The sequence below is a fragment of the Marmota flaviventris genome, chromosome X (genome assembly GCF_047511675.1).
Source record: "Marmota flaviventris isolate mMarFla1 chromosome X, mMarFla1.hap1, whole genome shotgun sequence".
Taxonomy (NCBI): domain Eukaryota; kingdom Metazoa; phylum Chordata; class Mammalia; order Rodentia; family Sciuridae; genus Marmota; species Marmota flaviventris.
The window spans coordinates 47,570,618-47,642,706 of record NC_092518.1 but is presented as its reverse complement, the minus strand read 5'-3'; the positions used below and the strand labels follow the sequence as shown (position 1 = coordinate 47,642,706).

The following is a 72,089-nucleotide window of genomic DNA, read 5'->3' as shown; positions in this document are numbered from 1 at the left end:
CCCCCAAATAACCCAATCAATAAATTGGCAAAGGAACTGAACAGACACTTCACAGAAGAAATACAAATGACCAACAAATATCTGAAAACATGTTCAACATCTCTAGCAATTAGAGAAATGCAAATTAAAACTATACTGAGATTCTGTCTTACTCCTGTCAGAATGGCAATTAGCAAGAATACAAGTAGCAATAAATATTGGTGAGGATATGGGGGATAAATTACACTCATACATTGCTGTGGGACTGAAAATTGATGCAACCCCTATGGAAAGCAGTATGGAGATTCCTCAGAAAACTTGGAATGGAACCATTATTTGACCCAGTTTTCCCATTCCTCAGTTTATACCCACAGGACTTAAAATCACCATACTACATTGATGCAGCCAAATCAATGTTTATAGCAGTTCAATTCACAATAGCTAAGCTATGGAACCAACCTAGGTGCCCTACAATAGATGAATGGCTAAAGAAAATGTGGTATATATTCACAGTGGAATATTAGCCATAAATAAGAATGAAATTATGGCATTTGCCAGTAAGTGGATGGAACTGTTGACTATCATGCTAAGTGGAATAAGCCCATTCTAAAACAACAGAGACTGAATGTTTGCTGTGATATATAGATGCTAACACAAAGTAAGGGTGGGGGAGAGAAGAATAACAGTTCATTGGATTAGACAAAGGAGAATGAGGGAAACGGAGGGGGTTGTGAATAGGAAAGAGTAGAATGAATCGGACACAATTTTCCTATGTTCATATATGAACACATGACCAGTGAAATTACACATCATGTATAACCACAAGCATACAATGTTATACTCCATATATGTATAATATGTCAAAATACACTCTACTATCATGTATATCTAAAAAGGACAAATAAAAATTTTAAAAAGAGCCTTTATTGGAGCTGGGCACAGTGGTACACACCTATAATCCCAGCGGCTCTGGAGTCTGAGGCAGGAGGCCTCAGAAAAAAAAAAAAAAAGCGAGGTTCTGAGCAACTCAGTGAGACCCTGTCTCTAAACAAAATACAAAATAGGGCTGGGGATGTGGCTCAGGGGTCGAGTGTCCCTAAGTTCAATCCTTGGTATTAAAACAAAAAAGATCCTTTACTGGGAGATGGAGTCATTAAGATCAAATTGGAACCAACAACAGTTAGTTTTTGATGCTTTCCTTGAAGTGGAATTCAGAGGTGAGCGTTTATCAGATACCTCATTAGGGAGGAATGTGGAGTGAACCAGACAGAATATAGAAGTTGCCAATATTAGAGACATCTGGTTATATACTTAGATTGATTGATTGATTCATTCATTCATTTTTTCATTCACCTACTCACTGAATGCTTGTTGCATGTCAAATACATACTATGCCCTTACTGAACAATGATACCAATCTTCCTTAGAGATAACCAAGTTGTAGTCTTTAAGATATATCTTGTGAATAGTTATTTTTCACTAGATTTCTTTGAGTAGAAAAATAGCTTTATTTATTTAACAGGGGGGTGATTATTTACTTTTTATATCAATTAGGTTCTTTGTTTCTCTTTCCTGTAATCCACATATACTTATTGCTTAATAAATATTTATTGGTTTATTTACAGTAAGTCGCTTTCTTCAGAAGTTGGACAGAGAAATCAAACTGCACTTAGTTATGATCATATAGCTATGAATATGCCATATGTATAGAGAACATTATTCCCTAAAGACTCTAATACCTATAAAACTGCCTTGTGTAAGTGATGCTTTAGGAAAATCAAAGTCAAATGGAATGTGCCTTTTTCTGGGGAAATTATAGACCAACGAGAAGAAACCAATATTAGGATGCAAGGAAGATTAATTCTTTAGAGGCAATTATCGGAGAAAAACATAATAAGAAGAAACAAAAACTCTCCTTGAATCTTCCAAGGTGTTAGGAGGAAGGTGAACTTTTCATTGTTCATCAGATGAGTGCTAAAGATTACTATTTTCTTTTTTAGAGCAATTAATTTATCTATTATTTTAAAGGAAGAGGGAAAAGCCCCTAAATGCAGGTAATTGCTTTTGTTTCTGGGATATTGAATGCATACATAGTTTTAAAATGTTTCTGTTTTTCCATGATGAATCTGTCATCAAAACAAACTAACCAACCAACAAACAGAATTAAACATAGCAAAGGTATATGTGCCACATTATTAATCTACTGAGATGAGCTATTAAAGAAGTATGTCTTTAAGTGGTATTGTATATGCTGAAGTGTCTGTCCTTTTTTTTCTTCTCATGATTCTGCTCTAATATTCATTAATCACTGACTGTTTTCCTGGTCAAAGTCCAAAAAAAAGTATTCTAGTAGGTCTAGTTCATTATTATTTTTCTTGATAAGAGCCTTTCTTACCACTCCATGTTATGGGTTCCCACAAGTCAATGTATACCACTCTTAGGTGGTCAGGAAACCTGGTTCAATCTATGGACATTCTTTCACAAAGAACACAGCCCCCTGGTTTTCAAAGCAAGGAAATGGGGCAGCAAAGCCTTGGCTATGAGAAATTGAATATAGCAGTCTGAAATAACAGTTGTACATAAATTACGGGAACATTCAAAGGAAGAAAATATTTTCTTTTTAAGCCCCTCACCTATTCCTGTGCATGGTTCTTTCTTTTTCCCTACCTTCTAGGAATGTATTGCTCACTGGTTATCTAAAGTCACTGTAATATTCCACTCAGGTCCAACCATCGTTGAAATTAACATTTGCACTACTATCAACACTTGACTCTTACTTTTCAGTTTCTCATCCTTAATTTTATTCAAAGATTTCACTCATTCAATACCAAGGTCTCAGCTAGAATTAAGGAGATAGGAAGGAAAAGTAATTATAGGCATGTATATCAAATCATTAATAACTACTTACTTCTACCACAAGTACAGCACACACACACACACACACACACACACACACATACACACAAACACTCTCACACACACACTGTTAAAAATATGAGTGTTTATTAATCAAAATAAACATTGGGAGGACTTCTGGCATTTACCACATAGAAATCTTGGAAGTTATCACCCCTATCTTAACAGCAAGAGAAAAAGCAGAACAAACTAAAAATCAGTGACTATTTAGATCCAGCAGAAAATCGAGAGCTCAGAAGAAATAAGACATTTTGCAGATGACAGGGTTATCTATGAAGAAAACCCGAAATTAACAAAATTCTCTGGGAAGTAAAAAGAAATTATAGCAAAGTGGTATTAAACAAAGTACTATAGAAATATTACTTTCCTCAGTTATGTAATAAAGATAATAATTGCAAAGATTTAATAATTAAAATAAGGATAATCCTTGTTTAAGGAAGCATTAGCTATTTTTGAGGAACCATGTTAATTATTGAACTTCAATATTGAAAAGACCATCTGTGAAGACCAAATCTAGTGATCAATAAAACCACCAGTACTTTTTATAAAAGTCAGTGGATTTTATATAGTACAACAATGAACAAATGGAATTTGAAATTAAAAATACATTACCATTTATATTAACATACCCCCAAAATGAAATATTTAGCTAAAAACCCAACACAGTATTTATAAGATATGTGAGAAAAACTGCAATTCTGATGAAAGACACCAAAGAAGAACTAAATAAATGGATACATATACCTTGTTCATGAGTCAGAAGACACAATATTGTCAAAATTTCAGTTCTTCTCAAATTTATCTGTAAATTCAAATCAGCCAAAATTAAAAATCAGCTAGTTATTTTGTGGATACCAACAAACTGATTCTAAAGTATATAAGGAGAGGGGAAAAAATCAGAATAGTCAATACAATACTACAGGAGAAGCACAAAGTCTGAGGATTGGCACTACTTAACCTCAAGACTGACTATATAGTTACTATAATCAAGAGAATATGATATTCTCAGAAGAATAGACAAATAGATCAATGGAATACAATAAAAGCCCATACTCAAACCCATACAAATATAGCTAATTGTTGACAAACAAGCAAAATCAATATAATGAATAAAACACAGAATTTTCAATTATGATACTGGAACTATTGGACATTAACATTCAAAAATTAATTCAGATACATACCTGATCAAAAATTAATTTAAGGGTGATCTCAGAATATGGTATATGAATGATTCTGATTCTCTGTTGAAGGTTGCCAGAATTATCCAGCTGGGTAAGAGAGGGGCCTAGATAATACAGAAAACATTTTTGAGCAGAAGAAAAAATCATTAAGACAATCTGATATTATAAAAATCAGTAAACTGCCAGGCCTGGTTGTGCATGCCTGTAAGCCCAGCAGCTTGGGAAGCTGGAGCAGGAGGATTGCAAATTCAAATCCATCCTTAGCAACTTAGCAAGGCTCTAAGCAACTTAGTGAGACCCTGCCTCAAAATAAAAGATACAAAGGGCTGGGGATGTGACTGGGTGGTTAAGCATCCTTGGGTTCAATCCCTGGTACAAAAAAAAAATCAGTAAGCTGTCACATTATTTGGCTGAATTTCCTTTGGGCCTTTGGGGTAGAGGAAAATCTAGGTTGGAGACAAAATTTGCTAGTGTATGTGGATAACTTGCAGACAACTTTTATAAATACTCCAACATACTTCCATTAAAAAAGGATAGATGAAGCAAGCAGAAAATCAGTAAGGACAGAGTTGACCTCTATAGCACCATCAGTCAACTATAACAATTGAAATTCATGTAATAACAGCAGAATACACATTCCTTTCAAGCTCATATGGAATATTCTCCAAACCAGAAAACATTCTAGTACATATTACACACCTTAACATTTTTAAAAGAAATGATACTATATTGGTGCCCCTTCTATTTTTCAGAAGATCCTGTTTTTATCCCCTCCCGCTAGCCTCTGTATGTAAGAGAAAACACATGACACTTATTTTTCTGAGTCTTACTTCACTCAGCTTAATGTTCTTCACTTGGATATTATTTGGGTGTCTATTAGGCATCAAGACATAGCATGTTCAAAATAGAAGTCTATCCTACTTTTTTCCCTATAATTTTTCCTTCCCTAGATTTTCCATCGCAGGAAATGGCATCTTCTGGTTGCTCTAGATAAAATCTTGGGCTTCATCTTTATTTTCTTCCATTTCATCTCTCCTATATTCATCTATCAAAAAGTCTATCACCCTTACCTCTGGATTGTATCCTGAATATATCCACTTTTCTCTATCCCCACTACTAGTATCTGGCCCAAGTCACTAATTGTATTTTATTTGCACTACTATAATCACCTCTTAATTGTTCTCTTTGATTTGTCTCTTGATGCGTTACCTTTTATTCTCTCACAAAACAATGAAAAAGACCTCTTAAAAATGTAAATCAGGCATTCGACAAAGTACAGCATCCCTTTATGTTCAAAACTCTAGAAAAACTAGGGATAACAGGAACACACCTCAATATTGTAAAAGCAATCTATGCTAAGCCTCAGGCTAGCATCATTCTGAATGGAGAAAAATTGAAGACATTCCCTCTAAAATCTGGAACAAGACAGGGATGCCCTCTCTCACCACTTCTGTTCAACATAGTTCTCGAAACATTGGCCAGAGCAATTAGACAGGTGAAAGAAATTAAAGGCATAAAAATAGGAAAAGAAGAACTTAAATTATCACTATTTGCAGGTGACATGATTCTATACCTAGCAGACCCAAAAGGGTCTACAAAGAAACTATTAGAGCTAATAAATGAATTCAGCAAAGTGGCAGGATATAAAATCAACACGCATAAATCAAAGGCATTCCTGTATATCAGCGACAAATCCTCTGAAATGGAAATGAGGACAACCACTCCATTCACAATATCCTCAAAAAAAAATAAAATACTTGGGAATCAACCTAACAAAAGAGGTGAAAGACTTATACAATGAAAACTACAGAACCCTAAAGAGAGAAATAGAAGAAGATCTTAGAAGATGGAAAAATATACCCTGTTCATGGATAGGCAGAACTAACATCATCATAGGTTTAATGCAATGCCAATCAAAATCCCAACGGCATTTCTTGTAGAAATAGAGAAAGCAATCATGAAATTCATATGGAAAAATAAAAGACCCAGAATAGCAAAAACAATGCTAAGCAGGAAGTGTGAATCAGGCGGTATAGCGATACCAGACTTCAAACTATACTACAGAGCAATAGTAACAAAAACAGCATGGTACTGGTACCAAAACAGGCGGGTGGACCAATGGTACAGAATAGAGGACACAGAAACCAATCCACAAAACCACAACTATCTTATATTTGATAAAGGGGCTAAAAGCGTGCAATGGAGGAAGGATAGCATCTTCAACAAATGGTGCTGGGAAAATCTTGATTGCCATATCTTAAGTTCTTTTCCTATGCAAAACCCTTCTGCTATGATGTTCCACTCAGCTTAGGCCCAGAGCAATGGAGTCAGCCATCTATGGATTGAGACCTCTGAAATCATGTGCCTCTTCTAATTGTTCTTGTCAGGTCTTTTGGTCACAGTGACAAAAAAAAAAAAATCTATAATAGAAGTTCGTACCAAGAAGTAGGGTTGTTGCTGTGACTAACTTGACCATGTGTTTCAGAAGCCTATGGAAAAGTTTTGAGGGAAGTGGAATTTTGAAAATTTAAAGATGAAAGCTAGAATATTGGATATATGCGAATTGCTTTTGATTTTTACAGGGGTTCACACTGGATCTTAAGCCTTCACAGGAGATGTTAATAACTTTTAAATAAAAATTTCTTCTTCTAATTTTTCTTGTAAGGTCTTTTGCTCACAGTGACAAATATTGACTAAAACACCTACATGCCAAGTGGATAGCACCACAATCTGTGGTAGCCAAGTCATGGAACTAGCCTAGCTGCCAGTCAATAGGTGAATGGATGAAGAAAATGTGATACATATACACAAAGGACATTTATTTGGCCATAAAGAAGAATAAAAGTATGTCATTTGCAGGAAAGTGGATGAAACTGTAGAGCATCATGTTAAGTGAAGTAAGCCAAACTCAGAAAGACAAGGGTCAAATGTTTCCTCTCATATGTGGAAGCTAATGAGAAAAAAGGAATTTGAAAAAAGGGATCTCCCAAAAGTACAAGAGGGAATAGTAGAGTAGAGGAAAAGGATACAGGGGGAGGGAGAAGGAAAGAGAAAGGGGAGATACTGGGGAGTGAAATCAATCAAATTATGCTATGTACATATATGAACACATGTATAACACAATGCATATTCATGTATTAAACAATGAATCCAACTGATATGTAGAACTATAAGCATCAATTTAAAAACTAAATTATTAGAAGGGAGATCAGCAAAGCAGAGGTGGATTTTGGGAGGGAAAACAGAAAGGAATGGGGAGATCAAAGTGGAGCAAACTATGGTATGTGCATATATGAATATAAGTTAGCAATGAACTCTATTATGTATATGTTTTGGTTAGCTTTTTGGTGCTATGACCAAAAGACCCAATAAGAACAATTTTAGAGGAGGTCTCAGTCCATTGATGGCCTACTCCAATCCTTAAGGCCTGAGATAGGCAAGATTAGTGGAAGAATGTGGTAGATAAAATCATCCCAGGACATGGTACTAGGATGGGGAGAGAGAGAGAGAGAGACAGAGAGAGAGAGAGAGAGAGAGAGAGAGAGAGAGAGAGAGAGAGAGAGAGAGAAAGAGAGAGATATCTCCAGGGACCTACAGTTACCAACCAGTTAATACCTATCAGGGGATTAATGCACTGAATAGATTAAGGCTCTAATAACTCAATCATTTCACCTCTAAACTTTCTTGGATTGTCTCACATATGACTTTTTGGGGGAATCATATGTCTGTTATGTCTGAACCATAACAGCATAATTACAATGCACTAATAAAAACACAATAAAAAAGAAATTATATTGAAGTAGTAATAAAAAGACTTCCAACAATAAGAACTCAGTACCAGATGAATGGATTCACAGCTGCTTTCTATCAGACCTTTAAAGATGAACAAATGCCAATGTTCCTCAAATTATTACATAAAATAAAATAGGAAGAGAACACTTTCAAATTCATTCTACAAAGTCAGTGTTTTCCTGATCGCAAAACCTGATAAGGATTCTTTAAGGGAAAAATGAAACACCCACATACTTTATGAGCATAGATGCAATGATCTTTAATTAACTATTAGCAAATCAAATTCAATAATACATTAAGAATCTTGTACATCATGATCAATTTGGTTTCATTCTAGAGATGCAAGAATATTTTAACATATGCTAATCAATGAATAGAATAAATAATATAAATAGAATCAAGGACAAAAGTCACATGATCATCTCAATAGATGCAGAAAAATAATCTGACAAAATTCAACATGTATTTATGATTAAAAAAAAACCCTGAATAAACTAGGGTAAGAAGGTCATATACAAAAAACCTAAAACCAGCATCATACTGACTTGGGGAAATTGAAAAGCATTTTCTCTAAAATCAGGAAGAAGGTAAAGGTGTACTTTTTGCACTCTTATTCAAGAGAGTCCTTGAAATTTACCCAGAAGAATTAAGCAAGAGAAGAAAATAAAAGGAGTACAAATAGGAAAAGAATGGTTAATTTTTCCTTGTTTGCAAATGATGTGAGCTTATATTTACAAAATCCTACAAGCAATACCAGTAGAACTTCCAATAAACAAATTCAGTGAAATAATAGGATATAAAGTCAACATACAAATATCAATAGTTTTTCTATATGCCAATATAGATCTATTGAGAAAGAAATCAAACAATTCTATTCACAATAGTAAAAACATTTAGAAATAAATATAACAAAAGACCTCTGCATAGAAAAGTACAGAACACTGAAAAAAAGGAATCAAAGACATCAGGAGATAGAATGAATTCCCATATTCAATTGACAATACCACCAAAAGCAATCTATAGATTCAATGAAATCACCATCAAAATACCACTTATGGTCTTCCAAGAACTAGAATAAAAATACTAAAATTTATATGGAAGTACAAAAGACTCAAAATAGCCAGAGCTATTCTGAACAAAAGAAGTAAAGCTGGAGGTATCATAATATCTAACTTCAAATAATACTACAGAGCCTTAGTAACAAGAACAGCTTGGTCCTGACATAAAAATGGACATATAAGCCAGTGAAAAAGAATGGAAGAATACGAACACAGACATAGTCATTTGATTCTTGACAAAATGTCAAAAATATAGGTTGAAGAAAAGATAGTCTTTCTAACAAATGGAAAACTGGATATCTATATGTTACAGATTGAGACTAGATCCCTATTTCTCACTTTGCATGTAAGTCAACTCAAAATGGATCAAAGATCTAGAAGGAAGACTTGAAATTTTACAACTTCTAGAATAAATCATAGGGGAAACATTACAACATACAGGCATAGGAAGCAACTTCCTCAATAGGACTCTGATAGCTCAGGAAATAATACCAAGAATGATTAAATGGGATACCAGCAAACTAAAAAGCTTTTACACAGCAAAGGAAACTATTAATACCAAGAAAAGAGGACCTAATGTATGGGGGAATTTTTCCAGCTAACTTTCCTAGAGTTGATTAATGTTTTGAATATAAATTCATAAAATTTAATATAAGAATGAATTAGTTAATAATTGGACCAATGCACTAAATAAACAGTTCTCAAAATCAGAAGTAAGAAATCAAACAATTGATTTCTTATCAAACAATTTTTTTTTCATATAGTTGAAAAAGTGTTCAACATTTCTAGCCGTCAGAAAATTAAAAATCCAGACTACACTGAGATTTCATCTCACTCCATTTAGAATGGCAATTATCAAGAATAAAAATAACAAATTCTGGCAAGTACGTGGAGTAAAAGGAACTCTTATATCTATTGGTGGGAATATACATTAGGGTGGATATTATGGAAATCAGTGAAGAAGTTCCTCAAAAGACAAAGCATGTAAACACCATATGATGCATCTATACAACTCCTGGGTATTAAAAACAAACAAACAAACAAACAAACAAAAAACCTCCTGGGATTTACCAAAAAAAAAAAAAAAAAAAAAAAACCACTAAAGTCAGCAAGTTATAAAGGTACATTCAAACATGTTTACTGGCAGCACAGTTCATAATAGCCAAGTTATGAAGCTAGCCTAGGTTTCATCCATATAATACACATATTTGAATTTTATTCAGCCATAAAGAAAAATGAAGGCATGTCATTTGCATTTGCAGGAAAATAAATAAAAATGGGGAGTATCATTTTAAGCAAAAGTCAAGGGTCATATGTTTTTCTTCTATGTGACAGCTAGACAGACAAAAGCAAAAAGAAAAAAACATCTCATGAATATAGAAGGTGACCAGAGGGATAAAGAAAGGGGGTCAGGGGGAAAAATGAGGAAAGTGCAAGAGGAGGTAGTGGTGATTGAAATTGATGAGATTTTGTTATATGCATCTATTAATAAACCAAAATGAAACCCTTGTTCTGTATAATTATTACTCACCAATACAAAATAAGCAAACAAAAACTACATTGAAGGCTGGTGTGGTGGTGCGTGTATGTAATCCCAGTGACTCAGAAGGCTGAGGCAGGAGGGTTGCAAGTTCAAGGCTAGTCTCAGCAACTTAGCAAGGCTCTAATCAACTTAGTGAGACCCTATCTCAAAATTAGAAACAAAAAAACACTGGGGATGTTGCTCAGTGGTTAAGCACCTCCAGATTAATCTCTGGTACCTAAACAACAAGAACAAACTACATCAAGTTTTCTTTTCACTCCACTAGAATAGCAATCATAAGAAGAATATTAATAATAAATGCTTGTGAGAAAGGGAAAAAGAAACCCTTTTACATTCTTGGTGGGAATGTAAATTACTACAGCCCCAATGGAAATCAGCATGTACATTCCTAAAAACATTAAAAATTAAAGTACTGTATGGTTCAGTGATACCATTCCTTGGTATTAATCTGAAACAATTTATTTCAGCATACTTTAGAGATACATGAATACCCATGCTTATTGTAGCACATTTTACAGCACCCAAGTTATGGAATGAACCTAGATGCCCATCAAAAGATAAATAGGTAAGGAAAACATGGTGTATAGATAGTGGAGTTTTATTCAGCCAAAAAGAAGAATGAAATTATGCCATTTGCAGGGAAATAGATGGAACTGGAGACGATTATGTTAAGTGAAATAAGCCAAACTCAGCAACCTGACAAGTGTCATATGTTTTCTCTCATATGTGGAAGCCAAAGGGGGAAAAAAAGAAGAAAAGTGATGTGATGAAAGTAGAATGAAGACTGTTAGGGCAAAAAAAGTCTATTGGGGAAGGGAGGAGTGGAGGGTAAATGTAGTTATTGGAGAGTGAAATTGATCAAATTTTTTTTCTCTCTCTCTCTCTATATATATGAACAAATAGCCACAATAAAACCCAGTTTTCTGTATATAATGTAGCAATAAAATAAATTAAAATATTTTAAAAATATATTGTTCTGATCATGTATCTCAGTGGTAGATATTATCTAGCATATGTCCTGGGTTTGATCCTCAGTACCTTAAAAAAATATTCCAGGTTGTAACATATATTACAACTTATGTAGATAATTAAAATCTTAATACATTACTTGTGGAAATGTAAACTGATACAACTGCATTAAAAATATTTTGCATTATACAGCTAAGATTAAAATGTTTAAAAGCAAATGCTCTGTGTATGAACAATTGTGCCACTAGATATTTTCCTTAGAGAACATTTACACATGTACACCAAGAGATATTTAAAAACATTCATTATAGTTTTGTTTCTCTAAGCATTATTGCTTCTAAATCTGAAGCACTGTAAGGGAACTTCAAAGCTCAGAGGAATATATATATTTATTTATGTGGTGGAATATCTTACAGCAATAAAAATAAAAGTACTACACATTAACACATATCTACATGATTGACTCTCACGGGAATAACTCTGAGTAAAAGAAACAAAGCACAAACCCCCATAAAATAGTATTCCATTTATTTAAAGTTCAAAAACAGGCAAAAGTAAACTATTATTTAGGTTTGCATTCATCAGTTGGAAAGATACATTTTTAAAATAATGGAAGGAAAGGATTATCACTGAAAATAATATAATGGCTACCTCTGATGAGGGATTGGTACTTGGATGCTTCTGAAGTCTGAACAATAAATGTCTTGTTCTCAATCTTAATGAATACATGTAGGTCTATGCTATCATTATTCATTTAACTGTAGATACATGCTTTATTTGCTCTTCTTAAAAATTTGAATGCCCATCCAAATGGAGAATGTTCCTCCTAAACACCTAAATAAAGGATTTCCCTCCCAGGCATCCAACAATGAAGAATACCCAGATAAAATTTTGGAACCTCAACCAAAGAAACAGAAGGTTCAGAGACTGAAATAACTTACCCCTCTGACTGAAACTGAAACCATTTACTCCTACGACCAGAAGCTGCCAGAGAGATGGTGAAGCATAAAAGGGCTTCTTTACTCACGTCTGACAGCATTGGAGGTAGAGATGAGTCACTTTTGATCCCACTCTTGACACAATATAATGACAATCAATGCAAACTCAGAAACTGTGAAAGTAAAAAGACTTTATTTGGTCTCACAGAAATTGAAATTTGGGAGACAAATATCACATAGCTCTGAATGAGAGTTCCAAGGAAAGCAATAAAAGTGGGAGCTTCTATGTGTTATTGGATATTGAGAAGGAACAGGAGCTACATGACTGATAGAAGATAAATAAAATAATTTACACACAGAATGGAGATCTCCATAATAGTGTGGTAACTTTTTGATATATATCTTGTGCCACTGGGTACAATATAATTGTTCACTTCTTCTTGTCATTCTAGATGCCTGTGGTCAAAGTAGGGAAGAGACCAAGGTTCATGTTCCTAGGCAGCAGTTTAAATTGTGCATAAGTCTTGCTTTCTTAATGGTCCCCTCAACTCCATTTTTAAAAGTTCTTTTAATGTTGCTTTCATCATAATATTCCTTTTATTTTAACAAAAGAAATATTTCTGAAAAAATCCACAAAATCTGATGTTCATTATTTTTATCATTTGCAGTGAAAATCCCATTCTCTGGAAACCATCACTTCAATCGTTCCTTCCAATTTGGCCTTGATTTCCTTCACAGAATTCCCTTTTTTCTTTTTCTCCCAGTGTTTCTCTGAAAGACAAAACCTTCCAATGAGCCAACTTCCCATATCCCTACACAAAGCTGATAGCTGTATTAAGATATCTTTAGAGTTTACATTTTCCCAATATTCTCTTATCCTTCTTCCTAGGAAAAAACACAAAATGGTGAGAACAGGGCTGGGTAGAGAAACCTAATCAACTGAGCACATATCCCTGTATTCTATAAACTCTTGTGGAATCCCATACAGGAATTATACCAGAAAATAGCATACAGTCTTCATGGAGCCCCATTCATGGACATGGTTAAATATATTACCAAGAATGTGTTGGGCCTCATGGGCTTAAACAGATAATTTATTGTGTTTGAGTCAGTCTGATTTCCTTTGTTGCCCCATGATATTAAACAGTAGTTTCATCAGAACTTTACTCAGCTAGAGGGAAAGAAAATAATTTAATCACCCCATGTTGAAGAAACACTATTTGGAGACAAATTCAAGATAATAGCCATGAATTCTGAAGTTTAAAATATTTTTATTAATAAAAAAGTACAATAATAGAACTAAACAAGATTGCTTAGTACCCAAGCACACACCCTGCCTGGATGTCACAACTGGAGAGTCCCATGGAACTAGAACAAAGTAACCTTTAAGTGGCCATGCTAACTGAAGCAATTCTTGAGGATCTTGAGGTCCATGACAAACTTGTACATGAGAGATTGCTCAAAGCCATGCTTCTGGAGCAGGAACTAGTATAAAATAGAGGAAAAACAGGGTGTTGCTCTAAAACACTATAATAAAGAGACAAAAACACAAAAGTTAAAGCTTAATATACTGTTTTATAATTTCTTTAAACAAGTTAACAATGACAAAAGTTCAATCAATCCCTTCACTGCAGGCTCCTTTCCCCAACACAAAAATGAGTCAGTTTCTGGCACTGCTCTCCAGCTGTGACTTCCTGTGAAAAAACAGTGATAAACACCACTAGGGACTCTCTTCACCTTTTTTTCAGGAATACAATGAAAACAGCACTGCATACAACATAGTTATAAAGTAATGTCCAACAAAGCTACTTGTAGTGACCCTAGGAAACATCTATGGAAGTGAAGGAGAGTTTAACAGTTAACAAAATAATATCTCTTCCCCTGACCCCAGCCCACCACAGAAAGTGAAACCAGTGTTTGAAAAACAAATATCCTGCCACTGATATGAATTTCATCTTTTCCCTGCCCATTCCCACCCTAACCATCCCACCCCCTCATCCCTCCTACCTTTACTGTTTACAGTACAGTAAGTGGAGAAAATGTAATTAATGAATATGAACTGATCAAAGACTGAAGGAAAGGTTTTAAGAAACTGCCTTTGTGCTTCTGACAGGGTGTCATGTAATATAGTCCAGGCAGAGTAAGAAAGAGGAAAATATAGCTTTGAAATAATGGAATATACCTATTATATCTATTATGTTTCAAGTCTAGAAACACTTGGTAATCCTATAGTTAGTAACCAAGAAAATATAGGGAAAGTGAGAACAAGAAATAATATTGCTTCTAGTGGCCACTCTTCAATTATCTTTCTTACTGAATCAAATTTAGCTCTTTATCACCTAGGAGGCCTAATCCTCTCCTTTTCATAGGGTAAATATAGGGTACGATAATTATCATTATAGTAATGTTTATAATACTTAGTTGTTCATTTAGAGATCTCTCATGATTTTTGCCAACATCTATTAAGAAGAAGCCTCACAACATTCCTGTGAGGTAGATACTTGGATTCCCATTTTGCAGATGGGTTAACTGAGGCACAGAGGTGATGTGACTTGCCTAAGGTCAACTATGTAAGAGACTGGGAAAAATATGGAAGAGAGGCAACTTAGGGTAGCACCTCATTATCAGAGAGCCATATTTAGCTGTGAGAAAAGATAGTGCAGTTTCTTTAAATTGGGCCCACCCAGTTTCTTTTGTGTCCATCTGTCTATAGTACCTCATCAGGGATTAGCACACTATGAAAGATAAATAAATTCCCTTGGTTTATTCAAGGTTAGGTCAATTTCCAATGGAATTTCTTTTACTAAAGTACATTAGAAAACTTTCTGGGGACAGGAGAGACCCCAGATTCTTAGAATTCAGATCACAGAAATCTCTAACTCCAGAATGTTGTAGACTACTTTGTTTTAAAGAATTATTGGAATGCCAAAAATGTTATTATTATGTACATAAGCACTGGGTTTTAGTGATAAAATTCTTTCTCATTGGTGTCCAGGTTAAGGATTCAGATAATGTTATATGTGTGTATAGTGGAATTGAATAATTAAGTAAATAGAGGGCAGAAGTTGGGAATCATGTTTTTCACTGTTGGAATGAAAGGCTACAGATAAGTAAGGGGCAAAAAGCTAGACTAATTCATGTAGTAATGGATTAGGGTTGCAACATCAATATGAACTCATGTATAGCTAAACAGATATGGATAATTACATCCAGAAATATTTATAGATGTGTATATACATAGGTTAGTATACACACATATATTTCCTTGCTCTGTCAGCTGAGAAGGCCTCAAAGCAATAGCACTCTAGTAGCAACAAGCATACTTAATGCCCAGATCTAGGTTTCTAATACAATTCTATAGTAAAAGTAACCAGGATTCCTTGATGAAACGGCTGATTATAGTAGTGGGCCTGAAAATATGCAAAATGAGAATGGAACATCTTGCAGTGCCAGAAAGTAAGGACATTCTAAAAAAGTGATGGGCATATGTCAAAAGGACTTGGGAGTCAGCCCAAAAGACCTCCCAATGGCCAAAGTCAGAACAATTTGAGTTACAAAATAAATAAACTAGCATTGGATTACTACATAAAAGTATAAGATAAATATCTGAGTCCATGCTGATATAAATAAATGATTGTATAAATAAATAAATGAAGATAAATCACCCATGCAGAAAAGTTCTAAATAATTTATATAGATACTTGCTCTAAAGGATGTGGTACATAACTAATACTCTCTAGTACGGGCTGCACATAGTGACTTCCTTCCAAAAAGTAAAGTATGGAAGGGAGGAATAAGAGTATATGGGAGAAACCTGATAAATACAATCAATCTCAGCCAGTTCATCGAGGTTGACATCAAAAGTCATAAGTCATGTAAGTACCATGTGATGAAAATAGCACTTCACCTTTGTGATCTTCCTCGCCCAAACCCATTATGCCCATCTCTTCATGAGAAAAACATCAGACAAATCCCAACTGAAGAACATACTCTTCAAAACTGCTAAGGCCATTAAAAATGACCTTGAAAGGTAAATCTGAGAAACTGTCACACCAAGAGGAACTTGAGGAGATATGATTATTAAATGTAATATGGTATTCTGAATGGGATACTGAAACAGAAAGAGGATACGAGGTCAAAACTAAAGAAATCTGAATAAAGTATAAACTTCAGTTAATATTAATGTATTGATATTTTTTCATAGTTGTAGAAAATGTACACTACTAATGTAAGATGTTAGTAATGAGGAAATTAGATGTGTAGTATAGGGAATTCTACTATCTTCACAATTTTTTGGTAAATCTGAAAATGTTCCAAAATGGAAAGTTTATTTTAAAAAGTTTTTATGATAAACTTTTATTATTTTTTACCCATAACACACTTCACCTAATCTATCCAACCAGTTCACATTCCTCATATTTCCCCCATATTTTATAGTCTTAATTATCAAGTTATGTTTAACTGCCAATCTTATACAGATGAAGGAATTCCACTGTAACAAATTCCATGATATTATTCAATTATTAGATAAAGTCATTTCTATATCCTAGGCAACTGTCACACTAACAGTGCTTAGCTGGTATAAGCACATCAAATTCAATTAAACCCCAAACGCTACCCAGGAGAGATACATTTTAGTTCCTTTTCCACCTTGATTTCTACCTAGCAAAGTTTTATGTGCTTCTGGTGCAGTAACTCTGCTGTGTAGTGTATTTGAATACATGTATTCTATGAAAATTCCTTTTATGAATCTTGACACATTTCTTAAAGCTTATGTAATTGGAAAGATTTTATTTTATTGAGAAGACAGGGCAATGAGAATAGGGTTAAAAATGCTTCTTGAGTAAAGACAATTAACAAATTCTCTCATTACTTTAAGAAAAATTTTAGAATAAAGTCTTAGGGATGTCAGGGACACCAATATTTGGGATCATAATTTGGTCATCCTAATTAGTGTAACAGTATGTTTGATAGCTTTTACTTAGAAATAAACCAAATGTCCCAATGCAAATGATCCTGAGGTCTGAAGGGTATATATCAGGTCTGAACTCTGGAAAAGGAGTCCTAGGATCCAAACTGTGGAGAAAATGAATATGCCCTTGAGCTCTATTGTGAAATACTGTACCAACTACTCAATCATAAGCTTAAATCTATGTATGATGATAATCTACCTTTGCCAACCTGTTTTACAGCTACAGAGATGTCTCCATGAACATACTGGCTCTAGATATTTCCTAGTGCTTTAGTAATTAATATACAGTTTGGAACTTGCACACCAAAAGTCAGGAAAAAGCCCATATCAAAATAAGAATGATAATAGTAAAAACCTACATGTCATTTTGAAAAATACAAGCAGTCTTAAATTTATGGAGAGTTTATGGTCTAGAAAGACATTGCAAGTTGAAATGAGGTAAATAAAATCTAGATACTATAAAAGTGCTACAATAGAAAAACTGTGAGCCTAATGTTATATGGCAATGACCACAAGCACATTTTACTACGTCATCAACTATAAATTATTTTTGGGTGGTGTAAAGATTTTTTTAAGTATAACATATAAAATTGGACAAATATTGCAACCAACCACGAAAAATTGTCTTTAATTTGGTTTAATAATGTGATCCCTGGAAGAATGAGTGTGCAGGTCTATAAGGCCTCAAGGAAACATCTGGAGAAAAAAATCTGACCCGTATTTGTCTTATCTGTAAAATACTAGGGATGGGTAGGACTAGACAGCTAAAAGGATCCCTTCTTGATGCTAGAAATCTGACTTAGAATGAACAGCCTCAGGAGGTAGTAACCTAAAGTATTCAAGCAGGGACTGGTTGAATATCTGCCAAGGAAAAGGGGTTCAATATGAAGATAATCTTTAGGAGAGAGGCTGAGACCAATCCAATTGATACAAAGCCCCCTTCCCCTCATTCTGGGAGAGGAAATATGCTATGTGGAGGTAGATCTGAGGTCCAGGGCCAGGAACAGGGGATTTCATGCCCCAGATAATATCATGAAACAGACTGATTGGGCAACCAAATGTGAATTTTGCAACCTGCTGTAATGGCTAAAAGAAATGGCTTAGGTGGTCATGCAGTTATAAAACATCAAATTGCTTTTTGTATGTCAGTTTTCACAAAAGCCCCTTATATTCCATTCAAAACACAGGAATGAATGCCAGTAATGCTATGAAGTGAACATAATTCCTTTCTTTCAACCTCTCACCTCTGTATAACATGGCCTCAATGTGTGATTTCTCATCATGTATTATACTGAATAGTTGCTTTATGTAAACAAAAGAATAAACAGTACAGTGAAGCCCCTCAAGACACTGTCTCAACAGGCTGGCATTTGAATGAGGTTTGTGATTAACAGCACTTTTAATATTTTATCCAAATTAAAGTCACCCTTATTTGTTCTCAGGTTTGCCCCAGGTTTGCTTGTTCCTGTCACTGCCCAACATATTTTCCTGGAACACTTTTCTCCCTACTGAACTGAACTGAACTGTGCTTTGAATGTTTGTCCAAATCTAACCTAACAAAGAATGTAACTGTGCCACAAAATCTTGAATCTTAAAGGAGCAGGAGGAGAAAGAGGAGAGGACAAGAAGATCCTTTCATTCCTTTTGATGGACTTAAGAAGCACCAGGACTGTCTGAAAACCAAACTGTAAGAAGAAATTCAATTGGATTTATAAAACTTTTAAGTTTGGTGTGAAATTCACCTTATTCACTGAGAAGATGCCCTATACTTAGGACCAAAATTCCTGTAAATCTTACAAGTCCACTATATTGTTATGCCTCCTTCATCTAGGAACTTGAGAAAAGTCATTTTAAGACCCCATCAACTGCCTTTAAGTACTGATTAAAAATACATACGTGTGTACATATACATATATACACACATATATGTACATATATATGGATATGGATAAAAGTTATAGAAAACAAGAGAAAAATAGAGGGAAAAAGCAGCGTATGTTTGTTCACAGCCTTGAGTTTGATTCCTGTTTTGTAATTGTAGGAAAAATGTCTATTTCAGGGAAGGGGTGTTGGGGCAGGGGCAGCCATGGGTGCCGCACTGGAATTCAACCCATGCGGAGGTTGAAAAAACTGAAGTCTGGATAGTGGAGAGGTGAAGGTGGAATATGAAGAGCCCCATGGGAGACTAGCTATTTTTTTCTCCAGTCTCCACAACCTGGCTCAGTAGGATCCTCCAACCCCATCCCAGAGGCAAGTTGAAGTCAAAGAGGAAGATATGGTCTTGACCTCAGCACACACACAGGAAAGAGACCAGTGCAGCTCCTCTAGTGTGGCCTATGGAGTTCACATGGTATCGTGGCGCCGGCGGTGCAGGGACAGGTGGTCAGAGCGAGAAAAGCTTCGGTTGCAGTCTGTACACCTGAAGGGCTTGATGCCTGTGTGCTTCCGGAAATGGCGGGTGAGCTCATCTGAGCGAGCAAACTTCCAGGAGCAGCCATCCCAGGTGCATTTATAAGGCTTCTCTCCTACAAAGGGAATTTGCCAAAACAATGGGAATCAAAGAGATGCTTGGCTCCTAGAAAGATAACAGAATCCATATTTTTTTAAATCAAAACTTTAGTCAAAAGGCAAGACAATCACTTTGAAGGCATGCTCTGGTTCACCTTTTTAATTAATTAATTCAACAAACACCTATACTTATCACGTATAACATGATGTTTTGAAATATGTATCAATTGTGGATTGGCTGATTGCATTACCTCACATAAATTTTTTTGTAATGAGAACCCTTAAAATTTATTGCCATCAATTTTCAACAATACAATATATTTTTATTTACAGAAATCATAAAACAAGGTCAAGATGGTAGGGTGGAAAGCATATAGCCTCTGACTCAATAAGACCCTTTTTTGAATCCTGGCTCTACTACATTAGCTGTGTGAGCTTAAAAAATCACCATTCCCTGGTTGAGTCTCTGTTTTCTCATCTGTAAATGGGAGTGTTGTTTAAAACAATTTTTCTTTTAATGATAGATACTAAATACTAAAACTGGGACCCAAACTAGATCTTTATTGATACTTTCCACTGTACTATATGATAGTAACCACATCTTCTCTCTATTACCTCCCACTGAACAGTCCAAAATAGAGCCATACTCAAGAACTCAAGAAGACTCTATGAATCAGTAACTCAGTAGAAAGGGCCCTCAGCTAAAGCTACAGGTCTTCTTTTGTGTATGGTTAGAAATGAATTTCTAATGCATCAAATGGTATGGGGAGAGGGCTCCGGTGAAAATTCCTGAAATACCTCTATGTTTAGAGTCTTTTGGTTGCATTTGGGATATATATATATATATATATATATATATATATATATATATATATATATATATAATGTGCTCAGGATAGAAAGCCAAATGAAAAAAAAAAGTATAAAACATTAACATAGTTATGTCTCCATTATATGTATAGGTCACACGCTACATACACATTTGTATACTCAGAATAACTGCAATACTAACACCAATACAATTAAATGTAAATTATTAAAGAAATTGTTAACAGTGAGGATGACAGCTGGTGGGAAGAGTATTTTTTTCTTTTTTAAAATATCTTTTTGTACTGTCGGAATGTTTTAAAATCATGGTATATCTTATAAAAAATTTAAAATAAAAATGTGAAGGAGCTATGTGAGTACAAATACATACTCACTGTGGTTAAGTCTGGGTTTTGTGATTATGGTAATATTTGCTTCCTTCTGAATGTATTTTGCTGTCCTATTTGCTACAATGAGCATGTATTATTTTATAATCAGAAACAAGTGATAACATGAACACATTGTTTTAAAATTCTGTTTTTCAATGCTTCTCCTTCCTTTCTATTTCTCCTCATAAATTTTCCAGGGCATTTGCATTTTTGCTACTTTAAATTTTGGTGGAAATCCGATATGCACATACTGTTTTTCAATTTACTGCTTACAATCTACTAACTCCCCCAAGTGTTTACTAATTAACTTTATAGCTTTCATATAATGGACAACAGAATGCATCCATCCTAACTCACAGCTTTGGACTATACCCAGGCAATCATTTTGATGATTGAAATTGTTAATTACTAATCATTTCAATATGCAGAATTTTGTCAGCAACTAAGAAAAATGAAATAGAGCTATATGTATTGAGACCAAAAGATGACCAATGAAATATTATCAAATGAAAAGAAAAAGCTACTGAATAACCCCCTCCCACACACACACACCAGACAAAGGGAAAATATGTGGAAAGCTATACAGAAAGTATTTAGAGCAGGAAAGAGAATGAAATTTCAAAGGGTATAGAAAATATGTAAACGTGATTTTCACTTTTTATTCTATATAATTTTGTACATCTCCACTCCTTCAAACTGCCTCATTGTTACCTATACATATTTTTGTGATCTCTCAAGAATTTCCCTTGAGAATTCCTATCTTCACTACATCTAAATGAAGAAAATTTGAATTGTAAAGCAGTGACACCCTGTGGCAATTGGGATCATTGCTAGAACACACAAGGTATAGGAATTTTCCTATTTCAAAAGCATTACCTTTTATTATCATTGAACAAGCTCCTATTGAGCTAATTTCATATGACACAACCCCAAACCTCCATCAACTTATTATGTGAATTGAAGAACAAAACATATAGGGAAAATTAATTCATAATTAAAAGCTCACACACAATGTGACAAAGATAGTGTAGTGTAGTGTAAGTTCCAAGGATAGATATAATAACCTCTGGTCTAGTGTTAAGGCATTAAAATAGAAGGGTAAGTTTCATATGAGTGATGAAGAAGACAAAAAGCAACCCAATCAGCTGGGGGCAAGCTCTGGTAAGGCAGTGCAGTGAATGGTTAATATAAGGTCAGTGATCCTGGAGCATGAGGCATCTTTTCAGAAGTACTATAAGATGAACCCTATTATAAAAGCCAGGCCAAAAATCTTGGGGAGTAAAAAGGAATTTGGGCTTAAGTATAAAAAGCAGTAATATAACATAGAAAGTATGCAATCTGCACTGCATACAGGCTATAATCAAGATGTATTGACTATACAGAATTTTAAATTTTAAAACAATAATAAAATAGGCTGAGTTGGTCAGCTTTTTGTGGGTGGGGGTACTGGGGATTGAACTAAGGGGCATTTAACCACTGAGCCACATCCCCAACCCTGTATGGTATTTTATTTAGAGATCCTCCTGTCTCAGCCTCCTGAGCTTCTAGGATTACAGGCGTGCATCACCATGCCCAGCTGGTCTGCTTTTATTATTACCATGCACCAATTTTAAACCATGTCCATGACATTCCTCTCCCCACTAGGAGAGAGAGCTCTGACTATCTTCTCCTTCTTGGTAAAGCACTTCATGAAGGCAATGGGGTATATATTGGGGTAACACTGAAGATTTTTTTAAACTTAAGGGTTACTTGTTCAAAGTTGTATGTTAAAATTATCTAGCCATGATATGTAATGAATAAGAGGCTACTGACACAAAATAAGTGATCAAATTGTTGAAAAGGTAAAGAAATCAAGAATGAATGTAAGAAAAAACCTATGGGGGTGCAGTGGGACTGGAGGAAAGAATATTAATAATGGCTAAAAGTTATCAAGTGTTTAACTATACGACAGATTCTAAGAGATTTACACTATTACTGTTCCCAGATAAGGAAACAGGTAAAGAAAGGTGAAATAACTTTTGGCAATTAGTAGTAGACTGAGATGTCAAATATGACAGTGTAGTTTACAATACATGCTCTTAGCCATTATATTTGCATCCCCCAATGAAAAAATTATTCAAAACAAGAAAGAAATAATAGAGCTTTAAGAAAAATGTCTAAGTATATAAGAGAATATTAAGATTCAATGATAAACCAGGTGCAGTGGCACAAACCTGTAATCCCAGCGGCTTGGGGAGCTGAGGCAGGAGGATTGGAAGTTCAAAGTAGGCTCAGCAATTTAGGCCCTAAGCAATTTAGCAAGGCCCTGTCTCTAAATAAAATATTTAAAAGGGCTGGAGATGTGGCTAAGTGATTAAGTGCCCCTGGGTTCAATTCCCAGTACCAAAAAAAAAAAAAAATCAATGATAAATTTTGACTCTGAGTGAATGAGTTATGCTATTATTTAAAAAATGGGACTTGAAGGTATGTTTAATGGGACCTGTTGTATCTGTGTTTCCTGCTTTGTATGAGTGCAAGCTTAGAGATGAGGGTTTCATTGCATGCAAGAAGGGTCTCTGAGATTCTTGGATCTCTTCTAAAAGAATTTCTACCAAAAACAGGGATATCATTCTTAGGATTTATAGCAATGAGCTGAAATCAATCCTGCCCTCTTCTCTCTCCCCTTTGGAGAATACAGGTGCTCTACTACTGAGCTGCATCCACAGCCCTTTTTATTTTTAATTTTGAGACAGGGTCTCACTAAGTTGCTGAGGATGGCCTTGAATTTGTGATCCTTCTGCCTCAGCCTCCCAATTTGCTAGGATTACAGGTATGTACTATTGTGCCCGGATTCACATGGTTAACTTTATGTGTGTTTGTGGGTGGTGCTGGGGTTTGAGTGCATGCAAGACAAGCACTCTACCAAATTAGCTATATCCCCAATCCACATGGTTAACTTTTTAATGGCAAATCCAGGGAAATTTGATTCTCCACCATTGCTTTTTCCATTCCATACTATAGTTTCTCCACATATAAAATTAATCCTTAAGTTAGTGATGCTTAGTTTTGACTGAAAATGGGGAGCTTTAAAAATTACTGACACCTGGGTCACACCCAAAGTTTCTGATTTAACAGATTTGGAGTGTGGCCCAAATATGGAAATTTTAAAGGTTACATTTTCCCCACTGGAGATTGAGAACTCGAACTAATAAGACTCAACTGCAATCTTTGGAAGGCAATGAATTAAGCATTTCTGCAACTGCTTTAGTCTCAAGGAACATGTAGAATAGTAGCAATAGAGAAAAGGATACCTAGTAAGTTTTCATTTCAAGGAAGTTTTCCTGCTTACTAGCTGTGTGATTGTTGACAAACTACCCATCTTTGTAACTGGCACTTCCATCTACCCACCTGGCCCAAACAGAAACCTGAGTCATCAGAGTCCCCTCAATCATCATGTATATATCTCATTTTCTGTACCTCCACTGCCAACATCCTAATCAGACTGTCCTCATTTTTGGCCTAGGTTGCTACCTTAGCTTCTTAAAAGGTCTCCCTCCCTTCCACTCTTGCACCTCAATGCTTCCTCTACCCACCATCACACTCAGTATGCTCTAGCTGTGCTGGACTTCTGTCAGTTATGTGAAAAATGCAAGCTTATTCCCATCTTGCAGATTTTGTACTCCATCTAGTTAAGAACACTCTTTCCTCAGTTTTTTTTTTTTGTATAGTTGACCCGTTCTCAGATTGATTATGTTATTTCCCAACTTAAAAATCCTTCCTACCAACAAATTAAATAGGGTATTCTTATGTTGATAATTGGGAGAGGATACTGCTTAGGCTTAAGGAAGCCTTTCATGATCAGAAGACATTTAAACTGAGATATGAAAGATAAGAAGTGTCATAAGATGAAACTTGTCAGAGTCCACATTCCACAGGGCCTTTTAGGATATTGTAAGGAATTTGGATTTCATTCAGAGTATGATGGGAAGTCACTGGAGTATTTTAAGCAGAAGCAGTTATATGGTTTGATTTACATTTAATCTAAACAGAACAAAAACATATGAAAATCCTCTGACTACTGTCTGAAGAATGAATTGTAGTGAGAAAAGCATTAAGGCAGGGAGATTAGTTAGGGTACTACTACATTAGTCCAGGGAAGGAGATGAATTAACAAATTGCCACCTCATTCCCCAAAATGGCTAACCCTATTGTGATTCAAGTTGTTAGGGCAAATTAAATTGCTTCTGAGAAGTGCCTTCAAGATTACCCTTGAGATTATATATCCATGGAAAGATTGCATGTTAATTCCTGGGACCTTCTAGAAGGGTAAACACTAGGATACATTGAAATTTAGGCTATAGGGTTGCAGATAAAATAGTCAGATAGGGTCATCCAGTTCAACCCCTTCATTTTACAGCTGAGGACCCTGGATAGTCGGAGAGATAGGATTAGAACTCAGGCATTCTATACCCCCTGTTTATTGTTTTTGCCTCAATAACTTCAAGGGGAACAATTTTAAGGCTTAAAGAGGAATATGTGAACAGATGTGATCTGATGTATTGTTGAGTGTATAAGAATGAATTGAAATTGAGAAAGGTCATCTGAACCCTACTATCTAGATAAATCTACGGTATATGTATGCTAAAACCATACCATATTGCCTCTCATTAAATGAATTTATTCAACTGCCTTCAGATCTGCTTTATAGCTTTATAACTATCTAGAAAATACAGTTCAGAGACCCAAACCCATGGATCTATCTTAACATCACACAGAAACAACTAAGAAGCATGTGCCAAAATGCTATGCAATAGAAAGTACACAGCACCCTTTGATATATTGTTGCCAAAAACTTAACGTAAATCTGATTAATCTTCCAGGTATAGTTATCAGCTTGTAGGAATTATGGGGAACAAGGAATAATTTAAAATGACTGATGTAATCAGAGAAACTTAGAACATGGAAACATTGGATTAGACTAATGATCTGGGCTCTTCAACAAATAAAACAGAAGAGGAAGAACAATTAAAGAATTAAAAGATAACTAAGAGAAATATTAACCAAATTCAATTAATGACCTCATTTAGATATTGATTTGAACAACCTTTTAAAAATAGTTATTAGATATTTAGGGGAAACTTGATATTAAGAAATTTTATGTGCTAATGTTATTGTGCTTATTTTAAGTGCCTGTTAAAAACATATTCTGAAGTATTTATGACTGATATTGCAGGATGTTTGGAATTTGTTTTCAAACAATATAATGGGCTGGGTGTGGTAATGCACACCTATAATCCCAGTGGCTCAGGAGGCTGAGGCAGGAGGATCACAAGTTCAAAACCAGTCTCAGCAAAAGTGTTGTGCTGAGCAACTCAGTGAGACCCTGTCTCTAAATAAAATACAAGATAGGGCTGGGGATGTGGGTCAGTGGCCGAGTGCCCCTGAGTTCAATCCCTGGTATCCCCAAAAAAGTAAAATAAAATAATATAATGGGAAGTGGGAGAGTCAGTGGGACTATAGAAGGAACAAGATTGACAAGTATTAATAAAATTCTTAAAGTTGGATGAAGGGTACATTGAAGTCTAATAAACTATTCTGCCTTTTCATGTTGAAAACTTAGATTTAAATACTTAATATCATATATAGTCAGTGGAGTTAACATCCATCTGCTGAAGAAGCAAACAAAAACATCAATAAATAAAAATAGTACCATGCAATCTGAAGATATAGTCACTAAGGCTCTGGGCTCTTCTATATGAATTTTAACACAGCAAATAAAACACAATAGATAGAGGGCATCTTCTTTGTTCAAAGTGTCTAAGTCTCAATTCTGAGCTGGAGGTTGCTGAGAGCAGTCATTAAGGCAAAGTACACAAAATGATCAGACATTCTGTGTCTGGATTCTGGGCAGGTTTCTTTGAATTGCTGATGTTATAAAAATTTTTTGAACTAGATGTCAACAGTCAAAATCTAAGACATTTTAGCCAGGTGTGGTGGTGCACACCTGAAATCTCAGAGGCTTGGAAGGTTGAGGCAGGAGGATTGCGAGTTCAAAGCCAGCCTCAGCAACTTAGTAAATCCCTAAGTAATTCAATGAGACCTGTCTCTAAATAAAATACAAAAAAGGGCTGAGGATGTGGCTCAATGGTAAAGCACCTGTGGATTCACTTCCCAGTACCAAAAAACAAACAAACAAATAAACAAACAAACAAAAAAAACCACCAACAACTAAGATTCTTCAAATAAAAAAAAAAAAACCTTGATTTAAACTTAGGAGATTTCCTAATACTCAGTTGTAGTAGGGTGGCAACTGTCCTTCAAATGAAGCAGGAGTCCCCTTTGACACAATCCTTACCCAGTCTGCTTTAATTATTTAGGTGCATCTTTCTTCAGATGTAAACAAAGATAAATTATAGGTTAATGTACAGAGCTGAGCTTCAAAAGCCTTCTTTAATATCATTAAGTTTAAATTGCTTTTGTGCTTTTCCATGCTCATTAAAATTTTGGGGACCCTAGTCACAAAGGAGGTAATAATGTTTTAGTTGCCTTAATTTTTGCTTCAGTGTTATGGCTTCTTAATTAGAAAGACCCATGGGTGCTCACCAGGAAGGATGACTACTCATAAGAAACCAGGTTTCATGTTTTGCTAGTCTCGTTTTATAAATGTTGTCATAGAACATGAATAAGACATGGAGGTTAAAACCATGAGTTGGGCCTGTCCATGAGTATTAATGAATCCATCTCTTTTTAAAATTTTTTTTTTTTAGTTGTCAACGGACCTCCATTTTATTTGTTTATATGGTGTGCTGAGAATTGAACCCAGTGCCTCATACATGCTAGGCAAGCACTCTACTAACGAACCACCACTCCAGCCCCCAAATGAATCCATCTTTGCCTCAAGACTTCCTTCTCTTCCTAGCTCTCAAAGATTCATGTGTGTAAGTCTCTCTCTCTCTCTCTCTCTCTCTCTCTCTGTGAGTGTGTGTGTGTGTGTGTGTGTGTGAGAGAGAGAGAGAGAGAGAGAGAGAGAGAGAGAGACAAAGTGAGTTTTGGAGTTGAATTGGGGGCAGGCAGACCTGTATGGATTCTGCGGTGAGCTTTCAGGTGAGAGCTTTTGGTGTACACTTTGCTGCATCCTGCAAAGTCACATTGGTGAATCCGTCTTCTCTTCAAGTCAAGTGACTCTTCCCCCTGCATTTGGGCCATTGTTGCTGGTCTGAGCAAAGAAAGAGAGAGATAGGCCAAAGAATGACTTTAAAGTAGAATCTAAAGAAACAGAGTTTATTAAAGTGGTTCTACCTCATACCAGTTTTTAATTTATGCAAATTTAATGTTAGCTCTACAAGTGAAGAAGTAATTGGAATAATGCAAGCAATTCTTTCAACTAGGCCATTCTATTCAGGAAGTGTATGTTCCTGAAAAAGCATGGGAAATGGTAACGTTTCCTTGGGTGGTTGTGTTCCCAAATGGGGCAACCATTTCACCGTGATGAGTGTCATTTTTCATACACATGGTTGCTAAACATAAACCAATTACTTCCAATTAGTTTCAACATTAGAAAGTCAGGTTGTTTTAAACTTACAGAGAAAAAGAGTACACAACTGAATTTATGGGGAATTTGGAGATTTTTTTCAAGGGTAAAATTAATGATCTACAATTAGAATATAACTCTACCATAACCTTTATGCACGTGTTCATGCACATGTGTGCACATGAACTCATATATCTTCTCTGGGAAGGCAGTTTGCCTATATTGCCAATTTTTTTTACCCTGTTTCTGAAAATTAAGTCCATCTCTATGCACTCAAGCACATGCACACACACACACACACATACACATAAGATACAGACTTGAAGTAAAGACAAAAGTACTCACTCTTGCTGGAGTCCCTGCAGACTCTGTAAGGCTGAAGATCCACTCTCAATTGCACTCTCTTCACTGTCACTAGGAATCTCCAGTGGAGACATGGAGGTGGGGTCAACTTTCACTAAAAGCAAAGAAGCAGTATGAGCCAGAAAGAATGTATGTGCCTCTACAATCATTTTCAGGATTCTCAGTTTGATCAATATTGAGAAGTATCAGTGAAAAAGAAAAATAAAGCTGGCTGTGGTGGTGCACACCTGTCATCCCAATGGCTCTGGAGGCTGAGGAAGGAGGATTGAGAGTTCAAAGCCAGCCTTGGCAACTTATTGAGACCCTGTCTCTAAATAAAATGTAAAAAAAGGCTCGGGATGTGGCTCAGTGGTTAAGTGCCCCTGGGTTCAATCCCCTGAAATGCCCGCCTCCCCCCAGTAGAAAAATAAAGAAAAAGGAGAGCTGGGAGAAGTGTATATGTGAGGAAAGATGATAATATATAAAATTTTAGCATAGCAAAGAACAGAAATGCCTTTAAAAGAAGAGTGGTAAGAATTATTTTGGTACCACTAGAATGTGAATTTCTCTAGGATAGGATCTGAGTATGATTCATTTCTCCATCTCCAGATTCCAGGACAGGGTCTGTTGAAAAGTCAGATTCAACATGTTTGTTGAACTGAATTCTCTGAATGGTTCCCTGGTTGTTCTAAAATAATTTCTAGGATTATCCTAGAGGTTTGAACATCTCCTTTGGCCTTCATGCTCCTAAATGAAAATAATAAGTGCAATAAAACATGTACCTAGCACCTAGTAGATGCCTGACACATGTTAGCACTCTCCTTTTGTGCTACTGTTGGGAGAAGCCCTTAAACATTCCTTATTATCAACCACTGCTGTTTTCATTTCCTAGCAAAGTTCAGTCAGGTGCTCAATAGACTCCCAGATCCACTGAAAGCTTCAAAATTTACACCCACCTGAGGGTGGGTATAAGTTGAGAGGAAGTATTTGGCTAGTCCAGGTGTCTTTATACTTTATTAATCACTAAATCATTTTAAACATACATCTCAGTATATGTACATGTCTATCTCTCTGTGTCTGTATGTGAATGTGATATAAATGTACTGGTGTCTTAAAAGTTTGTGTACATTATGAAAAACAAAAAGTGACATGAAAAAGGGTAAGAATATAAATTTTGGTAATTTGTTATTACACTCCAGTTGTTTTGTGTGCCTCCCTAAGGTTTAAACACCCCATTTTGGAGGCCATTGAATTAATGTCCTTATCTTGGAACTCTATTTTACACCTTTAAAAAAATTTTAGTTTGTTTATTTAAGGTGGCTCTGGTGAATTGATGAATTCTTTGAGTGGGGGTGGGGAAGAATTCAACGCTCCTTCAAACCACCCCTTGATGATCTGACTGCCTTATCTCAGAAAATTTTCACACAGGGAAAGTTTGTTACCTTTTTCTGGGCTCCTCTTATACAGAAACTGATATCATACCTCAAAAACAAGATAATTATGAATATTTATCAATACCATAATTAACACTATTCTATAATAATATTTTTATTTAGAAAAGTACTGCAGAGTCTCAGAAACTTGATGCTTTGTATGTTGGTTTTTAACCTCTACATTTAGTGATGGAATGATCACAGGACATTGAATTTCAAAGGAAGAGAACTCCTTGAAAATTCCTTATTATAATGAGCTAAAATTTTGTTCCTAATAATTTCCATCCACATCTCTTCCCTTTGGCCCTTTTAAATATTGTCAACTTTACAATTGACATGGGTTTGAATCCTCTTATCATCCTGATTTCAATCTTCTGATTATCCTCCCAATTTGTAAATGTCTTTCCTAAGGCACAATGCACAAAACTGACTATAATATTACAGATGTGGTAAAGCTAAATATCTTGTACCACCTCTGAGGCTATATAATTTTCTTTGATCATTCCTGATTACAAACTAAAATAGATATACCTCTCTAGGAGGGGAACAGCATTGCTGGGAGATAATGGTGAAAAGGAGACTTTATTTATACCCTTATGAATTCTGAACTTAAAAATTAAATAAAAAGAAAGATTACAGCATATGATTTCTCTTCTGGAAATATTCATTTGTTTGCTCATTAAATCATATGTTGTAAGATAACTACTATGTAACACTGTGTTAAGGTCTCTGGAAAGGCACATGCACACACAAAAGAAGACAGTATTATTCTTGAGGAATTTATAATTCAGTAGGGAATAAGGCCCATATATTTATGATTCAGGTAATCAAAAAATAAAAGGGGGGGGGGTAATAGATGCCCAATGAGGTGAAATACAGGAAAGATGGCAATATTTTAAAGATACTATTTTGTAGGAAAGAAAAAAGGTATGATACTTATAACTTATAAGTTAACTAAGTATCATAGAAGTAGAAATTGTGTATGTGGCTCAGTGGTAGATCATTCACCTAGCACATGCTAGGTCCTGGGTTCAATCCTCAGCGCCACATAAAAATTAAAAAAATAAAGACATTATGTCCATCTACAAGTAAAAAATTTAAAAAAAATTTGTCCCCCCCCCCTTTTTTTTCAGAGTCCCTCTAAGTAGCTTAGGGACTTATTACGTTTCTGAAGCTGGCCTTGAATTTGCGATTCTCCTGCTTCAGCCTCCTGAGACCCTGGGATTACAGTGGGGTTACAACCACACCTGGCTCATTATACATTCTATATTGGGGGAGGGTACGGGGGATTGAACTCAGGGGCACTCAATAACTAAACCAGATCCCCAGCTCTTTTATTTAGAGATAGGGTTTCACTGAGTTGCTTAGCGCTTTGCCATTGCTGAGGCTGGCTTTGAAGTCACAGTCCTCCTGCCTCAGCCTCCCAAGCCTCTGGATTACAGGCGCCACCGCCTTCTTATACATTCTTAAGCATTAAAGAGATATGATAAAAACAGTGTTTATGAAAGACTATCCTTAAAGCAGTGAGGAAGAATAATTGGAGGGGGTGAAAAGAGGCAGGAGATAGAATGATTTGAAAAGATGGAGGAAAATAAGGCTGAGGACAAGGGAAACATTAATGCTCACCTGATCCAGCATTTTTGCCATCTCCTCCAATGAGCGGGACTGTAATGGCAGCAGGGCCTCCATCTGTAGGCAAACTGGTATACACCATGGGCAGGGACTGCACCACCACTGGTATGGTCTTCAGTCCACCCATTTTATTTGGCAGACTGACTGAGGGGATGGTGTGAATCACATGTAATATCTGTTGGCCACCAGTCCCCTGAGAGGAGGCCAGTATAGAACCTGGAGTCAGAATAGTAGGGATGTTTGCTGAAGTGGTGGTTTCAGATGTTGAAGTGGACACCACAAGGCCCTGGGGAGCAGATTGTGGCTTGGGAGGACGTATTGGAGCTTGCAACATGCTAGCAGGCTGGAGAGGAGCCTTGGGTTTGTGAAAGGAGAGATCAACTGGTTCCATTTGGGGCAAGTTGAAATCATTTGCTAGAAGTTCTTCTGGGGGCTCAATCTTGATATCATTAAATAGGGCTGGGTTCTCCATGGGGCTCGCATCCAGGAGTGGTGGAGATGTCATATTACTTCCGTCAGCTGTGTCAGTGGGATCTCTGATCTGAACAGGACCAGTGACCTAAAATAAATAATCAAATGAAAGATGCTAAATACTGTAAGTATTCTAAAGAGACATGTGAGAAACAAAAGAAAAAAATCTCTGTTCTCACTGAAAAAATATAGCTGAGTGCAATCACATACCTATAATCCTAGTGTCTCAGGAGGCTGAGGCAGGAGGATTGCAAATTTCAGGCCAGCCTCAGCAACTCTAGTAAGGTTCTGCCTCAAAATAAATAATAAAAAGGGCTAGGGATATAGCTTAGTGTCAGAGTGCCCCTAGGTTCAATTCCCAGTACAACAAAATACATGTGCCCCTCCCCCAGCACAAAGTGTTGGGGAAAATTAGGTACAAATACACCAAAGAGAAAAAGTTTGCTAAGCTTTAGTAAGTACTGGTACTATATCAGGTAACTGATAGAAATCATTTCATTTAATTTTCACAATAATCCTGCAATATTAATTAAAGTCGATACTTTCTGTGCATGTACTATAAGCATTATGCCAAGTCCAGTGACAGCATACATAAAGAAGGTACAGCTAAGGAGTTCATACTAACATAGAATAGTGTGTTAGTATAGAATAATGCAAGTATCTTATGAATTATACCATAAATGTGATTGACACATAAACAAAGTATTTTGGAAAAAGAAAAAGGAATGGTTCATTTTATCTAGACAGGGAAAACTTCATAGAGGAAGTGACATTTTAGATGAGCTTTAAAAATAATAGGATTTCTCTAGGCAGAAAGAGGTAAGAAAGATGTTTCTTGTCTGCAGAGATATAACAAACAAATATGTTTAATGAATATCAATGCAGTATAGTTAGTTGTATTATATGAAAAATTAAATCGTCCAACTTCCAAATTGTTTTGTATTTAAAAAATACAAAAGCCTATGACTGCATATACATTTAAAGAAAATGAAATATATATGTCATAGAGACACCTGCACACCCATATTCACTGTAGCACTACACAATAGCCCAGAAATGGAAACAACCCAAGTGTCCATCAACTAATGAATGAATAAAGAAAATGCTGTACATATAGCAATGGAGTAGTATTCATTCATAAAAGGAATGAAATCCTGTCATTTGAAACAACATGGATGGAACTGGAGATTACAAGCCAGGCACAGAGAGATATGTACTGCATGATTTCATTCATATGTGGAATCTAAGAGTTTATTCCACAGAAGTTTAGAGATTCTACCATTCTAGGTGACTACCAGAGGTTGGGGACAGTGGTAGGGGAGAGATGGGAAAGGTTGAACAATGAGTACTAAGATACAGTTAGATAGGAACAAGAGACTCTGGGCTATTTATTGCCCATTATGGTGACTAGATAACAATAAAGCATTTCAAAAAGCTGAAAGAAAGGAGTGAAAAATTTCACAACTAAGAAATACTAAATATTTGAGGAGATAGATATGTTTAACCTGATTTAAACATGACTCAACAGATGTGTATTGAAACATTACATGGTACCCCATTATTATGTAAAATTTTATGTTCTATGTCAGTAAAGAAATATTTTTTAAATACTAATAAATTACCACTGTATGTAATATAAAACAATGTAGAGCTCCAACCTAACTAAAACCTTTCTAAGAATTCTGTAATTTGAAACATCAAAAGATACTGTGAAATATGTATGCCGTTGCCAAGCAGCACTCTGGATCTTGACAACAAGTCTCCATGATATTCTGAGTCATAATAGTTTTAAATTATGAGAGATGTTCAAGAATGCATCCTTTATATAAAATAGAAACATCCTTTGGTGTTTTATATTTGGAAGATTAGGGAAGGCTGAGTTCAAGGAAAGGTTGAAGACAATTGTTTGAAGAGTGGAGTGATATGGCAGAACTATTCCTATGAGATTTTTTTTTTTTTTTTTGTGTGTGTGTGTGTGTGTGTGGTGCTGGGGATTGAACCCAGGGCCTTGGGCATGCAACTGAGCTATATCCCTGCCCTCTATGAGATTTAACTAGCTCCTCAATGAAGGTAGTGTTAAAGAAAAGATTGGACACAAAAGGACCAAAAAGAAAGCAAGTATAAACATCTTAGTGAGATATTTATGAGACATTTGGAGAACTCTGAATATTGACTGGATGTTGGATATTAAAGAATTATTGTTAAATGTAATGTGTGGGGCTGGGGTTGTGGCTCAGTGGTAGAGCGCTTGCCTAACACTCCTAAGGCACTGGGTTCAATACCCAGCACCACATAAACAAAAAGCTAAATAAACAAAATACAGGTATTGTGTCCATCTATAACTAAGGAATATTTAAAAAAATGTAATGTTTGATAATAATATTATGTTCATAAATAATTTTTAAATTTAGCTGAGATCATAAGGGCCTTAATTCAGAGGAAGGTGAAGGGTCTGGGGAGGTACTGTTCTCTTGCTCTGACTTTATTTAAAAAACCCTCAGAGCATGCTGGGAATGAGGTAAAGGGCACCCAAAGCATCCATGCTTTATCTTCAGAATTTAACCAGCATGTTGCCTACTTTTACCTTTTGCTATGCTGAGACACTATTTGGTTCTTGATTTTAAAATCCCTAATTCAACTCAGGCCTAGTTTGTAATCTAAACCCTTGCTTTAGTCTACTCATCCAGGACATAATTTTTGTGATTTTTCGTAGTATTGCATATACTTCTAATATAATCCATCCTTAATGGGTGGATTCAATTCATCTGGGGAAGGGGAAGGCAGTAGAATCCTGTAGGCAGTGGTATTTGTGGGGTGTAGCAAGAAGAGAGAAGAAAATATCAAGAATGGTTTTGCCAGACATAAAAATCTCAGTCCACTGAATCCCCCAAACCAATTTAAGTTTTTATTTTTCCTACATTTCCCACTTGTTTTGTTTTATTCCCAGATAAAAGAGGCTAAATCCAAGGAATCTCTAAAAGAGAACAGGAAGGGTTTCTGTTTCCATAGTCTATCACAGCTGTCAATGATATTAAGAAATAGAGTTTAAAAAGAGCAGGGCACGGTGATGTATGCCTGTAATCCCAGCGGCTTGGGAGACTGAGGCAGGAGGATCACTAGTTCAAAGCCAGCTTCAGCAATTTAGCAAGACCCTAAGCAACTCAGACAGACCCTATCTCTAAATAAAATATATAAAAAAAGGCTGGGGATGTGGCTCAGCGGTTAAGTACCCCTGGGTTCAATCCCCAGTACCAAAAAAAAAAAAAAAAAGCTTAAGTAGTTAGGTATAATATTATTTTCTATAAGAATGTGTATTGTGGGTGCAGGTATATAAATAGACAAAATCTGCTAATAACATCAAGAAAAGATGTAGCTAAATGATTAGGGACTTTCTGGATTTTACTTTATGAGGCCAAACTCTAAATATATAAAGTGAAAATTATTTTGGTAACTTTTCTCTCTTTTGCCAAACAAAGGCCATTTCCAAGATGCTGAGGGCTACCTACAATAATGGTATTAGTTCAAGGCCTGGTGCCTAGTTGGTATTTGATTTACAGTTATTCATTTCACTGAAAACACATAATTTAGGGAGATCCAAAATGGAAACTAACTCATGAAAGTATAGAAACTGAAGAACAAATAGGTTATTCTTATTGCCTTGATGAGATATTATTTTCCTGCTCTAATAAGCCATCCTGAGTTGCCCTTTATAGATTAAGTCTGCCTTGCAGTCTTTCAGACCAAAACCCAGGCTGCCACAGGACTTCAATCATTCCCCTCTCCTGCCATCATCACATGACTTTGATAGAAATGTTAGAAGGCTAGTTGTTTGGGTTTCTGTGTTTTAATAGTAAAATTCCTCAAAGCATATCATCACATTTTCCTTCTGTACATATCACTTTCAAGAGTGCTTGTTATATCCAAGTGAATCCAGCCCACAGCAAGTATTTTCTGTTTCAATACTGTCTTCTGCAAGCAAGCTTCCTCAACAAAACAGATTACTCTCGAAAGCAGCTCTCAAGGTTATTCTTACTATTCCTGGCTTTGTGGCTTAAAAACAAGTTTTCAATATTTATACAGTCACATAGTGAAGTTTTTGTGTGCACTGAGGATTCTCTTTTCAACATGATTAAAATGATTTTCATAGGATCCTAATTACACTGATTTATTCCATATTATCACTATAAGCATCCCTCTTGTTAAAAAAACACACTATGTGCTTTCCTTTGTCTTTCCACATAGTGCATTATACTTAAAGACTCTGAAGAAGACATAATTTGTAAAGAATGGGTGTGTTTTCAACCCTAGAACTTAGGTGACTTTAAGAATCCTCACTAAGCTGGGCATGGTGGTACACACTTGCAATCCTAGCAGCTTGGGAGGCTGAGGCAGGATGATCGGGAGTTCAAAGCCAGCCTCAGCAAAAGTGAGGCACTAAGCAACTCATTGAGACCCTGTCTCTAACTAAAATACAAAATAGGACTAGGATGTGGCTCAGTGGGTGAGTGCCTCTGAATAATTCCCAGTATCTCCATCCTAAAAAAGAAAAATTCTCACTAAGATGATTCAGGTTGGCTCCCTATTCTACTATTCATTGAATATTAACTTTGAAAGTTAATCTGAGCATTGATTTAAAGCTCTGCCATCAGATTTTTCACTCTAAGTCACATTTTTCATCTTCAATGTTGTTACAGTTTGGATATAGATTGTTCCCCAAAGGCTCATGTGTTAAAGACTTGATCCCCAATGAGCAATGTTCAGAGGTGGAAATTGTAGGAAGTGATTGGCTCAAGAGGATTCAGAACTCATCAGTGGATTAATCCATGGATAAATTGACTATTGAGATGTCATAGAAGCTGTTGGAAGTGGAAGCTAGTTAGAAGATGTAGGTCCTTCGGGCTGTGCCCTTGGGATCTATATCTTGTCCCGGGACTCTGCTTCTCTCTCCGCTTCCTGGATGCCATGGGGTGTATAGCTTTCCTCTGCTATGCCCTCCTGCCATGATGTTTCTCCTTGCTTAAGGCCTAAAAGCAATGGAGCCATTGCTGTAGCCAAGCAATGGCATAAATATTCTGAAGCCATGAGCCCAAATAAACCTTTTCTCCTTTAAGCCTTTTTTATTTTTTTTCAGGTATTTGTCACAGCAACAAAAACTTGACAAATACAAATACTTTGGGATGGCTCCAATTTTTAAGTGTTCTCTAGCCAATCATTATCACTCTTCAAGAAAGATAATGGCTACTTTTCCCATTTTCTATTTTAAAACCTGAAGCTACAGCTTTCTAGAATTTTTGAGTCTATGAAGGTCATGCATGAGAAAAAAAAGACAGAAACTTGGGAGAAAATTGAGAGAAGCTTTAATTTACACAGTATTCATCCTCAAATTCCCACAATCCTAATCCAGTTTTTTAAAGCCAATCTGAGTTGGCAATTTTAAAAAAAAAATCTTTATTGATATATTACCAAAGGTGATAGAGAAAGGCACTTAAGATTCTAGAAAGAAATCCAAAGAAAAGGTGGTCAATTTCACAAAGATTTAAGCTCTTGGGTATTTGATAAAGATAGCGATGAAAAGCCTTAGGTGATGAATGGTCAGAAAAATCAACTATTAAAAACAAAGTTTCCACCTTTCATTTATTTGAAACAGCCATGATGTGGAACATTAAAGTGGGAAGGCACGACTAGAAAGAAAATGAAAGAACAAAATACTTCAGACAGCACAGTAGGTGGAAAGGAGAGTAAGGAGCGTTGTCATGGTAACAAGATAAAGCCCAGACTCCTTCCCTAAGAGAAAGATGAATGCTGTTTTTGTACACAGGTCTCTCCTAGCTTTTCTCTGGGTGTAGACTAATCATTTTCATGCCTGGGTGCACATGTGTGGGCATACACACATATATTGTGCACATTCATTGTTTAGGTCAAAAATCAGTTTAACTCTCTGAAACTCTAAACCTTTTACATTAAGGACATCATGCATGTTAGTATTAGAGAAAATAGAGGTGGATGGAGATGGATATTATTAGAAAGCTAGACTTAAACTAAATCAAGAGCAATTTTGAATCTTACATCACCACCATCTCAACAGCATCAGGAAATAAAGCACTGTAGGACAAAAGAATTCATCAATTTGTACAAACTGATGAACTAGGCAATCTTAAGGGAATAAGAAAGTAGCAGCCACATCTATGGAAAAGGAGATCAGAAATGTACATATGTATGTATGTGTGTGTATATATATATATATATATATATATATATATATATATATATATTACATGTATGCCTATATTATTTCATTAGGTATTTATTTAGTATTTCATATAAAATATGGAAACATTCAGCATGAAACTATGGAAAATGAAAAACAATAAGATAAAACAATTTTTCTTTCTCAAAGCATCTGAGAAAATTTCTGGATGATATATGGATGAAGTAATCTCATTCTAATAAAAATTTAACACATTGTAGTAGGCTGAATGGTGGACCCCAAAGAAGATTTTTCCACATTCTCATCTCTAGAAACCTTTTCCTTATTTGGAAAAGTTTTCTTTGTAGATATAATTAAGGATCTTGAGGCCATCATCCTGAATTATCTGGGTATCATCTAAATTCTATGACTAATGTATAAAAGAGGAGCACAGAAGAATGATAGATACAAAAGAAGAAGGTAATGTAAAAACACAAGCAGACATTGGAGGGATGGGGCCACAATCCAAGAAATGCCCTATCTATGAGAAGCTGGAAGAAATAATGAATAGAGTCTCCCCTAGCAACTTCTGATGGACTACAACACTGATAACACCTTGATTTTGGACTTCTGGCCTCCAAGATAGTGAGGATCTCTTGTTTTAAACCACCAAGTTTGTGGTAATTTGCTGCAGGATTTCTAGGAAACTAATACCTCATGTAAATCCCATAATTCTCCAGATTGCTAAGGACAAAACTAATATAGGACTTTATTTATGATGCACTTATTTATTTGGATAGTTAGTTGATTTTTAAACATAAATAATATTGATGGCAAGAGACAGGATAAAAATTTTGAAGGTGGTAAATTAATAGTTGAAAAATATCACTAGTAAGATATTTATATGAATTTGTTCACAATGGAGAACAAGTAACTAGCAGAGCTACATGAAAGTACAAAAAGTTAGCATTTCAGGGGTGCAAGTGCACTAGAGATTTGTGAGTTAGGGTTGTCAGTTAAAGTTTTACAGAAAAGATAAAATTGGAATTTGGACCTTAAAAAAAGTAGTAGGGGTTGGTAAATTAGGCTGACTGAGGCAGAGTCCAAGCAGAAAAAAAATCAGTGTAAGAAAAGGTGGCACTGAGAAACTTTTAGAAATGTATGACTTAATTAGATCTTATTATGGAAATCCTGTTCATTTTCTTTCATGTATCTATGTAGCAGAATGTCATTATTTGCAGGTGATGCATGCTACATTATTTAGGGGCAAAATTTACTGATGCAGCTTACTTTCAAAAGTAAGAAAACATGAGAGAGAGGAAGAGAGAGAGGGATGAAGGGAGTGGGGAGAGAGAAAATAAAGAGGGGGGAATATGAAACTATGCAAAAATATGTTCCAAAATGTTAACAACAGTAAATAACCCTAAAGCTGTTCATACATTTCAATCAAGAAATCCAACTTCTAGGAAATAATTAGAAACTAGAAATAAAGGGCAGGTGACAACCAAGTGCTCATTGGTAATGATATGTTGATATAAGAATTCAGAGAAGGGAGAGCAGTACATATGCTCTCAGCAAGGCATTCGATCACAGATCATAGTTTGTGACATAAACAAACCATATAATGAACCAAACCAGGAGGCATTTTTGAAAATGCTAGCATTGTGTGGTTATAGAGCACCAGCCCCTAGCCTTTGTGCCCTAAGACATGGCTAGTGTTCTATGGCTATGTACTACAAGCATCTTATTTTACTAAATGTAAATATATCCTGAAAATGGCAGAATACAAACAAAGTGCTTTAATCACCTACTATCTAGAATTTTCTACACACTGAACCAATTTCAAAGTCCCTTCAAATTCTGGAATTTTACTATACTTAAATAATGCATGGAAAAACATATCTGGAATCATAGTTAAGCACATTGAGATTGTAAAATAAAGTAGCAATGCATGCTGGACAACATTCATACAGTAGATATTTTTATCTAACAATACAAAAACTCACCTTCCTCTTGGTATTAACTATCACTAAACTCCAGCAACTAGCAGATGTTTTGCAATAATTAGCAAGTTTTTATGTGCTAATAGTTTCTAAATGACAACAGCTAAGTAAACAAGACATTAAATTGAGTTTAATATCGCTAAAATACTACAAAGGAGTCTCAGCTATATATATGTAACATTCAATTATATACCATGGGCCAAATATTTAATGATAAATAAAAGATAAATATGACTCCTAAAACCAAAAATAATCCATATAGTTTATCTGGGAATGAGAAAAAAACAGATAAATACTGTATACACAAAATTGGATACTCAAATTTATAGGCAACTTTCAAGGATAATTTTGACTGTATTTGGGTTTCATTATACAGTGGATTAAAATTTAACTGTGAGCAAGATGGAACTTCAATATATAACACAGAACGCTTATCTATAAAAAATAATGTTTTGAATCCTTGTTCAAGGCCTGTTTTCTTTTCTGTAAAATGGGAACCCTGAGAATAGTGATGGTTAATTTTATGTTCCAACTTAGCTGGACTACAGTGCCAGATATTTGATCAAACATTGGTGTAGATGGTTCTGTGATTGATTGACTGATGGACTGATTGTTCAGTTTTGATGAGACTAACATTTAAATCACTGGCTTTGAGTAAAGTACATTAACCTTCATAATGTGGATAGACATCTGCTGCCAGCAGTCTGCTTTTGGACTCAAACTGCAATTCCTCCTGTGTCTCCAGTCTGCTGGCCTATCCCATCAGATTTTGGACTCGTCATGCCTCTGTAAGCACGTGAGCCAATTTCATAAAATCTCTATATATTTACTAGGTATCTATCTATATATATATACATTTGATTGCCTCTATTTCCCTGGCTAATACAATATTCAACAGGATTATTGTGGAGATTAAAAAAGAGAATGTATTTAATCTTCACAATACCTGAAATATGAGATAGTGCTACATAAATCATTGCTATGGTCTACCAAAGGTCTAATATTGTTCTTATAGCCTTGATTCCAGTGGTTGTTTCTTTTAGGTCAGATCTACTCTATAGTTGAAACTAAGGCATTAGTTTCAGGCATTCAAATACTTCCTGGAAATCTATCTTCCTCCTTCCTGTCTCAGACTCCAAACATGTTAGAAGAAAAAATGAGCTTCAGCTCTGTAATAATTACTGGTCCTCAACACTCTTATGGCTCAATATTAGTACCTGATAACTGACCTGTTTGAATACCTGCATTGAGCCACCTTCTGAATTAAGTTGGACTTCCAAGTTGTTTATGAGTTGATCCATATCTGGAAAAAATACAAGGGAAAGATAACTTTTAGAACAAGACCTAACCCACTCTGAACATACAGTATGCCACTTATCCTTGGTTACCCTTATATGTGTTCTGAGAATACACTTTTTCAGGATTTAATAGATACTTAGAGAGAAGTCATTAAAACATTTAGATTTATTATACTCATCAAGATAGCCCTGACGTGTCCCCAACATATTAGACTCCCACTTGCCCCAAATTCTGCATACAGGTAATCTGTTTCTTCCAACCTCTCCAACCAGTTCAACTTCATAGGAATATCAGCATAACTACATAATTTCCAGAATCCTCTCCTCCTGATCTAGTTCCTATTCTCCTGAGTTCTAAGCTCCTGTATGGATATTGACCCAATTAAAATATCTATACATTGGGATTAAATATTCTCCAGAGAAGTATTTTATCTGTTTACCTCTCTTAAATGTGCAAATGGGGAGGGGGGGCTAATAAAAACTAGTCTTCCCTTTCCTCTTTAGATATCTGTTCCTTTTATGAAATGAGAGAGTTGGTAGCCTCATTCAGCTGCCTTGAAACATCACAATTTTTCCTAAAGCACCTATCAAGTTCTCTTCTTCAACTAGATTTTCTTTGATCTGTATATAGTCCAGTCTCCCTAGAGAGAAAAACACGGTAAAGAAGCCAAATCCACAACTCACTTATGACTTGATCAGTGAGATATAAGATCACATTAAGTGTTCCCAAGTCAATTACAATTATTTCCCTCGCCTATGACCTGATTACATTTCAAAAGTTCATAAATCTTAATTGTTTGGGATGTCAAATACACAGAAGTATTAATTTTAAAGGTCACATCACAATAGCCTTTTAAAACATAATTCAGTTAAATACAACAAATACACAATCAACAAGGATACAAAATTATAATATTGTAACACAAAAATGTAAAGGAGGAACCTGAAAACAATTATTTCATTTGTTGAATGTCAAGAATTGAGAAAATCATCCCTAATTAGAGCAGAAACATACAAGGAAACTTAACATTTTATTTTATTTTTATATTTATTTTTTAGTTTTCAGTGGACACAACAACTTTATTTTTATGTGGTACTGAGGATCGAACCCAGCACCCCGCGCATGCCAGGCGAGCATCCCCAGCCCCGGAAACTTAACATTTTAAAGCACCATATGTCCAATTTTATTTAAAAATTCATGACATCTTTGATGGAGGTATATGAGAACTGTACACATAACCTCCATTCATTCACCAAACATAGATACTGTGTGTCCAAGGCTGAACTAGGAACATTACTATGATTTTGGGCTCTGGGCCAACCAGACATGTGGAGAGCCAGAAAAATGTAGCAGAAACCTGTCCTGGTAGTCTGATGCACAAGAACCATTTCACAATTTTGACAAGGCCTTTTTTTTAAAAAAAAAAAAAAAAAAAAGATTCAACTCATCTGTCTAGAATGAAAGGATTTTGAACTATCTTCTGCATAGCCCTAAGGCTTCTATGGAACTTCTCAGGGGTGGTATAATGGAGAAAGAAGTATAGCAAAAAATGAGAAAGAATAAGAACAGTTGAGTCCAGAACTCAGAAAAATTATAATTTCCAAAATAATTTGAGCTCCTTGCTTTTTCCACTAATATATTCCAAGGACCTAGAATATTGCCTGATGCATGTTAGATGTTCAATAAATTTATGAATGTTTTTGATGATAATGATAGGAAAAAGGCAAGGAAATATGTTTTCTCAAGCACAGGAATTGGAAAACAGTAGGACAGAATGAAAGAAAATTAGAGAGGGCATATAAGAGAGATGCCTGTTGAATGATTAACTACAAAATAAGAGGTGTCAGAGAGGACAGCAAAGCATTTTCTGATTCCTGGAATGGGAAAATGGAGTGTGATGATAGAAAACAGTGTTAGGTCAGATAATTCTTATATAGTCTACATTGTTGGAGGGAAACAAAAAAGCTGGAACTTGCTTTGTTGTTACCAGGAAAATTTATAGGAGAATGTGGAGAGAATTCAGTTGTCCCCCTGAAGTCACAACACCTTGACTAAGCCTCATTTTTCTAGCCAGGACAATTTACAAGAGCCATGTTCTATCTGGTTTTCTTTAATTCCTATGGATTAAGAGAAAACAGGACTGAGGAAGAAGAATGACATTGAAAAACTATTTAGCCTCAATGAAGCTCGTTTTCTTTACCTGCCAAGAATGGGGAAAAATCATATTGTCTTTAAGTACATATAACTGCACTCAAAACAATTCTTGGCATATAAAAAAGTCCTTATTAACCACTCTCATCACCATCACCACAACCATTACTATCATTATTGTTTATTTTGGTGCTGGGGATTGAACTCAGGGCCTCGTGCATGCTAGGCAAGCACTCAGCTCCTGAATTTACAATCTCCAGCCCTCCTTATTATTGATGGTCAGAATCTTGAGCTGTGGCTCAGAATATCTCCTAGGTATCCAACAGGTCCTTTATACTCAATAAGCTCACAAAATGCTCATTTATTTTTACATATTTTATTTCTAGCATCATCATCAAGCTAATCTATCAAGCTAAAAATCTGAGGGTCACTCAACTTTGATCTCTCTCTCTCTCTCTCTCTCTCTCTCTCTCTCTCTCTCTCTCGCTTCAACTGGTCATCAGCCACAACAAATTCTACTCCAGAAATACCTCTTAAACCTGGATCTTCATCATTTGCCAGCCACTTCTCCTTCTCGTACACTCCATATTGTTACTGAAGTATGATAAAATGTGTGGGTTCTGGAGTGAGTGCCTGAGGTCAAATTCTGGTACTGAGACTTCTTAATAGTAAGACATTAGGCAAAGTTTCCCAGCTCTCTGTGTCTGTTTTCTCATCTGTAAAATGGGAATAATATTAGTTCATAGAGTTGTTGTGAGGATTTGTAAAATGGGAATAATAATAGTTCACAGAGTTGTTGTGATTTATAAAGTTAGTAAGTGTTCAAGTGCTTACAACAGAACCTGGCACAAAGAAGTATTATCTCTTTTTCTGAATACCGGGTAAGCTCATCCATAGTTACCTACTTTTATTCCTCTCTCTTTTAGCAGAGTATCTCCTACATACTATGACCTAATGTCTGGTGAGTAAATGAATATATGACCATGGGAATAAGCAAAGTTAGAGCCACATCCAGAACCACAGCTGCTTATCTCCTAAAGCTTTAATATCTAAAAATATTTTTTAAAAAATATCTCTTGCCCTATCTACATTAGAAATATTTTAGTCAAATGGCAAAGGGAATAGATGACAAATAGGAATGTCTCAGCCATTTCTGGTTGGAGCCCACTGAATCAAAGAATAAATAGCCAAATGTCATCAAATGAATAGCCAAATAGTCATTAGATAATTCTCATCTATATTCTACATGTCGGTAGGAGTGACTACAGAAAAAGTTTTTGGGAAGATGTAAAAACTTCCCTTTTAAAAATTTTGTATCTTCAATGTTTAGTCAGGTAAAATTTAAAAATAAGGAATTAGGGCCCACTGAAGGTTTTTTAAAAAGCTGTTTTTGAAAAAGAGGGCTTTATAAACCTCTTACTTTATAGAGTCAGGATTGCTTCTCTAAGTATCTAGGAGAGACCAGACAGAAGCACAGAAGCTGTCAGTGAGGGAAGTAGTGAGAAAATATGCAAAGGAAGTTATAGTACGTATGGTCTGGACCATTCAGATGTGAATCACCCAGACAGGAGGGCATCAAAAATGAAAATTACATACTTAAGGTAACTATAATTCTGCTTGGTTTGGCTCTTCAAGCCTTTGGGTTTAGAAGCTATATTTCCTGGTCTTTCTTCTAGGGGCAGAAGGAAATAAAGGAGAATTGAGCCACATCTCCAGTGGTCAATGTCTCCCATATGTAGGACAGAAGACCATGGGCACAGAAAGTTGATAAGATTATGTACTTCTGTCATGTTCCAAAGTGTATTTTTTTTACCCAACTGGCATTTCCTATAATGATCTGCTTGTTTTATGAAAGTAAACAGTGCCTCCAAGGGATAGGAGGAGATGGCTCACTAAGAAGACCACATCCTACCCTTTGGCCAACCTTGGAAGAGGAAAAATGCCTAGAGATGAAATAAGAACTTTAAGGAGGGAAGCAAAGCAGAGTTTTTAGAGCCTATAACTAAAAAGAAATAGGGAATAGTATACACATTTAAGAAGGGACTTAGTGCCTTAAGAGAATAGAGACTTTGGGCAATACAAATAATAATCCCTCTTCTGTATCTGCACAGCTTTACAACAGGGAAAGAGATAGCATTCATATAATTCCCATTTCACAGATCACTGATTTGGAGGCTCAATGACACACAGTTTAGAAGTCCTGGAATCAGAACTGAAACTTTTATCCTCTTAGTGCATTCTCACTACTTTTGAATACCTCAAATCTGGTGAGTACATTCTTCATGAAAAACTGTCTGCTAAAAGATCAAGTTTGAAGACAACAAAATAATCACTTAGGAGGACCTTATACAGATATTCACCTACAACCTCTGAACATAAAAAATACTGAAACTATTAAAATATGAGAAACAATCTTTTAGTGTTTTGAGATTATGGATCATTTTTTGAAAAGTGTTACCTATATTTTTATTATTAGAAAAAAATAATTAAAGGACTAGAGTACACATATATTTTAGATGGTTTATTATATATCTTCTAGGGGAATAGAAAGTAGTGTTAGGATGGGTCTTTACAAAAACCTTCAGGATTAAAGTTACTCGGTATCATGACATTAACAATGGAATGGTGATAAAAAGCTCTATAATAGTCTGTATTCCCCAAGTACTTACTATGTGTCAGGTACTGTGAAAATAATATTATCACATTTACTCCTCACAATCCTTGTAGTGAGTACTATTATTTCCCTATTTTATTTTTTGCAGTGCTAGGGATCAAATCCAGGGCCACAGGCATGCTAGGCCAGCACTCTACCACTGAGCCACACCCCAATCCTCCCCATTTTAAAAATGAGCAGAGAGAGATGAAGTGGTTTATCCCCAAATCACCCACCTAGGAGTGGCAGAAAGGGGATTTGAATTTCAACAGCCTGGAGCTATAATACAGCCATAATAAAGTTATAATGCATCTTGATCTGGAGGCAAATGTTTCCCCAACTTCTGCTTGAAGCAGGTCCCATAACAGAGGGTAAATGGTTGCTAGAAACAAACTACCCAATAAAAGGAGATTGCAAGATCCTCTAATTTATCCTATTTCCTTCAAACAGCCTCACATCTATCACTTTAGACATTATCAGAAAACTCAATCTCAAAGAAATCCCAACAGTAGTATCTCAGTGGACAAATCCTTATAACTTTCCTATGGAAAGATTTCAATATACACAAAAGCTGGAGGGTTTCTGAAGTACTTAGTCCAAACACGCAGCAGGTACTCAGAAGTGACCTTAAGACAGAAAACCCTTATAACTTGCATTTCCTGCTACTTAGAATGAGATAAAAGAAAATATGTGTGTCGGGGGCAACTGGGATGGTAAAAAGAATAGAAGTTTAAGAGGAAAGAACACATTACCACAAAAATGAGTACAGTCTGACAGCACATACCATGTGTGAATTTCAGTGACAGAAAGAATGAAATTGAATATTACACCATCACAACAGTTAGTCAAGTTTGAAGTAGTGAAGTAGTGTGAGGTAATGAAAAGATAAGGTGATAAGATACACCAGAACAAAGCTGGATGATTTTGTGCAAGTCATTTGATCTTTCTATGCCCCAGTTTCTCATACACAAAATGGAAATACATCCTCTCATTTGGTTGTCAAGCAGATAAATCATGGTAACACATATAATAATTTGTTTGTAAGACATAATTGTAAGATCTCAATGTAATTTTTAGGATGATTTCTGTCAGAAAAATCACAAAATAAAGTACAAAAATAAAGTCATATTTTAAAGATCCAAATCAGTTAGAGTAACAATTCATATCTTATTATTTTTGATATATTTATCTCTATTTCCTATGACTTCATATTCTATAGTATCACCTGCATGGCATATAATGCTTTCACATATTTGTCCTCTCCTCAGATGCTGATGTTAAGCCCAATTTTCTTTACTACAAGAAATAAAACAAATATGTATGACTGATAAATCACCTTGAAATGTGCTAGGGAGTCCTCATTCTGAAAAAAATAAAAGCTAAAGAGAATGATGATAAACTTCCATATGAGTTTTGGTTCTAGTTTAATCACCAAATTGTTAGGTGACCTTGGGCAAGTCCTATCACTTAATGTGGAAAGTGGAAATAACTTCTTCTCACTTACATCACAGGATCCTTGTGAGGATGACCTGAAAGAACAGATTTTTAAAAATTGCACAAATGTAACCTCATATTTCTAGAATTAGTCCCTCTGTCCTCAAAAACACCATCAAACAAGTACATTTATGTTCAAATAATAATCTTACACGCAATACCCTTGGTGGAAATTTATTTATTTATTTATTTATTTATTTATTTATTGGTAGTGGGGATTGAACCCAGCTGTGCTTAACCACTAAGTCACATCCCCACCCTTTTTATTTTTTATTTGGAGACAGGTATTGTTAATTTGCTTAGGGCCTCACTAAATTGCTGAGGCTCGCCTCCAACTTGTAAACCTTCTGCCTCAGCCTCCTGAGTCACTGGGATTACAGGTGTGCACCACCACACTCAGCCAGTGGTAGAATTTATAATAAAAGTGCTCTAGTTAAAGAAGGCAGTGTGAAATAAAGGTAAAATAATTTAACTAGGAGCTGGTAGACTTGGATTCTAGACCAAGCTCCACTGTTACCTGTTACTCAAAATGTTATTGAAACTACTTTCTTTTTCAGGCCCCTTCCAGTTATAATATTAAAAAATAAATAAATAAATAAATAAATAAAATTTCACCAGGGTATTGCATGATAAAGTCCATACATGGAAAATCCATAATAATCATCCAAGTTTCTGCTGAACCAGTGAGGTTGATGTCAAGAAAAACAATTAAATTCCCTACAAACCACTACATAAAACTTGAGTTTCATTTCAATGGCATTAAAATTATTATGGATAATTTCAAATACATACAAATGTAGAGACAGACTCCTATGTGTCTATTCCCAGCTTCAAATATATTCAATTAAAGGCAAATCTTATTTTATTTGTACTCCAAATTACTTGCCCCACCTCAGTGGATATTTTTAGGTAAATCCTAGAAACTATAACATTTCATTCCTATGGTATTTCTAACAGGGGATATTTAATCTTCACAATTGTCTGTGAGATAGCTACTATTGTTGATCTCATTTTCCACATGAGGAAATAAAAGGTCAGAGAGACTAAGTAATACCAAAGTCATAATAAATTGGTTAGTAACTGAAGTCACAGAATTGGTTCTCATCAAGATGTTATAAATTAAAATATAATTGGCTGAAAATTTTTCAAATACAGGAAATTTCATTTAAAAAGAAAATCTATTTCTTGATTTTCTGAACACTTGACAGATCTTACAACATGGAGTATACATTGAAAAAATATTTGGAGATGATCAGTGGCTGCTCCCTTTAGACATGGCATTCCTCTCTTTTTACTGGGTCTTGCTGAGATTTGAGCTTGAGATTCCAGGTTCATGTGATAAAATAAAACTAGGCATAAAGATAGCAGTCAAACTTTACAAGAAAAAGGCTGGAAACTGTGGCACACACATGTAATCCCAGCCACTCAGGAGGCTATGGAAGCAGAATCACCAGTGCCAGAACATCCTGCACAAATTAGTGAGACTCTGTCTCAAAAAAAATTGTCTAGGGATTTAGCTCGGTGTCAGAGTGCTTGCCTATCATGCCCAAGGCCCTGGGTTCTATTCCTCGCACCCTCAAAAAATGCATTAAAAGAAGCCAGGCATGGTGGCACACGCCTGTAATCCCAGCCATTTGGGAGGCTGAGACAGGAGAATTTCAAGTTCAAAGTCAGCCTCAGCAACTTAGTGAGCCCCTAAGCAGCTCAGCAAGACCCTGACTCTAAATAAAATACAAAAAAAGGCTGGGGATGTGGCTCAGTGTTTAAGTGCCCCTGGGTTCAATGCCCGTACGAAGAAAAAAAAAAAAAAAACATTAGAAAGTAATGGATGCTGTTTCAGTGAATTGTAACTTGAAGTTATGAGCCTTTGAAGCTATGAGAGATGACTGAAAATGGAACAGTCAGAAAAAAAATCCCCAAAGAATTGTTTGTTATGAAGTGGAGCTTGAAGAATAAGAAGAGTCCTAAAGGGAATTCAAATGAGAGAAAAAGTAGATTATAAACTCTATGAAGACAAAGAGTCCCACTTAAAATTATTCACCAGTATAACCCCAGCTTTTAGCATGATACCTAGAATTTTGTAGGTGTCTAGTAAAATGACTGGGCAAAGAAAAGAGGAATAATTTTTTAAAATGTGTTTTAAGGACAGTATCCTGGCAATAATCCTCAGAGAATGAAGAGGAGGAAGAATCAATGCAAAACTAGAAGCTAATAGAATATTCTATTTATTTTATGGTAAGAACTTGCAAAATTGCCACAAATTCAATACCTAGAATGGCCAGACAGTTTAAGGTCACCTAGGCCAGATGAGGAACACAATGAACAGATAATATATGTCCTGTCTAAAAGGGGTAGAGGGAGCAGTTCATAAACTCTAGGCAATTTTTGCCAGGAGCGAATACTGGTTAGTATCTTCTGATTATTCTGGAAAATCTTGAATTCTAGAATTTTAAAGTAAAATCTTATTCTGAAATGTTGGCAGTCAACCAATTTTTAAAAGTCTGAGACTAGGAGAATTGACATTCTGCTATGTTAACACTTTCACCCCCAATGTGAATGTATTTGGAGACAGGGCCTTTATGGAAGTTATTAAGGTTAAAGGAAGTCATAAGTGTAGGGTTCTAATCTTATAGAATTAGTGTCTTTATAAGAAGAAACACCATAGAGTTTTCTTTCTCTCTCTCTCTCTCCTTGCATAAAGGTCACGTGAGTATGTAGCAAGAAGGCAGCTATGTAGACAAGGAAAAGAACTCTCAAAAGAATATGAACATACTGGCATCTTGATCTAATATTTCTAGATTCCAGAATGTCAAAAAAATAAATTTCTGTTGTTTAGCAGACTCAGTCAGTGATATCTTGTTATGACAGCCCTATTCCTCTCATATAGAACTTACAAAGTTGTTATTGCTATTACAACATTGCAAAAGTTTGGAAAGAGCCTGTCAGTCCATAGAAAACTGTTTAAATACACCATGGTTCATCCATATAGTGAAAAACTATGCAGACACACAAAAGAATGAGACATATTCTATGTATTATATGGAAAGATCTCAAGTATATTTTAAGTAGACAAAACAAGTTGTGGAACAATGTGTAGAATGTGTTTCCATTTGTGTATAAAAGGGAAGTGGGAGTATACATATTTATTATCTGACCTACGTTAAATATCCATGAAAATTCTCCTTATGAATTGATAACTGTAGTTAACTCTAGTGAGGCAAAAATGGGTGGCTAGAAGACAGGAATAGGGGAGAGAGTCCACTGTACAGTTTTGTGTATGTTGGATTTTAAGCTCTGTGGAATGCATTACCACACCTAGAATAGATTTTTTATTTTTTGGTAGTGGGAATTGAACCCAGGGTGCTCAACCACTGAGCCACATCCCCAGACCTTTTTTTAACACTTATTTTTTAGTTGTAGGTGGACATAATACCTTTTATTTTATTTTTATGTGTTGCTGAAAATTGAACCCAGTGCCTCAGGCTTGCTAGGCCAGTGCTCTTCCCATGAGCCACAACCCCAGCCCCATCCCTAGCCCTTTTTATTTTGAAACAGCGCCTTGCTATGTTGCTTGGGGCCCTGCTAAATTGCCGAGGAAGGCTTTGAACTTGCAATCCTTCTGCCTCAGCCTCCTGAGTTGCTGGGATTACAGTCATGCATCATCAAGCCTAGATAAAATATATTTATAAATGAGAGTTTTCAAATTTTAGGGGAAACATACATGTGAGCTGTATTTGATCCATAGGCTAATTTTATTTTTTGCACTGCTTGCCTAAATTCAGGGGGTGGCAGTTAGAAGAAAAAAGGAAAGTATGTACTAATGCCAGATACAAAGAGAAAAAAAAAGCCTTTGGCACCTAGGTAGATGAGGAAACAGAGAAAGAAGGAAAAGTCTGATGCCAGCATTTTGAGCATCAGTTATAAGAACCATAACAACTACATTTTCTCACCGCTTACTATGTTTTCATGCATTCTTCTGTTTAACAAAATTAACATATTTATTTCTCACTGCCACTCCATGAATTAGTTTCTATTATTATTCTCAATATACAGATGAGAACAAGTACAAAGTTTAATTAAGTTTCCCAAGATTTATGATAACTTTCTTAACCAGGGAAGTGGAAAGGAGAAGTCTTGAATGATGGATGGATAAGAGTCTGGGGCAGCTGGGCATAGTAGCGCACACCTGTAATCCCAGTAGCTCAGGAGGCGGAGACAGGAGGATTGTGGGTTCAAAGCCAGCCTCAGCAACAGCAAGGCGCTAAGTAACTCGGTGAGACCCTGTCTCTAAATAAAATACAAAATAGGGCTGGGGATGTGGCTCAGTGGTTGAGTGTCCCTGAGTTCAATCCCCAGTACCAAAATAAAATAAATAAAATAAAAATCCCAGAGTTTGATTTGCCCACATTTATATATCCAATTCATTTAAATACACAGACAATATCTTTTAGTATATTACATACAGCATGTATGTTCCAAACATTTATATCCAACTTCCTGTCCCATCAATCTATATTCCTCTCCTGCAAACACACAGAAATATTTAAATAAAACAAAATAAAAATGATGAGACCTTCCACTTATGAAATTTGTATTACATGTCAGGCACTGAGTCCAATGCTTTACTTACATTATTTATAATCACAAATTATAATATAATTTTAGAGATGATAATGAGAGACTAGATAATGAAGCTAAGTTGGGGATAATCAATAGATTGGAAATGTGAATTGTAGGTATAATGCCTAAATCAAAAACAATAGTGTATACACTCTACTTAGCAATTAGATGGCAAGTGTACTAGATGATCATTTTGGTCAATCATCTCAATCAAGTTTTCCTTCATTTACAAAAAAAAATGGCATTTTAGAACTAGACCTTAGACAATAATCTACAAAATATGTACAAAGCATTTACAAGGGAAAGGTGATTAGCTAAGTATTATAAAGATACAATGACATTACCCGTCACTGAGTGCCTTGGCAGTCGGAAAAAGGGGTAAGGGCTTAGATATGTAATGCAGGACAAAGAGTAATGCGGTTTCCAGAAAATGCAGGAAAAGTAATATGGAACCTCAAAAGAGCATTTCTAGATGCAAGAATCATAGAAATGGCATTTAAGTTGGGATTAATGATGGAGGAATACTATAAATACTGTTCAGGAAAAATCATGAAAATAAGTACATTATAAGGCCTTTTATTTGTGGTATCAATGAAACAGAACATACAAGGACATCTAAAGAATAGCTGAGGAGATTAAAAAACAAGACATGCTGTGGGAGGCCAGGGCAAAGGTAGAATTTAAGGGAAGATTCAGGTTTGGATGGGAGGATAAAGAAGACATTCAAGACAAAAGAAATAGGAAATTAAGTTTTTAAAATAATTTCTCAGTGCCTAACACATAGTATGTCAATATACATTTACTAAATAAATTATGTATCCAAAGGCAATCTTGTCTTCATTTAACCAATTAAATGAGGCCATACAGTGTAACTGACTCAGGGCAAAGGTGAACATATAAGTGAATCAAATAATAATAGAGCCTCTGCCAGAAAGAGGAAGAATGAATGGTTGATATTCCCCATCATCAAAGACAATCTGGAAGGATGAACAACTTGACTGGGCTTGATATATTGGTTACTAGAATTCAGATATCGGAACCACTAAGAACTCCATCTCTAAAATTCATATACTAGCCCAGCATGGTAGTGCATACTGAGGTAGAAGGTTTGCAAGTTGGAGGCCAGCCTCAGCAACTGAGCCAGACCCCATCTCAAAATAAAAAATAAAAAGGTTTGGGAATATAGCTTAGTAATAGAACACCTGGGTTCAATCCCCAGTATTTCCCCCATCAAAATGAATATACTAGAACAATGAGAGTGAAGGTGATGACCTAGTTGATGTTTTTCCCCCAATGTTTCTGTTACTCCTAATGTTCTTTCTATTGTAACCTGAATGCCTAAGCAAAAGGGACCTATAGTTCCCTAGTGCTATGAAAGTAGAGACATGAGTTTTATCTTGAGAATTGACTAGATAGATGCATTTGTTGCTTTTACTTTTAAAGTTATATTTCTGCCCTTCTTATGTTTTCTGCCTGCCTGTTCCCTAAGCTAACCTGAAGACACTGTTCCCAGTCTATTCTCTTTGTCCCCAACCTTTACCAAAGATCAACGACTTTCAGTAAGGGTTTCCCCCAAACTTTAAAAGAGTAGGATGAGGTCATTTATGTGTCACTGGTTTTTGTTGTCCAAAGGTCCCATTGGCTATATTGTCCTGGTTAAGTTACCCAAAGAATGAGGGGAAAGGCAGTTTAGTGGCCTTTTCTCTTAGAGCTGATAAAGTCCAGTGGGAACAATGTTAAATCAGAAGCAAATAAAACCTATGTTCTAGCCTCAGCCTTTGGGCAAGCTAATTCAGTCTTCCTAGGCCTCCTTTCAGTTCACCTAGATGGTATTTTAAGGACAGCAAAGTACCAATTCTATCATGAGTGCTCAGAGAAAGAGTACCAAACTGAGTAAGAAAAGTGAAACTAAGATACAACAAGTAGCAGTCTGTGTCACATACAGTATGGTATTTAATTTACCTGAATGTCTTTTGAGATATAATTATTAATCTGCATTCTGTAGAGAAAAGCAATGCCCAGGGTCACACAACAAGTTAGGGGTGGTAGTAGGGTTTCAAAGCAGATATTTCTGTTACTGTCAAACCATCACAGTTTTTGTTAGTTTAAAATTCAGATTTGGCGATTATTCTCTTTTTCCAGCTATTATTACTCTTGCTGACAGATAGGTGCTTAGTATATGTTTTTCTTCACAATGAAGACAATATTAAAGAAATATGACATCGTTTCCTTGGCTACCTGTTTGTGTTTATTTTCCCCAAAATTCTTATGGTAAAACAAAACAAAACAAAAACCTACACACATAAAAAGCTCCACCAAGTGGCAGAGCAAGTCCATTAGCTCAAGCAATCGCAGCAATTCGGCCCAATCTTCCACCTACACAGACGAACCAACCGCCTTGGCCACGTCTTAAAGGGCCCGGGCTGGGCCTTAGGCTTGGGCTTCCTCCTCCAACCAAGCTCAGCCCCTCCTTAAAGAACTGGCACGCCCTAAGCAGCTCCTCCCCTGCGGCTCCTTCCAGGGTCTCGCGATTCGTGTCCCTAATAGCCCAGGTTCCCACCTGCCCCCTCCTCCTCCTTTTTAGAAGCATTTCTAGGTACCGGCTAGTGCTTGGCTGCGGGAGGGGGCGGGGGGGAGTTACCTGGTTCGGCTTTCTGAATACTGTTCTGGCTGGCTGCGACTTTGGCTATGTGGGGTTAAGTCAAAGACAAACCTTTACCGCTTAAGGGGGATCTGCGAGCATTGAGCCAGGGTGGACTAAACTAGACAAATCCATCCATTCTTGTCCTCTTTCACTACTTTCACGAAGCCCCCCAAAAGTATCTCTTCCCCTTCTTAGCCCCTCTTTGCTCAACGCTTTAGCAAAGTCATTTCCCTTGAGTTTCATTTGATTCCACACAGTGTTCTTACCCTTCCGCTTCCCGCCCCCGCCCCCTCCACTTCTAAAACCCAAAGAGAAGTGGGTGTGTGTAGGGGGGAGGGGTAGAATCTAGACGGAGGAGATGAGAGTGGGTGGGTTCTAATCCCGGAGTCACTTACCGCCCATGTCTCTAGCTGAGGACTCCTGAAGTGTCCAGAGCTCATGCCGTCCTCCAGGAGGTTCATACCCCCGAGCTGATCGCAAGACAGCTGCTCCCCTCACACCCGCCCCTGTCTGACAGCGCGCCAGGCGACTAGCTCTTGCCTTCTCTTTCTCGGCCCCCCACCTCCCCTTTTTCTCTTGGCTGGAAAATGGGGAGGAAGGCAAAAAGGGAGGGAGTCGATTCAGCCCCAGCTGGGCCACCCTTAGAACAAGGGAAACAAAGCTCTCAAGCATCCAACCCAAAAATCAGGCCGGCAGAGCAGACTTTCTAAAAAGAATCCTCCCCCTGCAGCTTTTCCTCGGCTAAAAATAAAGTGGGTTTGCTGGGCCGAAGGGGCCAATGCTAAAGATCCTCCGTTCCCCTTTTACCTCCACCAATTTAGTTCCGGCCAAGCCCACTCTCCACCCATCCTCTGAACTCCGCACACCCTTGAAAAGGAGAGGGCCGGGGGTGGAGGCTAAAAAAAAAAGCCCACCCTAAACCTCAAAACACTACTTGAACACAAAGTTGAGGCGGAGAAGGAATCATTCAAGACAGGAACGTTCCCCACGAGGAGATACCATGAGAGGATCCCTTCACCACCGCGGTTGCCGCTGCACACCCCAGCGCCTTCCTAAAAAGAAAGAAGGGAGGAGAAAATGCCGACGATTGGTCGAAACATATAGAACACCAGCCCAGGGAAGGGGCTTCAGCGAAAAACGGCAGCAACTCTTGCGGGTCTTCTGGGGCGGGGTTTCTTGGAGGCACCTAGCTGCACCACTGGGGACCTCGAGCCCCACACGGGTCAGAACCTGAAGTGCTCTCTGGGCAACCTGAGTGGGTGGAGTGATTCCGTCTTTCTCCGCCCTGCTAGGCCCAGAAGAGAGGTGTGACTATCGTGAGGACTCCACCTAGGGTGGAGTTCCTTAAAAGGGACAAGCGGCCGCTAGAGGAGAGAGCAAAGTAGGAGGAGGTGGAGAAGGGTGGGGCTGAGAAGGCGGAGGGAGAAGGAAGGGGTTGGGGCGGGGCCCTGGGAGGAGAGAACTGGCCTCGCCCCTGGCGGCTGCCTCTCTGTGTCTCCAGCAGCAGCAGGTACAACTCGAATCAATTTCAGTTCCTTATCCGTCCCAGAAAGAAGCTTGTTAACACACTATTCGGTCATTTATCTATTCGCGTTCTGCTAACTCTCAGGGGAGGATGAGGGGTGTAGAGATTGGGGCTGGGGATGCCTAGGAAGAAAGGGAGAGGGAAAGGAGAGATATAAGAAAGCTGGCTTACTTCGCTTAGCATGATATTCTCCATTAAAGAAAAGAAAAGAAAACTGGCAACTGGAAGCGATATTTACCCTCCTAGCTCTCCATGGTAACGTGTGACACCAGCAAGGACAGTGAGGTCACAGTGCCTTCTCAGGGAGGATGCTAAGAGGAAAGGAGATTGGAGCTGGTTGCATATCTATCTAGTAACAGAGGAGGGAAGGAGGTGAAGGTAAAGGAGAGGATGGGTAAGAAGAATTGCAAATACTGTGTGGCCCAGCTGGGAGACTTAAGAAAGGCGTTCTCAGTCTCCCAGATACCAGATCTCTAAGAATAGTGTTCTCAACCCCCTGGGACGGCCTCTCAGCTAGGCATTGGCGAAGATCCCTGTAGAGCTGCATCCATAGGATAGGAGCCACATTTCCAGGATTTCTTTGCCCTTGCCTGAAAGTCCTTCTCTAGTTAATTTTAATGGGAGGTCAGGAAGTAACAAGCAACCACAGCCCCTTTTCAGTAGCTCTTGCCTACCACAATTCTTCTAAAGAGGAGGAAAGAGAAGAGAGACAAGAAACAAAGCAGAGGAGGGGAGGGAGCAGCAAGGAAAGAGAAATAATAATAGTTGCTATGGGTTCAGCACTTAATATGGGCAAGTCACTGGACTAGATGCTTTAACATTCATCATTCCTCTATTTATTCCTGGTAACAACTCTGGAAAGTAGGTACTATTGTACCCTCCATGTCTCCTTTGTTAATATAAGGAAACAGGGTCAAAGCCCAGTACTTCACAACAGGTAGGCCCATTTAACTATTATTTCTGCCTGCATACCTTCTAAGCATCTCATTTTTCATCCTCATCTCCCCAAACATTTTTCTTTCTCCCATAGTTTAGCCACCTAAATGACATCAAGACTGGGGTCTTTTGCTGTGGTCTGGCCCCTTTCTACCTTTCCAGCACCAGAGCTTTTACTGCTGTCCTAGGTCTTCCCTGGATTGCAAATCCCTGAGAATCCTGGCCTGTTTCCAACCTTACTTTTTTATTTTTTGAAAATTGTTGCCTTATGGACATACATGATGGTGAGGTCACTGTGGTATACTCATATATGTACATAGGAAAGTTTGGTTAGTTTCATTTGACTGTACTTATCCCTTCTCCTTTCCCTCAATTCCTTTCCTCTATTCCACTGATCTTTCTTCTATTTTGATGGAATCCCCCTTCCTCAGTTTTTTTTCTTTTCCCCTTATTTTGGACTAGCTTCCACATATCAGAGAAGACATTTGACTTTTTACTTTCTGGGTCTGCATTATTTTACATAGCATGATGGTCTCCAGTTCCACCCATTTACTTACTGGCAAATATCATAATTTCATTCTTCTTTATGGCTGAGTAATACTCCATTGTGTATACATACACCACATTTTCTTTATCCATTCGTCTCTTGATGGACATCTAGGTTGGTTCCATAGCTTGGCTATTGGAGTCACTTTACTTTCTGTATCTGAAATGGCCTAAACTCTCTGTCAACCTTCTTAAAAGGACTAACTCAAAGTAGCTTTCCTTCTTATTTATTTCCTTCAGGCAAAACTTCTTCCTCTTTGCCTTCTTCACTCCAAACACATATTTGTTTATATAATTTCTTCCCTTAATAAAGTCTCTGAGGTTAGACACCAGATACTATAATATCTGTAACTTGGATGACAGGCATTATTATGTTTAACAATTATAATAGTTATTGAGCACTAACTATGTGACAAACTCTGTTGTAGAGCTCTTTATGTCTATTAAATCATTAAAAATTCTTCTGATAATCCTGTGAGTAGGGATTACTGAAGGGAAAGTGAGAAACAAGAGCCGGGTAAGTGATAAATGAAAGAGGGAGACCAGGCAGAAATACACATGAGAGTTTATTTGTCAGAGCTGACAAATAAAAGCCATCTCTCTATAGAAGAGAGAGGCAAAATAGGCTTGAGTTCTAGGACTTTTATGGGAGAGGCTCAGGAATCAGAGTGGGTGGGTCCTAATGTGGGCGGTTAAGGGTTGGGTTGGTATGAGGGAGTGATGAGCCTTTTTCAGAAATACCTTTGGGGCCCTTGGGCAGGAAAGCAAAAATTTTTCCCTTAAAATGGCTGTCACTTAAGATGACCATCCAGATGCTAAGCAAGGACCTTATAACTACTATCACCAGTTTATAAAAGAGAAAACCGAGGGACAGAGATTAGAGAACATATATACATATTTGCTGCATGAATGTTCCTGTAGTATGGATTTATAAATAACTCCGTATCTTACTATACCATATCTCTCCACCACTCCCTGTACCCCTTCCCTGCTTACAAGGTAAATGACAGGGAATCATATAGACATGAGTACAACTCTCTTTAAAAAGAATCACTTCGGGCTGGGGTTGTAGCTCAGTGGTAGAACACTTGCCTAACGTGTTAGGCACTGGGTTTGATTCTCAGCACCACATATAAATAAAATAAAGGTACATTGACAACTAAAATATTTTTTTTAAAAAAAGAATCACTTTATCATTTAGAGCCTTAGTTTCTTAATATATGAAATTTAGGAAGTACTACTCAAGATTTTCACCATTCCAACCAAGGCAATTTTAAGCAACACTGGAAAGAGTTTCAGATTCAAATGTATTAGGTTGTTTATATCATGAATGCATTTTTATGTTGTAAAGATGAAGATGGATAACTATACTAAAAATTTGAAGAGAGTAGCCACTAGAATTCCCGGTCTAGTTTGGCTGTGCCTTAAGGTCACTATGAGTTCCTTATTCAATATGGAAAGGCTGAAGACCTATCCAGCCAGGCATGGTGGTGCACACCTGTAATCCCAGTGACTCAGGAGGCTGAAGTAGGAAGATTGCAAGTTCAAAGTTAGCTTTAGCAACTTAGTGAGACCATATCTCAAAATAAAAATGTCTGGGGATCTGGGGATGTTGTTCAGTGGTTAATCATGCCTGGATTCAGTCCCTGGTTTAAAAAATAAAAGCTATCTTGCAGATAGCCAAACAATCTATATTCTTATTAAACTTTTTTCTGATTAAGTAATTTATCTTAACCCCTGGGTTATTGTTTTTTTAACATTTTTTTTAGTTGTAGATGGACACGATATCTTTGTTTTATTTATTTTTTATGTAGCACTGAGAATCAAACCCAGTGCCTCACACACGTGAGGCAAGTGCTCAATCACTGAGCTACAACCCCAGCCCAACCCTGGGTTATTGTTTTTCTGCCTCAATTTTACTTGGGTAGAAAACTTGACCTCATATAACAAATTCAGCTTTTGAAAAACATGAAGTAAATTGTTGAACCTTTTAGAAACAAACTCTAGATTCTTTCCCATCATTCTTCTATCTGTTTAGTAAATAAAAGTATATTAAGCATCTGGGTTGTATCAAGAATGATGCTAGGTGCTAAGGGGAGAAATGAGAGCATTCATTTTATCCAAGGGGCTCCAGTAAGGAGCCCTTGGTTTTATCATACTCAGTCTATTAGTCCACATTTTCCTTTTGAATATTTTAGGTATGGCCTCTGTCTCACTTAAATTAAATTAAATTAAATTAAGTGACACACAGGGAACTTTGTACCCCATAACCACATTTGGTGGGAAAGGCAGGGCTTTTTCTTTATATTCTTTACTTCTTGATACTAATAATAAGCATGTGACTGATGCCTATGTCTGAAGAAACGTTTTGAGAGCAGGTATGAAGAAGTAAAAGTTGTGATCACTTTCCTTTTCCTTCTAGGAAGCAACACAGGTTCTCCTTTCTTTAGCAGATTTAAGAAATATACCAAATGGTAACCTGAAATGTCTTCAACTCTGTCCATTCCACCCAGAGCCTGAGGGAAATCCACTGCTTGAGGAAGCAGCCCGCACTTTCCTTTGTGTACCCAAAGAATCAGATGAGGAAGATAAGAGTTAAATTATATGTTTAACTTAGTGAAAGATAGCTGAGAAGTATGTAGACACACCACGTGTCAGGGCTCACAAGATGCTGTTCTCTTTCCCCCTTCTTCATCCCACTGCTTCACCTCCTCCTCCTGAAAGCCAACTAACAAACTACCAGGGTGGAGCCCAGTCTGAGGGCTAGAGGGAGGGGAGGAGGAAAAGCCTTGGTAAGAGGACTCCACCCTCCTAGCTCCCAGTAGAACAACAACAACACTTTTAAAAAGAAGGCTTGAAGAGCTGGGACTGAAGGGAAGGTGGGGCAGAATAGGGTGAAGTGAGCAAGGGAGGGGGAAAGGAAGGAGAGTTAGGGGCCCAGCTGGGGAGAGCTGGCCTGGGGAGGGGGAGAGAAGTCAAGCAGTACATAAAGAGAAAAATCTGCATTCTTAAGTCACTGTTGTTCACGGAACAACAAAAATGTTGCTAAAACTAGTGCATGGCTCTGACCTAGTGGGAACAAAATTGCCCTCCTCACCCACTTTTCTTCTTGCTCTGCAGTTTCCCAGAGGTCCTACTCCTCCTAAAAAATCAGCTAGAAGGAGACCTTTTGCTCCACTGCTAATGTTGAACCAGTGTTAAGTTCCTCACGTGTCCCAGAGGACAGCACTAAGGTTACTGCCAGCAAAGGATAAGGATATTTCGGAGGAGGAAATCTATTTAGCTAAGAGGAGAAAACCTTGAAGGAGATTGTGGGAATTGGCTTAATTTATAAACTATGCAACTTTGAGCAAGTGCCTTCATATCTCTAAACATGCTTTCTCACCTATTTCTTTTACAGAGATACTGCTAGCACTTACTTAACAGAATTATCAAAAAGATTAAATAAGATGCAGAGGTGGCTTTCACAGTGACACTGATGAATTTAAGCCTTCAGGCCCTTTTCCAAAACTCTGGAAGGAATCAACCCATGTCTTCCTTAGAAAGGGTCCCCATAGTCGTACAAACTTTAGGCCCTACCAAACCTAGATCAGCCCCTGCGGAGTTTGTAGCCTACAAAGCACAGCACCTGCCACAAATGAAGCTCTCAGTAAAGGTTAACCATTATTTTCTAGCAATGGCAGTTATAAAATCTATGAACTTTGAGTCTCTTGCTAAATATATTGAGAACATATCCCATGATCCACATAACCCCTTTCCCTGTGCATATAAGTAAACTAATTTATAAAAATTAATAACTAAACTTCTTGCTCAAGACATTTGGAGGCATGATTAAATTTACCTAAGGAATGGCCAATGGGCCAGGGTTTGAAATTCTACTGGCATACCACCATCCTAGACAAGCTCTAGCAGGCCTTTTAACTCCTATAAGTTAGTTGTGCCTCAGGCTGCTAACTTTATGAGCTAAGAGCTTGACTAGGGCTGTGTGTGTGTGTGTGTGTGTGTGTGTGTGTGTGTGTGTGTTGGGGTAGGGTTAGGGAGTTGGGTGTCCATGCATTTTCCACACCATTTTATACCCTAGAAGCCACCACACCCATAAATTGGGGCAGGGAAGAGGCTTCATAATCAGCAACCAAGTCAAACCAGAAAAACTGGGAGCCTCAGCCTCACCTGCAGGAAATGGATAACATCCTTGGCCTTGTCCCCAAAATGTATATTCCTGAGTCAGGGAAGGTTCCTATTGGGTGTACAAAAAAAGACTTGCATTCTTGCTTTTGTATTAAACAAATAAATATGAGATTGTCTAAGGAAATGTATAAATAGAACAGGAACTCCTTTATCACTGAGCTAATCCAGAGATGTGTCAGGGCCCTGCAGGCCACCAGAGGCAGGCTCATAGTTATCATCCTCATGTTACTTACCACAAGCAGTTTTCACTTCCCCAAAGAGGGGTGGTGTCCATCTCCCACTGTCCCCCAAACCAACAGGAGATTGGCCTTTACTTTTCTGCCCATGGAAGTCTTATCACTTCCCTCAGAAAGTGAAAGGGAGAAGAGAAAGGAAGGGTCTTTGTTGCTTTCTTAAAACCATTCTGCAAACACACCTATTGAAATATTGTAGCTTTGTTCTTTATTTCCTGTTCTGTGTTTGACCAAATAGCCCTGCATTATAGTAGTCCTTTCTCCTCTCAGGTCAATACTGCAAATATAGTTGGCACAGTCTACCATGGAGCCACAGTGACAGGATACTTCCTTCTCATGTCTGGCCAGTAGTGAATTTAAAAGAGTATAGCAGGAAGATTATCAGTAGTAATTCACTTTCTACGGTGAAATAAATGGTTTGATCAGGATTGAGAGTTGATTTTGTCATGAAGATATAGCCAATAACAACTGTTTACATGGTGGAGACATGCTGAAATGATCCGGATTATGTGAGAAACAAATTGAGTGAATATACACAAATATGCTGAAAATAAAACTTTGGAGTCACACATGCTAGCAAGAGTTATTTACTCAATCACAGAATGTTGGTGTAGAAGGGCCTGAAGAAGTTATTTCATTCAGTGTTTTTCAACATGTGGCCTGCAATAGTGGTATGAAAGATTATTTTAGGTTGTACATAGATAAATATTTTCTAATAGTATGTATTTATTTTTATGGTTACTTTCTATTTATGGAGAGTAAAGCTGGCTTTCCATTTATGGTAGTGCTATTTTTGATGAAATTTATTTTAGTAAAATAAGTCAGTTCATTTAAAGAAGCATATTAAGTAAATGAAAGTACAGGTGGTACTCAGATATGGTCTAAATCATGAAAGTGAAACATTAATAATTGAACTTTAGCAAAAACAGTGTGAATCCAATTCTTCTCCCAATTGAAAAATTCCTTAATTAGACACCTTTATTTAGAGGAAGGGTAACCTGAAATCAATAAATACAACATAAACTTGTTGCTTCCTCCTATGCCTATAGCAGAATTAACAGAACATATCATTTTTCCACTGAGCTTAGGTAAAGCCTTCCATTCTTTCTTGAACCTCCAGTGTGTGCTAAGGAACCCTCTTCTGGCTCTTACAGCACTGTAAGGTACTTCTCTTAGGGCTCACAATATTATAATATACCATTTATGTAGCAATCTTACCCATTTGACTGTCAGATACTTGAGGTTAGGAGTTGAATCATCACTAGGTCAATCATATTTATGCTTTCAGCTCTTAGTACAGAATCTGTCATATGATACAAGTTCGTAGAATGAAATAATTTAGACTTAGAGATGCATGGTTGTTAATTCTGGTATCACCATTTATTAACTATTGACTTTGGACAAATTACATAATCTACCCAGGTTTTCTCATTTGTAAAACAGAGATTATGATAGTATGCACCACATAGGACAGTTAGAGGATTATGTAATTTAATATGTGTACATGTACCATGATTAGAACAGTACTTGGCACAGAGTAAGCAGTATGTACATTTTTGTTATTACGAGGTTGAGCATTCCTCATGTGAAAATCCAAAATGCAAAACGCTCCAAATTCTGAAACATTTTCAGGGCTGACATGACACTACAAATGAAAAATTCCATACCTGACCTCATGTGATGTTTTGCAGTCAAAATGCAAGCACGCTAAGTATATTGTACGTAATTACCTCCAAGCTATTTGTATAAGGTGGATATGTAACATAAATGAATTTTCTGTTTACACTTGGGTCCCATCTGCAAGATATCTCATTATGTATATATGTAAACATTCCAAATTATGAAAAAATCTGAAATCCAAAACACCTTGGGTCCCAAGCATTTTGAGTAAAGGATACATGTATTATATTACAATGAATTATGTCTTGTTGAAATTTTTACTAATTCCTCTGGGAATTCAACTCTGGAGAAATGTAGAGCAAGTCTACTCTTTCCATATCATGATCCCTGAAATGGCTCACCTTCCTTCTTTTGCCATAAACATCCCAGATTTCTTAATCTATTTCTTATATAACACAGTTTCCATATACCTTACCACCTGTTGTTACCTTGGTTGGTTAGAGAAAGATAATTAAAATCTCCTGGGCTAGGGATGCCATCTCAGTCTAAGGTGATTTACTATGTTGTTTACCAGGTAAACAAGCGCAATAGTGAGAATAAGTGTTTCTGTTTACACAAAACAGAAATGAAGACAAAAAAGAACACCCCATATTTAAATATAATGAAAATAAATATAATGAAAAGTTGGAAAGAATCTAAATGTTCAGCAATAATATATTGGGTAGCTAAATTATAGTACATCTATAATATACAGTGCTGTGGTCTGAATATATGTTCCCCCTTCCCTAAATTCATATGTTGAAATATTAATTTCCAAGGTGATGATAATAAGAGGGAGATGATTAGGCCATGAAGGTTCCACCCTCATGAATAGGATTAGTGCCCTTATAAATGGCTTACAGGAAAGAGTTTGTCCCTTTTGCCCCTTCCATCCCTTATGCCATATGAAGTCAGTGTTAATCCCCCCTGTAGGACACAGCAATAGCACACCATCTTGGAAACCTAAAACAGCCCTTATAAGAACACAAATATTCCAGCAGAAGAATTTTAATTTGTTACCATCCTATTTACTTATTCTTCATATTATTTTCTGAGGTATAGGAGGCTTACTAAGGAAGTGGTTGCCTGTACCTATCATTGATTTGTATCATTTTTGTAATTAGTATTTTTGGGGGGTACTGGTGATAACACCCAGGGGTGCTAGCTACTGAGCCACATCCTCAGCCCTGTTTGTTTGTTTGTTTGTTTTGGGGGGTACTGGGGATAGAACTCAGAGGCATTTGACCACTAAGCCATATCCCCAGCACTATTTTATTTAGAGACAGGGTCTCATTGAGTTGCTTAGTGCCTTGCTGTTGCTGAGGCTGGCTTTAAACTCTCCATTCTCCTGCCTCAGTCTCCTAAACTGCAGGGATTACAGGCATGCGCCATCACACCCAACCCTTTTTATATTTTATTTTTTTATTTTGAAATAGGGTCTTGCTAATTTTCTTAGGGCCTTGCTAAATTTCTGAGGCTGGCCTTGAATTTTCAATCCTCCTGCCTCAGCCTCCCGAGATGCTGGGATTACAGGTACGTGCCACCTTGCCTGGCTTCATTTACATAATTAGAATAAAAAATGAGATGAATTATTTGTAAAGCATCATCATATCACAATCTTCACTTATATTAGTCATATCAGCTCCAGAAAAGGATACTGAAGGAGCATGAACATATAACACTACTAATGGGAGGATCATATAATTTCTTACCTAGATTATCAAAACAACCTCCTAATTGATCTCACTGACCATATTTGTCCTCTTGAACTACAACTAGGATAGACCATTCTAAAATCAGAAAGTTCTGAAAGGTGACTCATTGCTCTTAAGACAAAAAATAAAATCTCCAGTATGACTTTCAAGAAAGGCCTCTGCAAATAACACATGCTTTTCTTCCTAGTTTCATCTCCTCAATGAACATTTGCCAGCTACTCAGGACAATGCTTTGCAAGCCAAAGTACACAAATCTTGGATGAATGTTGCTTTTCACTTACACATTTGGCAGAATAATTTTCCTTTAGTAGCAATAAACACAGTTTGTAATTAGATATGCTACACATTTGTATAATTATTTCTTTTAAGCCCATCTCTCCAACTGGACCTATTTTTTGTGTAGGCAGAAACCAGGTCAACTTTATTCATAGATATAATCTAGCACTTGGAAGAATACTTTCTCAAAAATATTGATTAATTTAATTGCTAGGTTGACTGAATAATAATCCTCATTGTTTTTTTTAAATGAAACATTCATCTTTGACTTCTCTGATCTACAAGCTCCTGAAAGTTTTTAGATGACAATGGGTTATAATGATGGGAGTAGGGTAGGTTGTAGTAGTTCTTTTCTCTCATAAATGAGAATTGGAGTAAGAATGTGAGGTTGAAATTAATTTACATTTCTATGACAACAATGAACATGATTGGAGTACTTGCTATACACTAGTTCTGTTTTAAGCACTTTACATATAGTAAGCATTATTATAAGCTTTATTATTATAAGCATTATTATCCCCATTTTACAGATGAGAAAATAGAAACACAGAGAAGCTAAGTAATTTCATCAAGATCACACAATATACTACCCTTTCCATTTGTCCTGATTGAATTTGGACTCATATATAGGACATATCACAGGAATCTCAAAAAGAGAGACTTGAGGTCTGAATAAGGGACTATTTTACTTTTGTGTGAGTTTTTGTAAATGACAATCCTTTTTTGCCGGCTCATACCTGTCCTTAGACATACTGTTTTGAAATGAGACCAGGGGAGGTTCATCTAGTGTTGGCATGAGTAGAACAAAGCAAGAGGTATGTTTCCATGGTGACAGAAAAGGCCATTAAAAATCTATTAGTGCACATTATACAAAATAGTAGGTTGCATTGTGGCACGTAACATAATTTGATGCACATAATTTGATAAATTTTGTTCCCCAGTACCACCTCTTGCCCTCCCCTTTTCCCTCCCTCTGATCCTCTTTACTCCACAGTCTACCTTCTATTTTCATGATCCTTTTTCCCCTCTAGCTTCCAGATACGAGAGAAAACATATGACATTCGTTTTTCTGAGTCTGCCTTATTTTGCTTATATGATTCTATCCAGTTCCATCCATTTTCCTGCAAATGACATAATTTCATTCTTCTTTATGACTAAGTAAAAATTGTGAATATATACCACAATTTAATCCATTCGTTTGTTGACATATACCTAGGCTGGTTCCATAACTTGGCTATTATGAGTTGTGCTGCTATAAACATGGGAATGCATGTATTACTATAGTATTCAAGTATGGTGTTTTTTAATCTTTTGGATAAATACTTAGGAATGGTATAGCTGGGTTATATGGTAGTTCAAATTTTAGTTTTTTTGAGGAACCTGCACACTGATTTCATAGTAGCTATACTAATTTACATTCACACTAACAGCATATAAGTGTTCCATTTTCCCCACATTCTTGACAGCATTGATTGTTATTTGTGTTCTTGATGACTGCCATTCTGACTGGTTTGAAATGAAATCTCAGTGGAGTTTTGATTTGATTTGCTAAGGATGTTAAACAGTTTTCATATAATTGTTAGTCATTTGTACTTCTTTTGATAAGTGCCCATTTCATACATTTGCCCATTTATCAAATATGTTATTTGTATTTTGGCTATTTAGGTTTTTAGGTCTTTATATATTCTGGATATTAATCTTCTGTCAGAAGAGTAGCCAGAAAAGATTTTCTTCCATTTGGTAGGTTCTTTCTTCATGCTGTTATTTCCTTTGCTATGCAGAAGCATTTTAATTTGATGCAATTCTATTCATTTACTTTTGATATTATTTCCTGAGCTACAGGAGTCCTATTGAGGAAGTTGTTGCTTGCACCTCTATGTTGGAGTGTTTCTTCTATGTTTTCTTTTACATGTGTTTACTATGCAAAGTTTCTGATCTAATTCCTAGTTCATTGACATGGTTTGGGCTGAATTTTATGTGGGGTGGAGATAGGAATCTGTGTGTGTGTGTGTGTGTGTGTGTGTGTGTGTGTGTGTGTGTGTGTGTATATATATCCTGTTTTTCCAGTACCATTTGTTAAAGAGGATATCTTTTCTCCGATGTATGTTTTTGGCATGTTTAGCAAAAATAAGATGAAAGTATCTGTGTGTTTGTCTCTGTTTATGCTATTGTATTCCATTGGTCTACATGTATGTTTTTATGTCAGTATAATGCAATTTTTTTGTTAGTATAACATTGTAGTATAATTTGAAATATGGTATTGTAATGACTTCAGCATTGCCCCTTTTGCTCAGAATTGCTTTTGCTGTTCTAGGTCTTTTGATCTTCCCTGTGAATTTTAGTACTATTTTTTCTAGGTCTATGAATTGGAATTGGAATTGCATTGAAACTTTAGATCATATTTGATAATATAGCCATTTTAATCATAATAATTCTGCCTATTCATTAACATGGGATGTCTTTCCAGTTTATAGCATCTTCTTTCATTTCTTTTTCAGTGTTCTGTAATTTTCCTTGTAGGGGTCTTCTTCTTCCTTGATGAAATTTATTCTAGGTGTTTTTAAGGTACTGTGAATGGAATTTTTTCCTTGTTTTCTTTCTTAGTGGGTTAATTATTTGTGTATAAAAACCTATTGATACTTGTATGTTGATTGTGTATCATGCTACTTTGCTAAATTTATTTATCAGATCCAGATGTCTTCTGTTAGAGTATTTAAGATATTCTGTGTTATAGATTATATCATCAGTAAATGGGACAATTTGACTTCTTCTTTTGTTATACAACCCTGCAATTTCCTACTCCTGCCTAATTGCTCTGACCAAAATTTCAAGTACTACATTAAATAGGAGCAGTGAGAGTCCTCATCCTTGTTTGGTTCCTGATTTCAGAGGAAATGGTTTCATTTTTCCCTATTCTATATGATGTTGGCTTTGCGTTTGTCATATATAGTCTTTGTTATGTTGAGATAAGTTTCTTCTACCCCTAGTTTCTTCAGGGTTTTTATCATGAAAGGTTGTTTACTTTTGACAAAAGATTTTACATCTATTGTAATGATCATGCCATTTTTGTCCTTGATTCTACGTATGTGGTCTATTAAATTTATTGATTTTTGAATGTTGAACCATCCTTGAATCGCTGGAATATAACCAACTAGATCATGATGTATGATCTTTTTGATGTGTTGCTGAATTTGATTTGCAAGAATTTTGCTTAGAATTTTTGCATCAGTGTTCAACAAGATTGTTGGTATATTGTTTCTTGATGTGTATTTATTTATTTATTTATTTATTTATGGTAGCAGAGTGATACTGGCTTTGTAGAATGCATTTGGAAGCATTATCTACCTTTTCATTCCATGGAATAATTCGAGGAGCATTGGTATTACTTATTCTTTAAAGATATGGTAAAATTCAGCTGTGAATCCATCTGTTCCTGGGCTTTTCGTTTTTGGGGAGGCTTTTTCTTACTGTTTCTATCTCATTGCTTAGCTTTTCTATATCCATTTTTAAAATTTTGGTATATTTCAAGTGTCCACAAATTTATCTATTTCTTTTAGGTTTTCCAATTTATGGGAATATAAATTTTCAAAATGATCCTTAATGATCCTCTGGATTTCAGTGCTTTCTATTGTTCAATGCCATTTTTATTAATTTGGGTCTTCTCTCTTTCTTTTAGTTAGTTTGGCTAAGAGTTTCTGAATCTTATCTTTTCAAAGAACCAACTCTATTCCACTGATCCTGTGTACTTTTAAAATTATTTTTCATTGATTTCAGCTGTGATATTTATTATGAATTTCATTATATTGAATTGGGGATTGGTTTTTCTAAGACCCTAAGATGAATCACTAGGCTATTTAGTTGAGACCTTTCTTATGCTTGCTAGGTAGGCACTTATAGCTACAAATTTTTCTCTTAGAACTGCCTTCAGTCCCGTGCAGGGGAGCAGGCCAGCTGGCCTGGCTGCCCTGAGGAGGTGGGGTGGGGAGGCTAGGCACCAGCCAGCAAGCAGGTGACATATTGAACTTCTGTGCTGCCCTCAACTGCACGCAAAAGAGTATGCAGTCCCACCTGGCCTTCTTCAGGTTCTGGCAGGATCCTGCCAGATGCCAGAAGTGGGTGGAGAATTGTAGGAGAGCTGACTTGGAAGATTAAACACCTCATCAACTAAATAAACATTATTGATTTGTGCCAAATACTTCGAGACCACTATGATCTGAAGACCTATACATTTTGCAGAGGCATCACAAAACTAAAGAATGAATGGATTATTTTATTTCTCAAAATTAACTGAAGCACATACTTGTGAAGTAATTGATAGAGTCCTTATAGGATAGTTTTTCAAGATAATGCAATACCAATAGTATTTGATCTTACCAGTCATTTGAACAATTCTCATAGAATACATAGAAAACACACACACACACACAAACACACACACACACAAATTTACGAACTTCCAAACAGGAACAAAAACATAAAGAAACAAACAACAGCAATGCTCAGAACCCTGGTACAGAAGAAGGGGTGGGGGATGAGCAGAATGAAGATATTTTACCTTTATCCCTTGAAGGAAAACAAAGAATACTTAAAGTCTTTATTTGAAATTTTGATTCTTATGGGAAAACAAAACATACCTCTGGATGGGCATGAGGCTGATGAAGTCCCAGAAGGTATCTTCACTCCTGATAACTTTCAGGCCCTGTTGGGATACTGGATAAATTCTGGTGAAGAGGTCCTAAGAAAACGCTTTGAGACCACAGCAGTTAACACATTGTTCTGTTCAAAAACACAGAAGAAACAGATTCTAGAGATCTGTGAGAGCTTATTCGTGAAGAAATCCTCAGGAAATTGAAAGACTAATGCTTCTTTTCCATTATCACTGACGATGTGGTGGACATAGCAGGGGAAAAACACCTTCCCAAGTTGGTGAGGTTTCTACATGAATCCCATAACCTAATAGAGGAATTCGTGGGTTTCCTGCCTTCTGAAGCTGATGCAGAAATTTTGGCTGTGAAATTCTACACTACAATAACTGAGAAGTGGAGACTAAATATGGATTATTGTCGTGGCCAGGCTTACATTGTGTCTAGTGGTTCTCTTCTGAAATGAAAGTTGTTGCTTCTAGACTTTTAGAGAAATATCCCCAAGCTATTTACACACTCTGTTCTTCCTGCACCTTAAACATGTTGGCAAAATTACTGCCTGTGATGGGGGTGTCTGTTGCATTAGGAACAATTGAGGGAGTTTGTTCTTTTTTCCATCATCATCACAACTGCTATTAGAACTTGACAATGTAATTTTTCTGTTCTTTTTCAGAACAGTGAAGAAAGGGGTAAAGAACTGAAGGAAAATTGCCATTTTCAGTGGACTGGCAGGCATGATGATTTTTAAATTTTGGTGGATTTCCTGCAAGCATTTGTTTTATGTTTAGATGTTATAAATATTGACACAAATATTAGATGGAAAAACTGTGCATTTGTACTTTGTAGTGCAGTAACAGATTTTGATTACATTGCT

The 72,089-nt window shown here is 36.5% G+C and overlaps 1 protein-coding gene and 1 pseudogene across 4 annotated transcripts; one reads left to right on the top strand and one right to left on the bottom strand.

Moving 5' to 3' along the window:
• Window positions 1-12,553: 12,553 nt before the first annotated feature.
• Window positions 12,554-56,741, bottom strand: Klf8 (KLF transcription factor 8). Of its 4 annotated transcripts, none has more exons than XR_003581160.2 (7): window positions 55,890-56,741; window positions 41,863-41,936; window positions 31,967-32,531; window positions 28,911-29,022; window positions 28,111-28,250; window positions 19,638-19,876; window positions 12,554-13,150 (listed from the first exon to the last, which is right to left on the bottom strand). XR_003581160.2 is itself a non-coding variant. In XM_027924837.2 (7 exons), the coding sequence occupies exons 2-7, from the start codon at window positions 55,894-55,896 to the stop codon at window positions 19,695-19,697; spliced, it is 1,080 nt and encodes a 359-aa protein (XP_027780638.2). In that variant the 5' UTR covers window positions 55,897-56,074; window positions 56,494-56,529; the 3' UTR covers window positions 13,631-19,694. The 4 variants fall into 4 exon arrangements, 2 of the variants coding, with proteins under 2 accessions (XP_027780638.2, XP_027780637.2); XR_003581159.2 differs by lacking the exon at window positions 12,554-13,150 and adding an exon at window positions 13,631-13,906; XM_027924837.2 differs by lacking the exon at window positions 12,554-13,150 and having other exon boundaries at window positions 13,631-19,876; window positions 55,890-56,074; window positions 56,494-56,529.
• A 14,446-nt stretch (window positions 56,742-71,187) lies between these two features.
• LOC139703366 (52 kDa repressor of the inhibitor of the protein kinase-like) overlaps window positions 71,188-72,089 on the top strand; it is a 1,733-nt pseudogene continuing 831 nt past the window's right edge.

Bases quoted from the DNA above. Each gene is read 5' to 3' on its own strand.
- Klf8 (XM_027924836.2), bottom strand. From the start codon at position 56,166: ATGCTTGAGAGCTTTGTTTCCCTTGTTCTAAGGGTGGCCCAGCTGGGG. The intron at 41,937-55,889 runs GTAAGTGACTCC...TATTTTTTCCAG, and splicing joins CTCAGCTAGAGACATGGGCG to ATATGGATCAACTCATAAAC. The intron at 29,023-31,966 runs GTGAGCATTAAT...CTTTGCTTTTAG, and splicing joins TGGCAAAAATGCTGGATCAG to TGAAAGTTGACCCCACCTCC.